Raw genomic sequence first — 72089 nt, 5'->3', positions numbered from 1 at the left:
CTCTTGATCTTGCTCTTATTTGGAGAAATGCGAGATATTATATCAGATAGTTAGGCAAGTATATTACCAGTAATTATGAAATAGTTAGGGCTGAAAATTACCATCCCAAAAAAGGGAAAAGAAGTGTGAAAGGAAAAATCAGTATGTGAGGACGATATGAAGTTAATTTTGTACACGGTAAAAGTAGGACCAGTGGTGGTTGTGGGACGAGAATCGACCCTAAGAAAATGCAAGTAATTAGGCTCTCTCAATAAATAGATAGGCCGAGTTAATTAAAATTAGCCAAATTAAGTAAAATGGAGGGCATAAACCAGAGCAGGTAAATCGGTTACAAGAAGAGCATTTAAAAAACTGCTTAAAGATGCTTTCAAAGACAAAGGAAATTTGGTGACCAGGACCGCAAGCAAAGATATAAAGAAAAGATCAGTGAAAACCTTAATATGGAATTCACATACTGCTACTTGCCTCTTTTTGGGATGGGAAGTCTTCAGGCATAACGTCTCCATAAATAGCTGAATCCATAAAATCTCTGTCTTTCACGTGATTAAAAACGCTTTAGTAGTCCTAGCGGAATGCTATACTACAGGTATATTGCCATTAATGATTGCCTCTAATTGCCTTCAGGTTTCGAACGTGAATGGGCCTAGTATACCTTTCATGTGCCGAACATGGTTGAGAGCTGTGAATTCGAACTTAATCTCTTTACAGGGTTTACAGCTAAAATGCGATTTAAAATAAAAACATTACGGAACTTAAAAATCAGTTTGCATTAGTGCATCCTGAAGGTAGTCTCATGTCTATGATAGGGGGAGTCTCACTATGATAGGGGACAGTACTACTTGATGCTACTATTTCAATCAATCTTCCTTGATTGCAACTTCAAATAATAAATATAGATAGGGGATAAAATGTATTTGGATCATGAAATTTTGATGAGAACGTGTGACATTTCATCAGCGATAACATTTACTGGAAATCTCCTTATCTCGTTCCAAAGGAAATCAAAATTGAGTCCCATATATGATTTTGGATCACTTTAGAATACACTATCATTTTAATATTACCAGGAAATGGAGATAAATTCAAATGGAACTTGTAAAAAATATAGCCTATGAAACACCAATAAATCTGTTTAAGGATAACTTTCTAGCTCTTTTGGAACAGAACATTGAGATTAACAGTAAATGCTCCATGTAACATAACTTTATTTAAAAAATAACTTTACCAATAAGAAGAAAATATAGCTTCTCTCTTACTCATTAAAGTTAAATATCACATTTTTGGAACCAAATGTAAGACTTTATCAAACGAGGAACGCAAGCGGACGATTGAATGACCCGAATAATGAGGGATGAGGTACAATAACGAAGCGATGAGGTATAAATAAACGGCATCGGAATCGGAAGGATCAACCAACCTATGGATTGAAAGACTGACGATTAAACAATAATTACCTCAACAAAGCATTCAATTTATACTATATTTTCCGTCTACATATACTTCACAAAGAATAATGAACCCCAAAAAGACTAGTCACTGCCTGAAGAACTCTAACCTCTGCTTCTCCTTAGTACTTACAACCTCGGCCGAGTTTCATACTCCAAATTTTCAGATTTCAAAATTGCCTATCTTAAAGAATCCTTTGCAATTACATAAAAACAAATAAAACTCTCATTGAACTACTTCGATTCGGGCTTTACCCTGGCTACAATTCCATGCAGTAATTGACTAATAGTTTTGATACGAGAGGGAATAACTCACCTAGTACACATATTGTTTTACTCGCCGTAAATCCCGCGGAACCCACAAATTGATGGTAGGTCAGGGGCTCAATTCACTTCCTCGTGCCTAATTTCCCAGAAAGTCCAGGTAAAATGCCCAGGGAATCGCAAAGCAGAGGTTTGCCGCAGAGCTACAATTCTCTACCATAAGAGAGGAGTTCTTGGTGAAATGGGGTGCAATTACTAAAGCTAGAATAAGGTACACCTGAAGCGCCACAGTATGACTACATTACGAGAGGGACGGCAGACTGGTGTGATAAGGGACTAAGAGGTCCAGGTAAGAAAGACAACTTAAAAATGCTATTTTAGCACAATTGGTATGGTAGAATGGTGGGCTACTGTCCGGAGAGTCTAAGCTCGACTTTGGGTGACGTAACTGGGCACTCACTACTTCACTCGCGATATACGATTTTCGGAGTACCACAACTTCCTGGAAAACTCAGTAAGACAGGGGGAGAGGGAAAGGAGTTGGCTCCTGTAGCCTGCATGTGTGAATTTTACACTCCTTGGCTTTATTCTCGTACTTATCTGCAGAAAATGAAATTAGTGATAACTTTGAAAATTGCAGAATGAAAATTGGGATACACGAAGATTTTCCTTCCCTTTTCTCTTTTTTGCCATTCTTCCTCAATCATCTTGGAACGGAGTATAGAATCATATGCGTATAGAGCGGAGTTCTGAGGAGTGCGGTTTCTTCTCTTCTTTTTAGAACTGCTACGGATTCATTCTATTATTCCTTTCCTTCCATTTTTGCCAATGGTTGGAATAACACTAGTCAATAACCATTAACGTTTTGTTGAGTTTAGTTCTGAGGCAGAAGCTACAGCTGGGAGGCAACTTCTTTGAGCCTCAGTTACCTTTCGATCTATTCTGACGCGGGATAGCTTTTTCCCTTCGATTTCACATTCATATGGGTAGTGTTACTGAATTGTACAAAATGACCATATTTCTTGGATTAACTGAATAATGTAATTTTTAATATCTTTAGAGGGGTCAAATATTCGTTTGACTTTAAACGAAATAAAAAGGACGTGTTTCTGGCAGGATAGCTTTTCATAAAAAGTGGCGGTTATTCCTTTATCCATTTTAATATTTGAAATTGTTTGAATAGGTTTTCCAAAGCACGTATATACATGTATTTTTTTCCGCTCGTTGGAACGTTATTATAATCTTTGGCTATGTCTTCGGGTTGATAATTGTGACTTTTCGTCGCTATTAAGCACAGTTTTGAAAATACTTTGAGACAAGAAGACACGTATTTTATTTATTCAGTACCATGCGAGCGACCACTAGGGGGTGATTATTTCAGGGGGGGGGGGGTCGGACAAACGCTAATTTCTTCTTATTCCTAATCGTTCGTGGCAAAACGTATCGATGAAACGGAAGCGTCTAATGCTAAAGTTATCTAATTATAACAAACTAAAGTCAACAACCACCTAAAAGGGTTAGCTAAAATGTTCTGGAACTGAAAGGATAAAAAGCAATAGCATAATTTAAATAAAATAAGGCTTTTGATCTTCTTTGCATTCCGCGGAGACCTCAATAAATTGGCGACAACGTTAGGATCACTCCTCGAAAGCTTGGTTAAGTATCTGAGAGTTGTGGCTGTTGAACTTAATAGTCGCGCTCAGTTGAAAGTCAATTACGTTCTCAATTCCTCTTGCCATGACACTTTAAAATTCAGAGAGTGGTTTGAAATTCATCCGGGGCCAAATCGTGAGAGCAGGGAAGATGGTTCAACAATGAATGACACGTCCCCTGTTTTCTAAAACAACAAAATTTCACACGGTCCGTGGATCAATGGTCCCGTGGAAGGTGTCAGCTGCCTCGGTCAGCAGAGTGTGATTGCATGCGCTGAATTTACTGTATGAGCCATACTCAGTCTACGTGAGCATATGTGGCAATTAGTATTGATTTTGGTACCCAGAGGTACGGTTTATTGTGGATGACTGGTCTCTGGTTAACGTGTCTTCTATCGAGTTTTCTTGTCACGTACTGGCAACTCCTTACGGAAACATGGTTTATGTTTTCCGGCGCCTCTTTGAGATTAAAATCTAGGGTGCGACATGATTTCAATTACAGTTTTTCAGCGTTTCAAATGTCTCGTGTGCACATTTCCCAGGATTTGTGGCTTGATTTTCTCGCAATTTTAATTTGCCCCACATTATGTCTCAACATATGGTATTATTATTATTATTATTATTATTATTAGGTAATCTACCGGTTAAGGTAGGTTTTTGGATGGGCATAATTACTAATTAAATAATTTGTGACCCCTAGCAAAACACAACATCCTACTCTACATCAGGTCCCTCTTCAGCTCTGAGTACTTTCTTCCTCCCTTCATCCCGTCCAATATCCCTATCCTGTTCCTTCCCTTTCCTCGTTTGCCTAACATTCTCCCCTCAATTACAGTCTTCAACGTCCCGCTGCCGGTCAATACCCCCTTCAGCCACTTTTCCTGCCTCCATAGGATTGCTCCCAACAAACCCCTCTCTTCGCCCACCATACCAAGTACTTAACATTTGGTATATACCAGGAGATATACGAAATTATCCGCACGTTTATACTTCAATGCACCCCAAGTGATGCGTCACCTTGTCATGAAGTAGCCCATCGATCATATTTAAGTTTTACTGCGTAGGAAATGGCTTATTTCTGTTATTACTCATCATACTCGTAATGCAATGCGACAATATCATGCCTAGGTTTATTGATTTTTTAAATGGCACATGAAAATACAGATCGTTTCTCGAATATCCTTGCACAATAAACACCCTATAGAACAAATATCTCAGAAATCAGCGCCATTTCATTCCAGGGAAATTATGTAAACCTCTGAATTTTTTCGGACATTACTTCATCACGGCAATCAATCAATCATGGCACGGCAGGTACATATACAACTCACCTCTGAATCCAGCGGCGGGTAAAATTCAGACATCAGGATTACGGGTGAGGGCAGTTCCTTTTCATGGGTCCCCTGCAGCTTCACAGGCAAATCTAAAACCCAGAATAATCACAAAATTAATTCAAAAATTGTACGTTTTAAGGCAAAAACCCGAATTTAAATCTGGTACCCTAAGTTCAGTAACCAAACACTGTTACCCACTGGGCAATATGCTAAAAATTAGTGCATTAAGTTCAAATAAAAGAATAAAAAATTCAAATATGTCCATAAGAAATTAATTTTAATGAAATGACAATATGAAACTTAAAATTTTCGTTATATTTCGAAACTGCCTTCCTCAATTTGCCATGAAATTAAGCCAAAGGACGGTTATACTCTCTGGGGCGAATCAAATAAAGAAAGGTTTCCATGAAATACCTCATATGTGCACCTTCCTCTAATACGTCATCAATATGTGCATCTAGAAATTATCTCCTTTTTTCCAAAGAAACTGCGGTAGATGCCGCAACAGGAACTTTTAACGCTGTCATCCGATAATGTGCATTTCAATGCAACAATTTCAGAGCGTAAAAATCATTCGCCTTGTCCGGGATATCTCCTTTTTTGTCAGAGGGTCCATTTGAAGCGTAACTACTAATGACGGATGTTTCACGATACTGAAAGACTCGGGAAAAACCTCTTCCCGAGGAAGTTTGGTGAATGTGAAGCATATTTCTTCTGTAGTTGGCAGTAAAACACAAATAAACGAAAAAAATTGTCTCGTTAATTTCCCTCCAGCGTGGAATCAAGTAATGATTTCAGAAACCTAATTTTTTTCGATTTCACGAACCATTACTGGCAGCATCGCGTACGCTACAACATTAAAAAAAAATTTACTACAGACAGCGCTACCATTGAAGACCTATCTCAATTACGCATATATTACCGTCTACGCTACGCGATCTCTTGTTGGCAGGTAGCTTGCTATCGTCCCTTACCAACTGCACAAAACGCGAGTGCACCTCGTCCCGGTGTCGATGCACCCTTATCGTCTCTTCCCCTCCTTCCTGTGGCTAGAGCCAGCACGCGTGAAAGCGTCCAAGTTTGCACACTTGGATGACCTTCGCGACCTCCGCTTGCAGGGTGGAAAGAGAGTCAAGTGCCATCCGGACGAGCGACTTTTCATACCGTGAATGGACATGTAGTAAATGCCGAAAGATAGGGCACCCAAGTCCGTTCTATGAAGATGGTCTGATGATTGTTTGTTGCCCGCTTGGACAGGACGTTAGAGAGAGAGAGAAAGGGAAGGTTCTTAAGGTTGAAGGCCAGCTTACAGTTGAGTGCAGGTGTGCGACTGTTCTGAATTGGGGCTCGGGAGAATATTGAAATGTCCCCGCCTTTTCAAAAAGTGTAAATGAATGGAAAGGAAAATTCAATGCAAAATGAAGAACTGCCAAGTAGGAATACTTCGACGTATTTTGCTCATGAGAGTGAAAATTTAATTTAAATACATTTTATTGATGAGTACCCTTGTATACACTCTGCCCAATGCATTTATCAGGTTTTGGTACGTTTACTGAAGTAATGGGGATAAACGTACAAATTTTGTCATTTCACCCTACATTTTCACTATATCACTATTTTTTGTGATTTTCTGCCTCGCCTTGAGTATACATACGAGGGTCATCCGGAAAGTAGTACCCGTTCGTGCCGCATGAAGTGCTGACGACGCGAGTAGCCGCTGGACGAGGTCAGATAGCTTCAGTGGCTTGTCTGCCTTCTCTGAGCCAAGTTGCGTGACGCTAGCATTGCCTGTGTTGTTTCTGTGATTGTTTACAATGTTTAAAAAAATTGAGAACGCCGCCAGTTGTGAAGTGAGGGCAGTGATTAAATTCCTCAATGCAAGAAACGTTCGCCCATGTGATATTCATCGCCAATTAAAGGAGGTGTATGGAGACAATGTAATGGACGAGTCGTCTGTTCGGCGGTGGTGTCGCAACTTCAACATGGGGAGGGGGAACACACACGACGATGAGCGTTCGGGGAGACCGTCTGTCATTACAGACCAACTGGTGAGCTCAGTTGACGAATTCGTGAGGAACGATCGGCGCGTCACAATTGATGACATCTGTGAGCATTTTCCCAATGTTTCTCGAACAATTGTTCATGAAATTGTTAAACACCATCTGCATTATGCAAAAATTTGTGCAAGATGGGTCCCTCGCGTATCTCAATGAGCTGGCGGCGAAGGACTATGCAGCAGGAATACAGAAACTTGTCACACGTTATGACAAATGCCTTAATTTGCTTGGAGATTATGTTGAGAAGTAGTTTAAAGTATCCTCTTTCAAATAAAATTTTTTATGTTTGTTAATATTTACTTTTGTGTCTTTATTTCACGAACGGGTACTACTTTCCGGATGACCCTCGTACATACTTTCAAAAAACTCTTTTAAGTTTTGTTCGACTGAGCAAGTCGTCCGACACTGACTGAAGAGTTCACTTTATTTGTCGACCTTATGTGTGTTTCACTGAGACGGCTGTTGAATATATTAAAAAAATATCAATTAGCCCGTTATTACTCATTAGTGGCTAGGTGTCTTTTTCACGCAGAATTGAGACGATAGCCATCCTCATCAAAATTAGATGGTCGCTTGGCTAAAACTTAGTCCAATTTGGCCAAACCTTTATCATCTTTATTTATTTATTAATGTACCCTGCAAGCCACCAATAGGGTGTGCGGTAGGGGGGGATTACACACCAGACTAATTTTGACCCAAATATTTTTATCCCTACTGCAGTTGGACAACATTATTCTGACCCCTTATCGTTGGTGGAAAAAATGACATCTTAAATTTACCTGTTCTACACTTAATCTCTCTAATTTAAATGGCATGATATCTCCTAACATAATATGATGGGGCTAATAAAACATATTCAACGTCACTGCTAAAGAGAACTTCCAATTTATGCAAAAGCTTCAATCTGTAATTAACCTTCGCTCCGTGAGTGATTCTCAGCCTAGGTGCTCTAATATTTTGGATACGCTCCTAAGTTTATCATTACAACGTTTTACAAATCTAGCTCCTCTACGCTGCACGCGATCCAATTTGGCAATTAAGCCAACTTAGTGAGAATCACATATACTTTCAGCATATTCCAAATGAGGCCTAACAAGCGAAAGACAACATTTCTTTTTGGCCTTTTCATCACATTTACCCAATACAAGAGTATATAAATATCTTATAATAAATCCTAACTTTTCTTTAGCTTGTCCTCATATATTCCGTATATACTTCACCCACAAGAGATCGTGAGTGAGAGTAACACCTATAGGTATTTAATTGAGTCTACACGTTCCCGATGCAGTTTGCGTTCGGGGGGGAATGATCTTTTTCCAAAAATTCATACTACGCACTTTTTTAAGTTTCATTCTTAACAAGTTATGGAAAAAAAGAAGGGGGGAACACAGAGTAAATTATAAAATAGTGGGATCAAATGAAGCAATTCAGAACAAGTCAAATACCTGGGTATTACGCTGACATCAAACCTTTCATGGAGAACGAGCATCAGAAGATATGAATTCTATGGTTTTCGGCTCAGCTTGAGGGAACTTCATAATGAAAAGTGAATAATAATAACTTTGTAAGTTCCACTGATTTTTATTTTTAAAATTACCGGTTTCGTCGGATAGTGGACATCATCATCAGGTCAGACCTGATGATGTCGACTATACGAAAAAACCGGTCATTTTAAAAATAAAAATCAGTGGAACTTACAAAGTTATTATCATTCACTTTTCACCAGAAGATATGCTGGTCAGGCTTCAAGAAATGTTTCATTAGATTGGCTGTAGGATAACGAAATAAAAAGTTAAGATAGAAGAGTTACTTCACTTTATTTAGGCCACATTTGAAATACGCGACGAGTATTCCATGAGAGGAAACGTTTATTCAGGAATTGGAAAATACTATGAGCAAATCCGCTAGATTTTTTCATAATTTCTGCGAGAGGAGAGTAAATGTGACGGAGATGTTGAAGGAATTAGGTTGAGAGCCGCTCATTTCAAGAAGAGAGCCTACATTACTTACTTTAAGAAAGGACTTACATGTACTTGTGCTTTTCGATAAGACTGACTTTTAGAATGAAACAGGGTACCTTAGCTCGCTTGTGACACCGAGGAAATTATTGTGGGCGCAAATTATATTGGTAGATTCGACTAGAGAGATAAACTAATGGAAATAAACACCATCGCCAAGAGATTCAAGTAATCGTTCCTCATTCGCACGGTGCACGATCATAATTAAAACGAAACCAAGGACCTGAACATTTTTACTTAACGACAAAATTTAATAATGTAGTAAAACATGCCAGTTATTGTATGATGTGCATAAATATGCATGATATATATGTGCATGGATGTGCGTATGTGTAGATGAGCAAATATATATTCATATGCATGTAAAAGAGGAGGGGGTTGATCACAGGGACGTTGAGTTAGGATATTCAGAAAAGTCTTGTAAAAACGTTGATATGAAACTTACTTAGTTAAGGACAGAAGAACAGATAGAAACTCCTCTACCATCATAAATATTTGGTCCATAAAAGTTCTCTAGCTCTTCGCCATATCTATGCGTTAATATTCTCCATTAAAATGCATCCATATGTTAACATTCCTCAGATACCATAAAAACCCCAGGAATACATATATCCATTTCTGTTTTTTATATTTTCCAAAATTTTGTACCTTCAAAAAAAAAGCTCGTAAAAGCTGACGACTTCTTTTTGCATTTTGAAGAGGACAAATGAAAAATGTTTCCGAACGCTTTAGGATATTGTTACTCACAGTAATTTTTTTGCCTGGTTAAGTTTTCCTTCTGGAAGTTTATACTGTTAGTGTTATTACGGCCCATGGTATAAAATGTTGACTTGCTCTCATAGATGTAGTTTTTAGGGGAGGCGACCGAAAGCTGACGTCATTGCGCCATTTTGGCATAAGGCGCCAAGGGGTCCGCAGCTTAACGTCCCATCCGATGGACGCCGTACTCACCAAAAGTGCTTGTTCTCACTAATCAGAAAATTATCATCTCCAAGTAGAAGTCCTTGGGCGCTTTGTACCACGTCAGCAATCATCTTCAGAAATCCTATATACGTCCTTGATTTCTGTAGTTGAAACCTACCGCTAAACAAGCGTCCAAGTTTCTGTTTATTCAATCTGGACAACGCTCCATGCATTTTGAACTTTTAACAGAGTATTGAGTATCCGAACTTACGACTTAATATCATCATATTAGGCATTTTTTAAATAGTTTCACAACCCTACTAGGTCTTCATTATTTCTCATCAGCTTTTACTTCCATTTCGGTTGACGTTATTCTATTCTTAAAGAACAGATAATTATGGGTTTACGTTTGCGTACGTAGAGAGATTCAGGGAAATAGTTATTTACTTGTTTAAAGAATGGGACTACAATGGTTTAAAGTGCGTGATACAGAATCAATTTGCTAGTTTTAAGAAATATAGTAATAGCCGACATACTGATGATACGTGGAATCACTTCCTTGAGATCAGGCTCTCAGCAGTCAACAAGTTCATTCCCAGTAAATCTATAAAAGAAAACACGGAACCTAGGTGGTACAACGCGGATGTTAGAAAGGCATTGTGACGTCGAAGGCTATGTCATGCCAAGATGAAAAATATTAGGAATGATATCTCTAGCGACAAAAAGTATGAGATCACTTCTGATTTCAAGATATCTAGTGAGAAAGCCAAGAATGAATTTCAGACAGCGGTAAGGGAATTCAAAATAAAAAGGTAAGCGAAAAAATTTGAAGAGGAATCCGAAAGCATTTTGGTCATACGCCAGAGAAGGTCAGGAAAATAAGTCCACTGTCAATTCAATCAAAAATTATGAAGGTGAAAGAGTAACCACCAGTTTAGAAAAGGCTAGCTTTTAAATTCCTTCTTTCAAAGCGTCTAAACTAATATCACACGAAAGGCCCATGATAGCTTACCAAATCGTGCCGGTCGACCGATGTCCATTATTGAAATCTCGTATAATGGAATAGGCCGAAATTTTTTTTTTTTGATGTAATCTACCGGTTAAGGTAGGTTTTTGGATGGACACAACTGCCAAACCAACATTTTATTACTCCTAACAAAACAAAAAATCCATCATCCTACTCTATATCAGGTCCCTCAAATATGATGGACAAGAGAGAGCCGAAAAATATTGATCCAAATAAATCCCCGGGCCCGATCAAAAACTCGGTCGTATATTTAAGGATCTAACGGAAATTGCGCCGTATCTAGAAATCATATTTAAGAAGTCGCTAGTAGATCACCAGGTTCCCAGATTTTGAAAACGGTTGTCGTAACACCAATATTTAAAAATGGGGAGAAGGAGGAACCGAGTAATTACAGACCTATTTCTCTCATTTTCATTTCGTGCAAGATAATGAAACATATTGTTCCTAGTTCGATCGTGAGACGCCTCGATAATTAGAAGTTATTAATGAAAAATCAGCACGGTTCCCGAAAAGGTAGATCCTGCGAGACACAACTGCGCTTTTTGTTCATGATATCTTTTTTTCGGGAGAGAGAAATGTTGCAGTAGAAGCGATTTTTCTGGACTTGAAGGATGCCTCCGACAAAGTACCTCATAGTTAACTACTCGCAAAGGTAGAAGCATATGACATAGATAAAAATCAATTAATTATTGACAAATGGATTAAATACTTTTTGAATGGTCGCGTTCAAAGAGCAGTGATAGATGGAGTTAGCTCAAATGCAGTAGAAGTTACTTTAGCTGTTCTCCATGGCAGTGTCATCGGACCTCTTTTATTCCTACTTTACGTTAACGACATATACTCCATAGTCACTTGTAAGATACGTTTATTTGCCGACGACGCAGTGGCTTACCGTGATATCCGTGATCCTGAGGACACAGCAGCTTTATCAGATGTCCTAAATGCTATTCAACGCTGGTGCAACACTTGGCAATTAGAATAAAACTCAAAAAAGTGCGTAGTCATCAATTTTTGGAAACATAGCAATTCCCTCCAGAAAGCCCACTGCATCGGGAAGAACGAAATGGAACGTGTAGACTCAATTAAATGCCTGTAGGTGCTACCCTCGCTCACGACCTCTTTTGGGTAAAGCATATACGGGGAATATGTGGACAAGCTAAAGAAAATTTAAGAATTACTATAAGAGAAATGGAATGGAAATGTGATGAAAAGGTTAAATAGAATGTAATCTTTCGCTTGTTAGGCCTTATTTAGAATATGCTACAAGTATATGGGGGATCGGGATGGTGGGGTGGCTATCGAACTGACTTCCCACCGAGAGGGTCTGGGTTCGAATCCTGGAGAAGGCAGATATTTTTCAGTGGCATTTCGATCCCTATTTGGAATGCTTTGTGGAGGTGCAATTGGAGTGAGTCCGTCGGATGGGACGTTAAACTGCGGATCCCTTGGCGCCTCGTCAAGAGAATGCTAAAGCCGACGCCGTGTTTCTCTCTACACTTCATCCATTTCAGTCCATCCCGAATGGCGCAAATAACCCCTGCCGTCGGGCCCCTAAAACTACTTCTGCCCGGAATAAACAGGAGCTAAAATTTCGCTTTCATCTCAGATTTTAGCGAGATTCATTCGTTTTCACTGTGATTTCCCCCCAAGCGTAGTGGCAACTAAGCGAGGCAGCCTGATACCCCCTCTCTAGCTTCTACGGTCCTAGGGACCCTGTAGTAAGACTACTGTTTCGGTTCAGTCTTTTTAAAAGCTATCATTGGATATGAATATGTCAAGCATGTAAAATGTGTAAACATCGCTAATAATTACCCAAAAGGTACACTGTGACGGAATTCAGAAATCTAACCTATTTCGTTAGGGTCCCATCACTTACAACACATTCTAAGTAAGCCCTTAAGGGAAAAAATAATCCACCATTATTATCACATTCCCCCATTGCTCTTCTCAACAATCCTAATAATTCTAATTCGTCTATTTTCTTGACTCACTTTTGTCATGCAACAAATAATGGAAAAACTTTAATTGGTAAGTTAGTTTTACAACAGATTATTTGGTACCGATAATCATTCGTTTCATTCGATCGTGAAACCCAGCGCGCATGCACCAATGCTTATTCACAGTTCCTGAAGTCAATCGATACCCTACGTCCAGATATAATCCCATACACCGAGATCGTCACATAGCTACTATCCACACCGCAGCTGCGACGAATTAATCGAGTTTTCTGACGCAAGACGTGCCGCACCGTATTACACCGAGTGCGGCATAATCACACGTCTGAGATACAGTCAACACTAATTTCTTTTGACAAATTCGAGAGAGGAATGTTTGATTCCTTCAGTCTGTGGTCAGAAGGGCTTCAGTTGTAATTCATAATGTATAGGCTGTCCAACCTAACTAAAATTCGGGTTCTCCTTACCTAAATGCGAATTCACAGATTTATCTAATTATGTACCACATGAAGATCAACCATCGATATCTTCAGTGACGCCGAAAATGTGGCTATTTATTAATTTTAAAACTATTTTGGTTTACGCAAGCCATATCCTCGACTTTGAAAACAAAATAGACATTAACACGAATGACATTAACATGGTTGCGGCAAAATCTCAAACGCAGCTACAGCCTGGGTGTCAGAAAACTTTGAAACAGCTCATCATCGGAACGCCAACAAAATCCTCTCTCTCGTGGAGCTCGCGGCAGCTCTGCTTCGAAAATCCTCGAGCGCTGGCGAAGAGCAGGGGAAAGGGGGACAGAAAACCTGGGTCTCCGATGCTTAGGTAGCAAGAAGCCAGAAAGGTCTGGCTGACGAGGGGAGCTATGGAGGGGGTAAGCGACGCCACGTCGGTTACGGAAGGAGGGGCCGTCTGTGGAGGGGAAAGGAGAATGCGGCTGAGATGATATGGATCGGAGAAGCAAAGCAATAAGTTCTTTCGACTGGTTTCCTCTTATCTGGCTACTACATGGTAACGCGTTTGAAGTAGAAACAATACTGCGAGATTCAATATAATCAAATCAATTCAATGTAATCAAAACCGCTGAAAAGAGCGCTTCGATGAATGAGATAGCCCTGCAACTTCGGCTTAAAAGCAACTCTTAGTCACCACAATCGACCTCGGGGTCGCTAATTAATTGTTGTACCATAAGAAAGGGAGGGGCATCCAAAGCTGATTGCAGTAGGGAGGGATAGGCTATGATGATCACAGGGGTCGAATCTGACCACATTCGCTCGGTGAATCACTAGCATGAAATACATTGCATAGATAATCGGCTATAGGAGTTTTTATGAACACTAACTATACACACGAAATAATTTCAACGCCTCTCCCTGGGCAGTATCAAATTATCTTGGAGAGGAATGGTGAACGGGGAGTAGGGCGAGGGCATATTCACTGACCCCCTCCTGGTTCTGCCCCAGTCGCTAATGGCCTCTCCATACACGCATGCCTTGTTAAAATTAGAGCCATTTCCGGGCAGTCATTTCCAGTAGTAGAAATACGAATAGCCGTATCATGATTGAAGAAGCACAATTTGCAATATTACACCGCGTGCTCGATGCATCGAACGGCTTGGGAACTGCGCAACTAGGTCGTTTCGACTGCTATCGCAGTCTTCGACGCATAGATTAGTTTTGAAAAGGGCCTGAAGTGTGTATTCAACTACATACATAGTAAAAAAAATCGATATGCGGCTTTAACACCAGAAGTCTCGCTACTCTCCGACAATGTGTTAGTCAATAATATCATCGGGTTGACTACGCCAACGATGTACTTACAAAGCATTACAATCTCCAAAACCAATTGAAATATACGGTATCTAATCCAGGTTTCGAATTTGGAGAAAACCATTCGGATAATTATTTATTTATTTAGGTACCCAGCAAGCCACCGCTAGAGTGTGTGGCAGGGAGCGAATACGCACCAGAATAATTTTGACACGGCTATGACCCTACTGTAGTCGGACAATATTATTCTGATCCCTTATCGTTTGTGGAAAAAATTACATCTTAAATCTATCTGTTGTTCACTAAATATCTCTAGTTTTACTCACATGATCTCTCCTACCGTTGTACGATGGGGGTAATAATACATTTTCAACACCACTGCTAAAGAGACATCCTTCCAATGTATGCAAGAGCTTCAATCTGTAATTTAACCTTCGCTCCTATGAGTGATTCCCAGCTTAGCTCCTATAATATTTTGGATACGCTACTAAGTTTATCATAACAACGTTTTACAAATCTAGCTCCTCTACACTGCACACAATCCAATTCGGCAATTAATCCAACTTCGTGAGGATCGCATGTACTTGCAGCATATTCTAAATGAGGCCTAACTAACGACAGACAAATTTCTCTCTGACCTTTTCATCACATTTACCAAAGACTCTTCTAATTAATCCTAATTTTTTGTTGCCTTGTCTACATATTCCCCGCATGTGTTTCACCCAGGAGATATCGCGAGTGAGGGTAACGCCTAAGTATTTAATTGAGTCTACTCATTCCATTTCGGCGTTCCCAAAGCAGTAGGCGTACGGGAGGGAATAGCCCTTTTTCCAAAAATTGATGACTACGCACTTTTTTAAGTTTGATTCTAATTGCCAAATGTCGCACCAGCGTTTTACAGCATTTAGGTCATCTGATAAAGCTGCTGTGTTCTCAGGATCACGGATATCACGGTAAATCACTTCACTGTCGGCAAATAAACATGTCTTACTAGTGACTACGAAGCCAATGCCGTGAACGTAAAGTAGGAATAAAAGAGCTCCGATAGCCCTTCCGTGTACGTTTTTCTACCCAGACATTCCCCTGAATAGCAACACTGTGTGAATAAGCGTACGAGATAAAACGGTCTTTAACTAAATGATATTTTTGCGAACAACGATGTACGACATCAAAGATTCCCAAGGGCTCAAGCCAGGCCAGGACAACCCGTCGTATTTAATGGGCCCCCACCCAACCCTTGGAATCCACAAGCCAACTGCCAAGTGGCAACTATCGACCAAATGCGATCGAACGCTGCCCCACCATCTCTTTCCGTTGCTCCCTTTACACACGCTGTCTGTTACCGGTTTACTCACGGAGTCGGCCGACCGATGTCCTCAGAGAATAAGAAGCTAGCGAGAGGAGCCGAGGGGAAGTTATTTTAGAAAGCTCGGCGAGGAGGCTAGAAGACGAAGTATGCTCCCTGCTCTCGTGGACTCGTCGTGTTGCGCTAACCTCTCTGATGGGACTGGCGCGGTAGGCGTGGAGCTCCGTGTTACACGTTTAGTTGTGGAGTATATTACTTGGAACAAAACAGCCAAATTCTTAGACGTTTCGCCTACTCGTTGTCTTTTTTCCGTTTTAAACGCGAAACCATGCAGCTTCTGAATTATAAATGCCAACGAGAGGACGTGTTGGCATTCCGGTTCTATAAATGTCCACTGTGTGATCCGTAGGTTTATCGGCCAATGAGCAACACGATGTGAGAATTGAAGGCGAGGTATCTGGCTGCGGACGCATTCCGTGAAACTTGAGCTATGAGTAGTAGTAGTTCTAGGGGAGGCGACTGGCAGCTTAGGTCATTTGAGCTGAGCTAGCCAGCGTGTAAGCACATACAATAAAACGCAGTTTGACGTGAAAAACGTCCGGGTATGTTTCAATTGGCGGTACCGTGGGCCAGTAATTACATACGTGCATAAATCCAAGTACATGGTACCTAGCAAGCCACCGCTAGGATAAGTGTTAGGGGGAGATGTGTGATTTCCAGTAATTTACAATTATATTAGGGAAATGTGAGGAAAAAAGAGAAACGTTATCTTTCACTAGTATGCTCATTCAGAATATGTTGCTGGTGCATGGGATCCTAATGAAGTTGGATTGATTGCCAAATTAGGCGTGCAGGTAGAAGAGCTAGATCTGTGAAACGTTGCTATGGCAAACTGAGCGGCGTACCAATATTACTAGAGAAACTAGATTGGGAATCGCTCAAGGAGCGAAGGTTAAATCACAGATTAAATCTCTGGCATAAATTGGAAGGAAGTTTTTTCAGCAATGATGTTGAAAATACCTTATTAGTTCCATCGTAGTACAATAGGAGATGTAAATAAAATTAGGGAGATTAAGTGCAGAACAGATTTAAATGTATTTTTCCCACTAACAGAATAGCGTTATCAGACCGCGCTAGGGGATTAAGTATTTCAGGTCAAAAGTAATCTGATTGGTAATCACCCCCCGCCACACAACCTGGTGGCTCGCAAGGTACCATACAATGTAACGATATTCCATGGCGGAATTATTTTTCTCTCGTTATTTTGAACCGTTTAAAATACAATGATAAATTAAACGAGATTCCATTTATTTGAAATTCAGTACAGCAGTGCGAATACGAGGGTTGCTCTTTATATTTTCAGCCTAATTATGAAAAGACAGTAATCTATTGTTGAAAATGGCTTTATTGTTTTTCGAAGTATTCTCCATGATAATCAATACACTTTTGCAAGCGCTCGAACCAAATTTCGTAACACTTTTTCCACTCCAATTGAGGTACTTCCAAAATATGGCAATTGAATGCATCAACGGCTTCTTCAGGCGCTGAAAAATGTTTGCCACGCATTTTTTTCTTGATAAACGGGAATAAAAGGAAGTCATTTGGTGCTAAATCAGGGCTGTACGGAAGATGACCATCAATTCGACGTTTTGGCCAGTCAAGTAGATAGTTGTTTCAGCCGATCTGTGAGAGCGCTCATTGTCATCATGAAGAATGATCCTTCGTTGCCGCTTCTTTTTCCATATTTAACCAAGCACTTCTGGCAAACAAATGCTCATATACTATTCAGAATTCACGATTCTACGTTTCTCCAACGGTAAGTTTTCCACATGTTTAGTTATTCCGAAGAAACAGGCGATCATTCGCTTCAATATGCTTCGTGCACGAATCACTTTTATCGGATTTGGCTTTTCTTGGAAGACCCATACAGTGGATTGCTGATTTGTTTCGGACTCATACGCATAGATCCAAGATTCGTCACCAGTGTAGATGTTGTACACAGCTTTTGAAGCACCGCGATTGTATTTGTTAAGCATTTCTTTGCATCATTTGACACGAGCATCTTTTTGAGCTTTTGTCAAGTAATACGGGGTCCAACGCGAACAAATTTTTTAACAGCTATATGTTCATACAATATCTTATAGATGCTCGTCATACTATACCCCAAAGATGCCTCAATCTCATGATAAGTCACATGACGATCCATCCTTACTAGTTCTTGTTCAGCATCAATGTTTTGTGGCACAACTGATTTTGGACGACCTTCACGACTTTCGACGCTGAGCCAACGGCGGCCACGATGGAATTCTTTATACCAGCGTTTCACAGTGGCAAAGGATGGGGCTTCATCGCCAAAAGTGGAAGTAAGTTGATCTATTCACTCCTGTCTTGATGATCCACGTCAAAAGTCGTAAAAATCATTGCACGAAAGTGTTCACGAGTTTTATCCATTTTTCCGCCGAGACAAAATTTTCGAGTCACTTTACGCAACACATGTTATGATGAAACGACAAAATGTTCTCAAGAAAGTTAGCGTTAAAAGGGTCAGATGGAAACGTCAGATGGCCTCTAAATACTTAGTGTTGTCAAGGCTCCAAATATAAATAGCAACTCTCGTAAAATAGTCATTTTGGAATTAACTTACTTAAAAAATCGGAAGGGAGAGCATGAGCACTCAAATTCCCGAGGACATCTTTTAGCCGACGAACTATAATCAGTTAAAAAAAATATATTTATATACCCTACAAGCCACCGCTTGGGAGTGCGGCAGGGGGTGAATACACACCGAAATAATTTTACCCGAACATGCCCCTACCGCGGTCGAACATTATTATTATGATCCCCAATCGTTCGTGGAAAAAAATGACATCTTAAATCTACCTGTTGTACCCTTAATCTCTCAAATTGTATTAACATGATATCTCCTACTGCTGTATGATGGGGGAAAATAATACATTTTCAACAACACTGCTAAAGAGACCTCCTTCCAATTTATGCGAGAGCTTCAATCTATTATTTAACCTTCGCATGTATCATGTACTAGTGACTACGGAGTCAATGTTGTTAAAGTAAAGCAGGAATAAAAGAGGCCCGATAACACTTATCTGGGAAAAAACTAAAGTAACTTCTACTGCATTTGAGCTAACTCCATCTATCACTATTCTTTGTATCCGACCATTCAAAGTGTTTAATCCGACCCCGGATATTTTTATCTATGTCATATGCTCCTAGCTTAGCGAGTAGTTTCCTAGTCAAGAAAAACCGCGTCCACTGGAAAATTGCTCTCTCGCGAAATAAGAATATCATGAACAAAAAGCGCAAGTTTTGTCTCGCAGGATCTGCCTTTTTGGAAACCGCGCTCAAATTTCATCAATAACCCCTGATTATCGAGGTGCCTCACGATCAAGCTAGCAACTATATGTTCCATAACCATGCACAAAATGGATCAGTTGTTTTGCTTCGAAGCATTAAATTCTAAATATGAAAGAAATCAGGCAGTTATTGACGGTGGCGAGATGTCTAAAGCGGAAAACCAGAAAGGTTAAAACTTAAGTCCTGTGAAATAATACGTGCTTCTTCCACTTGATCTTTTTCGAAGGTTGTTTTCTCGTACATGACGCACTCGGAGTTTGTTCCGGTTTGGCGGTTTAATTTTTAAGTAAAAAAAGGTTCAGGATATGTTAATAATTTAAAAAGATTGGTAGTCAACCCTGAATATTTTCGACTGACAGAGAAGTCAAAACACAATGAACGTACTTATCCTCGTCCGTCGGAGCTGCGAGTTATTTAATATACCCTGTCCAAACATATGTGCCATTTACTTGTGCACGCAACATTGTATTACCAACTTTGTTGATAGGGTCGAACGTTGCGACCAAAAGGCAGCTTTCGTTGCTGTGGCATTCTTGTCCCAGAAATTTTAGGGCTTTGATCCTTCTGAAAGGATCCAGCAAATATTTTAGAATTCCCGACATATGGGGTCGCCGTAAAATGAATTATTTGTACCAATGCTTCCAACCTTCAACTCAACGTCCAGGTGAATGACCCAGGTTGTCAGTCTGATCGAATGGAGGAAGCGTGTGAATTAAAGAGCAAACTATTTACATGCTATGAAAGCAAAAGTTTATTCTCTGTATTTTCAAGACAACTTAAAGATGATACCCCTTCTATGGACTAAAACCTTGGCGTGGTGGAAGGGCTTGCACGTTCCGATGCCCTAGAGTGCTGGCGGGAGAAATGATAATTGCTCCTGGTAGGCTCACCCATCCCAGATAGGTCGAAGGTTAGGAGCCAGACGAAAGGTAGTCCCCGCAGCGTCTGTTCCTCAGTGAGGCGGCTGCGAAGGCGTCTGACCCCAGTGGGGCGGCCAGTAAGTGATGGTGTCACGTTAAAAACACTATTGAGGAAGGCAACGGGAAACCACATCAATTATCATTCCCAAGATTAAAATGATGGACGCCACAGAGAATATGAGTCCTGGCAATTACGAGGCTCTGCCCAATCGGCCATGTGTCGGCAGCCCGGCAGGGGAGGCAAGGCTTCCGCGGTCGTCATCCCACGAAACCCTTGCAAGGGAAAACTGACAGCAGCAGGACAGAAGAGGGAGGAGAATATGACCAATTTAGTTAGTATGAGAACACGGAATGTTCGGACAATGTTGAGGACAGGAAAATTAGAGAATATTGAGCGAGAGATAGAAAGGGGAAAAATAGATATTTTATGCCTATGCGAGGTGAGATGGATAGCGGGGATTACTGGGGTGATAATTATAGAATAATATACAGCAGCGGGAACGAAAGCCAACGAGGGGCTGCCATCATATTAAATAAAGCGGGAGGAAGAAGCGTAGTCAACATAGATCAAGCTTCGGATAGAATATTATTAGTAGAGATAAAATCAGAACCGACGAACTTGGTCATCTTCCAGGTATACATGCCACGGAGCAACCATAAGGAGGAAGAGGTTGATAGGATACACGACCAGTTAGAGAACATAATCGGGTGTTTTCCTGTAGGTAAACATTTGTTAGTGATAGAAGAGTGGAATGTGACGGTAGTCGAAGGAAGAGATAGTGATGAGGTGGGGGACTATGGTTTAGGAACGAGGAATGACCGCGGGGAGAAAGCAATTGAGTTCTGCAGGAGACAGGGGTTAGTCATCACCAACACTTGGTTTAGACACCACAAAAGACGCAGGTACACATGGAAAATGCCAGGTGACACAAAAAGGTATCAGTTAGATTATATTCTGGTTAGGCACAGGTTTACGAACAGTGTGATGCATTCGCACAGCTTCCCAGGAGCGGATGCGGACTCTGACCACAAATTAGTTGTTATGAAATGTAGCGTCCGTTTCAAAAAGATAAGACAGATGCGGCGGGTTAGGAAATGGGATGTAGAAGCATTAAATGGATTGAATAGGATGGAGTACCAGCAAGCTGTAGAGAAAACCGTGGAGGACCGTAAAGAGCTGAGAACTGTCGAAGAAAAATGGGAATGTATCAAGAGGACAAGGAAACCGTGGATCACTGATGAGATGATTACAAAGATGGATGAGAGAAGAAAATGCATGAATGTAAACACAGAGTTAGGCAAAATGAAGTACAAAGAGTTAAATAATAAACTGAGACGGGAAACAAATAAAGCAAAAGAAGCTTGGTGGAAAACCTAGTGCGAGGATATGGAAAGTTTGCAGAGGAAGGAGGTAATGGGTGCGCTCTATAGCGAAGTTAAATCTTTATCGGGAAGTAAGAAGGGAAGATCTATGCTAACAGTTAGAGATAAGACGGGTAAGATAATAGTTGACACAGGAAAGATCCAAGAGAGATGGAAGGAGTACATAGAAGAACTGTATAGTAATGAACTTGAACCAACAAAGTTAGACATTGAAAAAGAATATGACGTAGAGGAAGATAGCTTAGGTCCAGGCATACTAGACGATGAGATAGAAAGGGCATTAAGGGAGATAAAATTAAATAAGGCCGTGGGGGTGGATATCATTCCCGCGGAACCATTGAAATGTTTAGGAAAATGTGGGAGGAAGAGGCTATATGGGTTGCTTCGTAGTATCTATGAGGAAGGAATCTGGCTGGAAGACTTTGTGAGATCAGTTTTAGTTCCTATTCCGAAAAAGGTAAAGGCTACATCATGTGAGGACTACAGGACAATAAGTTTGATATCCCACGCAGCTAAAGTTGTTCTCAGGATCATAAACAAAAGGATAGAGAGTAGGGCAAATGATTACTTAGGGGATGATCAGTTTGGGTTTACGAAGGGGAGAGGTACGCGTGATGCCATTGCAGTAATGAGATTATCAATCGAGAGGAATATAGAACAAGCGTTTGATAGAGTTAAACTAATGAGCATATTGCAGAAAATAGGAATAGATTGGAGGGAAAGGAGGCTAATTCGCAACCTATACATGTCTCAGACTACTCAGGTGCGGGTGGGGAACGGGGAGTCCGGATGGGCAGTGTTAGGAAGAGGTGTAAGGCAGGGTTGCCCATTATCACCGTTGCTGTTCAACCTGTATGCAGAGGAAATGATTAAAGAGGCATGGGAAGAACTGGAGGTAGGAATGAAAGTGGGCGAGGAATTCGTGAAATCAGTTAGGTTTGCTGATGACCAAGCTTTAGTTTGTCAGTCAGCTAAGGGGCTGCAAGCATTGCTTAGTGAATTGGAAATTCAGTGCGACAGGTATGGGATGAGAATCAGTATTAATAAAACAAAGGTTATGCGATTTTCTAGAAAGAAAAAGGCTAAGCTAAACATTAAAATAGGGGGGCAAAAACTAGAGCAGGTAAAACAGTTTACGTATCTCGGTAGTGTTTTGGACCAACACGGTCGAAGTAGTTGGAGCGTAGCTATTACGATTATTTAGCGTGGAAACGTGGTCATTGAAGCAGGAGGATTGACGTAGATTGGAGGCTTTTGCAATGCGGGTGAGGAGAAGAGCGGAGAAGGTGAAATGGACCGAAAGGGAAACAAACGAGGAAGTACTTGGTATGGTGGCCGAGGAGAGGGGTTTGTTGGGAGAAATCATGAGGAGAGAGGAAAAATGGATGAATGGATGAGCGTATCGATCGGCAGAGGGATGTCGAGGACTGCAATAGAGGGGAGAATGTTGAGATGAAGCGGGACCTGATGTAGATTAGATGGCTGGACTATGTTTTGTTGGGATTCATCAAATATTTATTTGGTAGTTGTGTCCATCCAAAAACCTACCTTAACCGGTAGATTACCTTATAACAACAATGATGAGAAAAAATCACAAACGTGAATGATCACATCACATCACCAATGATATGAATATAGAGTAGGTATCCGACCCGGACAATGAGTCTCGGCATGTAAATACATTTTGAGGGTGGGGGAAAGCTTAGCACGTCAAACTGCCACATGCCCCCTGCCACACATCCTGGTGGTGGCTTATTTTTTTATTTTATTTGAATAACCTGCAAGCCACCACTAGGGTGTGTGCCAGGTGGTTAATACACACCAGACTAATTTGCCAGATCACAGCACACACCAGGCTTGCAGAGTACTTAAATAAAATAACTAACACGTGTCAGTCCATTCCTATGGCTACTTGATTTTGATGGATCGGTGGGTAATGGATGTAGTGGACGATATGCGGCCAACGTTTTAAGGAAGATTTTCCGAGACAGAGCGATTGTGGAAACGAATTGGTCCGTAGAAGATTTTCATTACCATTTTTACATACCGGGTTCGATTCCCGGGTAAGGCACTCTGGGCACCTGCAGCTTCAGCCAAGCTAAAGTGATTTTTTCGGGTACCAGGTCTTCCTGGGAAACCATAACCGGCACAGGGAAAGGAACTGGCCCCCCTACCCTAATGTGTGAATTTCATACGCCGTCGGCCTTAGTACTGGGTGAACTCTACCATCACCTACCAAACCGACCTTCGGGTTCATTACTGTGTTTATGGTTTTTATGGTTTTTACATAGTACCCTGCAAGCCACCGCCAGGGTGTATGGCAGGAGGTGAATACACACCAGGCTACCCTGGACCCGAAACACCTTTCCCTCTTAGCGCGGGGGGATCGGAATGGTTCGGTGGCTAACGTGCTGGCTTCTCACTCAGAGGACCCGGGTTCGAATCCTGGAGGCGGTAGATATTTTTCACAGGTATCCTGATCCCTACTTCAGGTGCTTTGTGGAGGGCTTTTTGAGTGAGTACGCCATCCGTCGGATGGGACGATAAGCTGCTGACGCCTTGGCGCCTTTCGTTAAGAGTAGGGGAATGTCGACGCCGGGTTTCTCTCCACCCTTCATCCTTTCCTGTCCATCCATAATGGCGTAAATGACCTCAGCTGTCGGTCGCCTCCCCTAAAAGCACTACTACTAATAGCGCGGTCGGACGAACGTTATTTTATTCTGACCGCTACAAAACTGCGCAAAACTTTCATTGTGAATTTTCAGTAAAATATTCCGGACGAATGCCATGAAATGCGGATGTCCGTTGTAGTCACGAAAATTCTTAAACGCAAAGTCTGATACGTGTTTGATATAACTAATATAGTTTTTTTCGTACCCTGCAAGCCACCGCTAGGGGGTGAATACACACCAGGCAAATTTTCACCCGAACATGACCCTACCGCGGTCGGACAATGTTATAATGATCCCCTATTGTTCGTGTAATAAAATTACAATCTTAAATCTATCTGTTCTGCACTTAATCTCTCTAATTTTATAAACATGATCCCTTCTACCGTAGTACAGGGGTAATAATGCATTTTCAACAACACATCTAAAGAGACATACTTCCTATGTATGCAAGAGATTTAATCTGTAAATTAAACTTCGCCTTTTGAGTATGCCAGCCTAGCTCCTCTAATATTTTGGAATCTTAGTCATACATTGAAAAAATATTTGTTACAATATTGGTCGCAACTTTTATTAACGCCGTATTCAGGAGAATTCGATAATTCACATCGAGCTAGAACAGTCGGAACTGCTGCTTTTCTCCCTTCCACGATTCAATTTACGAACAACGTCACCGATCTTTCATAAATAATTCGCAAGTTTTGTAAGTTATTTCACGATCGTATGTACGGCTATGTATACGCTTATTAGGCGTATCGTTTTGATATATTAACTGTTCCGGTCGTGAAACCACTTGAATATATTGAAGGACTCTTGAAAATTCATTTCTTCATGCCACTAGCAGAGCCACCAAAAACAGATTCTGGAAAGGTGGTATTTTTTGGGGGCCTCTCAGCCTTGTATTAGCGGCCGCGGCAGTACTCCTCCTTTCCCGAAGCGCCAATCTCGTCGTTCAAACCAATGTGAGCATCATCTTATAGCAAAAATGTTCGACAGATGAAACACCATCACAGTAAATCAAAAAGTCATGGCATGATTTGTAAGGAAAAATTGATTATTTTTCTTTTTATATTTTGAAAGTAAATGCTTTCTTTTGAAATTCTAATAGAGACGCCACGTTCACATTAATATCCACAAGAATGTGTATCTAGTAGGGGTCAATAATTTTCTCTGGACCATAAACCTATTGACCCATTTCAATGGATGCCTTACCAGTATCTCAGGTCTATTTTACGACAAATGTTTCGATTTTATGTTAGAAAATGTTTACCGGAAGCTGGAAAAATGAAAAAATCGTAGATGTCTCCCGTTATTTCATGATGCGATGAGAGGAATTCATTTAGACCACTGAATCTAAAATCTCAGAAAGATTCAAACGTTTTTATTTATGTATTTTTAATAAATATTCATGTTATATTAATATACAGTCATATATTTTTGCACATTACACAGATATGCTTATGGATTGGAATGATATCAAAGCCGTGTTATGGACGAGATAGCGACACGAGTACATTTCTAGGCCGGTACAGCACCCGGGGACAGAGCAGTGAGTAGAAGACAGAGGCAACAGAAATTTTGCAAATTTTAGGAAGTTAATCCTTCTCGTATGCCCATTATACTGAAATTTTGCTTCGATTCGAAGAAATCGCTAGCTATAAACCCTGGCAAATGGACGATCATTTCCAGTTTGCAACTACAAGAGTGAATATTCATATTACCTGCGCATTTTAACGGCAGTTGATAAATAAAAAAATCACGAATTTAAAGGCAGCATCTTTAAAATTTGGACATTAAGTACTAAATCATTTTTTGTAGTCCATGTTCGTGCTTTTAGCCGATTGTAGGTGTAAAAAGTTGTAAAACATCGGTGGTTTCACAGGAACTCAAGTGTCTAGCATTGATCATCAGTGACCAACTTCCATGGAAGTCTAAAAATGGACCGGTGACATGACTTCACTTTTCCCATAGGTCCTCCTGAAATATAAATACAGCTTCATATCGCTTTTCAATGTCCACTCAAACTAGACTACCGATTTTATGACTCTAAAAGCCTGGGCGCAATGGTGGCAAGAACTCAAATAATCGCTTGCAACAACTAATCAATAACATCCAAGCACATCTTCTGATGACTTCACATTTTAATCCTACATCTCCAGAAGATACTTTCCATAATGCAACGCGATTGGCCCACAAAAATACTTGGGCACTACCACACTAATAGCAATTACTGTACTCCAAAAACATCTAAGTGTAGTTGTATTGTTCGAGACAAATCGTTTTGCTACTTTCCCATAAAAATACCACTTTTGCCACCACAGTGTACTATGTCCTATTCAAAAGTTTGATCTGATCCAGGTCTGTGATTAGAACTTACCAACTAATCAAGAAGGGCAAGTGCAGGCAGGGTCGTCTTCGTACGCAGGGACTGTGGCCCGGGGTCAGACATACACTTCCAATCAGGAGGGGAGTAGGGTGGGCACCACCTTGTCATGGTTTGAGCAACTAATATTAGATAGCAGATAGCCCCAATATACTTGTAGTCTATGTTAGTTAGGCCCCATCTACAGTACGCTGCGGGTGTACGGGATCCTTACGAGGTAGACTTAATTTTGGAACTAGATTGAGGGCAATGTAGAGCAACTAGATTTGTGAAAAGTGTTTGTGAACAACGTAGCAGTGTCACGACACAATTGGAAGAATTAGAATGGGATCCACTGGTTGACCATAAGTTGAAATACAGGTTAACTTTACTGCGTAAATTTGAGGTAGGTCACTTATCCGAGGACGTTAAAGACAGAATACAGACCCCGACTTAATATGGTAGATCAGATCACGTACGTAAAACCAGGGAGATAGATTTAAATTGTCGTTTTTTCCTTGTATATATCAAAATTGAAATAATCGCCGGCGCGAATGGGATAGTTAGTATCGGTGATGTAAACATTTTGTCCATATCCTGCATGAATTTAAAGTATACCCATCTTTATAACACTGTTCCTGCAAGATTAGAATAAACCGTTATCGAATACGTGTTTTGCTTGTAAGTACCTTCTTTTGTGTGCTTAACTTTGTTCGAGAGCATTATCGAACTGATTTTTGTGTGGCGGTGTAATGATTGTAGTTGTGCATGCATGTCTGGTAACTTAACACCCCCTGCCACACGCCCTTGTAGCGGCTTGCGGGGTATTACGTAGGTGCAGAAAGATGAATATTTTTCAATGTTATTTCACAATTATAATTTAAATTTAAATTTGTGCACAGAAAATAATCCAGACGCACTGTGTTAAGCTTTACAAATTTGCTTCTGTCTCAACAAAATGCTTTGATATTGAACTCAAATGTCCTCGTGGATGTGCGCCAAAGCAAGGTCGGGAGACCGGTTTTGGGGGGGTGCTCCCATGGGTGGTGCTCTTGTGATCTTTCTCCACCGAATCCACTCCGCTGTGGCCGAAGGTCCGTCCAACTGTAACTGCAACAACATCCTTTGTTGTTGGCTAATGAATGACTTACAATTCCGTCTGGAAACAAAGCTTGTATCCTCGTTCCTCTCGGAAACTGAAGTGCAAGTGGAGAACCTAGAGCGCAAGTATCGTCAAGGCCCCACGCCCACGAAATAAACTGGGGTTAATGGATGTTCGACACTGTTACGCAACATACAGCACTAAGTAATAATGCTACCGAGTAAATTTTGCGTGTGGATCTAGCTTTCGGTGTCAAGAAAAGGTAAGCGCAGACGGACAAACGATGCAAAGAGCTGAAATGAAGCGAAGCCATTGCATTTCACTTCCAAATTACGAAAATATACATGTCACTAACAAGTCTTTGTTTAGCAGGTTTAACACTTCCTTCGCCCTCTTCTCGAACACGCTTGACGATCCCCAATCCGAACACACAATGGAAATTTCCAGAGCCAGACCTCCGAACGCTGTCCCCTTTAATTGGAGGTAGGAGCTCAAATAAAATCATCATGAGATAATGGCCCTACAAGTGCCCCGTTGTTTTTGGACCCCCATTAAAAACTTGCTTCTTATCTGTGATTGAAATTTGAAGTACTATCTTGTCAGGATAATTTATACCCACTGAAAACCGCGTAAGAAAGGAAAAGTAAATTCTTGAGACATTTTTCGGATACCGAAATTGTATAGCATAGCATGTGTGGATACTACTAAATGCCTTTTTATCATAATTTTACCGCGTTTATTGCGTCATCAACGATGGGTGAATATTACATCATTGACGGCATTCAGTTTCAAGGGAGTATGGCTTCCTAACCTAGTCTAGATATCAAATGTCTAATGCCTAATGTACCCGGGAAGCGACGAAGAGGAGGGAAAATGCCGCTGTTGTGATATTTAACAAACTGGATTGAAAGAGCCAGAAGTCTTGCTCTGTCAGCTTTTGAGAGAAAATTTTGGCCCACCTAGTTTGGACCACGCTATGAATATTCGAATAAATCTGTGCTGATGGTACTTAAAGCTCGTGCTCGTAATTAGATTCAAATAAGTCGTGGGATGAGCCGTAACAGTATGTTATTTCATTTTATGCTTTCATTAAAACAATTAACTCTGGTAATTGATTGCATAGTTGTTCATTGAACAAACAGACGACACCAACATTTCAGAGAACATAGGAGCTTAAGCGACACACCCAGACGCTGTATCATATAGTATGCTTCAGTATGAGACGTTATAGTGTTCACGGGGTTATGAGTTGTATCAAATATTACTTGACTTATTCTACTAGCGTTAATATAGGCGTGTAGCGACACACTGTGAAGCTAGCAGCCAAGGTTCTTGAAATAAAGAGAGCTGTTCGAGTATTGATCGTCGAGCTTGATCTCTCGCGCTGAACGATAAAAGCCTTCTAGCCCAAAAAATGAGCTTCAAGCATAGCTTGGGATGAATGACATTTCGACGGGCGGATCCAAATCAATTTATGAACCTCTTTGTATTTCAAACACACTGCCTCAAAGTAATTTTATTGCATGGAAAGTCTACTTCGCCCATGTTCGAGACAAAATTCGCTCATGCCTTGTTCCACCAAGCTAATAATACTATGGAATTTGGCCCAGCTTTATTTCGGAAATGAACCTAAAACTGTAACGTAGCTATCCGCAATGTGAGTTTCTAAAATGTATGTCGGCTGCCGTCAACTTTGGAGAGGGACATTTTTGGAGCGGTAGGCTCAGATTAAACGAGAATATTGATAAAAGTAGATAACACAAGACGTTACGAGAAAGATGTCTAAGCCAACCGTGAGGATTAAACAAGGAACGTACAAGCCCATCGCTCAGCTCTTCGCGACGCCCCTGATCCCACACCATCTGGCCCTTAAATTCATTCGGAGATATCTTTCCCCAGGTTGCCAAGGCAGAAGGACTTTCACCCGATATGTGGATACAGCAGGGCGCACAAGGCGACGTTGCCACACGGTCGATATTATCCAGGAATGTTGGGTAGCCTAGAGGGACTGAAGGTCGACCGTGCCACGCAGCCGTCCTATGGAGTTATTCATGCGGTCTCGGCCGTCTCACCCGTGACTTGCCCGACGTACTACACGATGAGCCTCGTAGCCTCATGGACGAAACGGAAGAGACCATACGACGATAAGCCGACGTTTACTCCAACTTTTAGTTTAGATTTACACTGAATAGTGTGCCTAATTGTAATCCGTGGAACTTTTTAAGATAGCTGTTCAGTAACTGCCCTTCCGGCTTCTAAAGCCCTTGGTCGCATCGGGTATCGTCATTTCAAAAACAATCCCAGTGGTGCTGCAATTATACTTATCGCAATCAGGATGACGCAAGCTTTGGCTCACGCCCGCCTCCAACGGAGCGGTCCTTCCGCTCATAGTCACCGTAGTGGAATAAAATTGTAAACGTACCTAAATGGAAGCTGCAATTCCTTCCCTGTTTTCCAAAAATAATATTGAACCTAACAGATATAGCATTCCTTAAGCTAATGTGAGAAGACGTTAACGTGAGAGTCGTTTGTAATCATTGATATAACTCACTTTCCACGTTGCGAACTACGTGCGTTATGATAGTTGGCCGGAGTTATGGCGTTGGAAGGAGTTTCGCTTTTGTAAAACTAGTCAACTTCGCAGCCATGATTAAATGCTAAGATTGCGCACCTAGTCTAATTTTACAGACCATCTTTTAATATAGCTTACAATTGCGTAAGAGTAACACAGGAGGTACCCTGTTCACATTAGGTTTCCCGATACGGCTACCTGGCCTGTACTTAGCGCGAACGCCGCTGAGCACGGCCTCGGGTCTCATATGAAAACTTAAGGGGAAAATGGATTTTTATGCCCGATATCCATGCCCCCTTACACGTCATGCTGATAACGCTTCAAGTAGTGCGCGTACGCTTTCAATGGACCGGGACGCCCAGCCGTAACTATCGTGAACGCGGGGTTTCGGAAAGGTTGGCATAGCTTTCCAGGATGGGGAAAGCGGATCTGAGGGGGGAGGTTGCGAACGTGCGGCAAAAAATGGCAACCCAAATACGAGGGAACGGGGAGAGGGGTACTCCTAACCCCACCCTGCGAGAGACCCAGCCTGGGGAACATTTCGTTGGTGCGATAGCAACACAAGATGTAGAATGAATCGGGATGATTCATACATCGCCCCACAGGGTTCCTCTCTCTCCATTTTACACATTCCTTCCTATCCCCAATTACCCATCTCCACGGCTACCATGTAGTTATATCCATTACGTTAAAATGCGCAAGTAGCAATAAAAATACGGCAGCCAGGAGAAGAAATATCGACCGTAAGTGCTGAAGTCAGATTATTTCTCTACATATTATCTCTTGGTAAATGCCCAGGCCCAAATCTTGCTGTACTTAAGCGATTGTAAATGTATCCTTGTAATCGATAGAACGGTGGAGGAGTAGTAAAGGGGTAATCCGAATCTCTGGCAGTGGCAGATCCAGGGGATAGCGGGGAACTCTCTCTCCGAGACACTCATTTCCCCGAAAAACGCAGACAAGCGATATTTCTTTTTCAAAGTTTGCCATCTCTGTATGTAACCTTGAATGTAAGAGCTTCTTCCAACCAAGAGGGTTATATGCGCAGAGACAGATCGAACGCTCCCTACCCCTCTCCCTCCTGATCCAATTGACTCTATTCGGTTTCATGAGTCCCGCAATTTTGACGTGGTACTCTTTTTTGATCCTTTAATTTTTTATGAATCGGTAAGAATAATTTTCAAAAATAACATAAATGCTGTTAGAAACATTTCTTAAGATCAGTTAGGTAACAGGATTTAAGGTATTCTACGTTTACGGTTTTGACACATGGCAACCTGGAACCAAGTATACAGCGGCCAAGCCTGGTTCGAAACTACCTTATGTCCTTCAGAAGTGTTTGCGAAAGGCTCTCCAACCGAACTAGACAGTCCATAAGTGGCGATCAAAAACCCGAAGTATAGTATCAGGACAACATGATTACAGGCGCATTTGCAGCAAGAAGAAGGAGGGATTTTGGTTCAACATACCAGAAGTCACACAACTGATTCTTTTGGGTAGAAATGATGACAGTAAAAGTTTTTGGATATTCCGACGATTACAATCGCATTGCATGATGGTAAAATTCATTCTGCCTTTCCTTTAACATTGCTACATAGAATCCACGATACTTGAAAGCCTAAGGTTATGGATTCGAGCCAAAGTTTATTTAAAACAATCGAGGGTAAAATTCTTCGAAGGATTTCACTTGTGGAAGAAGGATCTTTCATTCGACACAAATCGACATTATGCTTAACCAAAAATGTGGGAATCTGATACTTTGTTCGACCAGCAAAAATTCGAGTTAGGCAATGGCTTCGGACACCATGGTCAGAATATACTACCCAGGGTAACTCAATTATCCAAAAACTCGTGGTTCCAGTATGAAAATTTATTGCTCCAGTTCCCAAAGTAGTATTTTGTTTTGACCTCCTAGCGAAACCAACGGTGGGTATCTGGTTACGATTACCGAATCCGCAAAATTCTCTTCTTCAAGCTAGCGATATTGCAGGAGATTATCTCGGAACCTTAATTTTGGCAAGAATGTTTTAATTTTTTCCTCAATTATGCTGAAAGACCTCCATAGCTTAAGCACAGCCTCCTTGTTAAACTGAGGTAAAAGTGTTTATGTGAAGACGAAAAACGTTCCGACTCCGGTTGCGAATGGTTCCGCTGTTCTGCCGCGGAGTGCACACGGTATACACGTACTTAAACCCGAGAATCGATGAATACATCTCAAGGTTGGAATCGAACTGGCGATTTTGGCGGCGCTTGCCGACTTTCGCATAAAATTATAGTAGGTATACATAGAAAATGTAGGTATCTTCTTTGCAACACAGACTGAATTGTATGCTTTCTAAGTACCTTACGGAGATACAAGAAAATCAACAGGCACACATTCTTGTGACCGACTGAAAGATAGAAAAGCCGTAGTTTTTCCACTTATGGATAGTAAATAAAAAACAGCAATAAACGATGTGCACCTAACTCATAGGGCCGACAGAAAAGGTCATTCCGTACTCCTCTTCGGAGTCCCAATTTTCATCACCGAGGCAACTGGAAGAAGTAATTGCGTAAAGAATTCCACATATATAGATTTTTTGGCGAATCGTTTTGGTCATCATTATATCGAATCATCATTAATACGAATGAAGATTCAAACCGAGGCACTCCACGCTCATGATTGAAAAAATTAAAAACCTTGTAACAGAATCCCGATCAAAGATTTGACATAAACAATTTTCATAGGTTACCCACATTAGCAGAGCACAAGTAAGTATCTTGAAAACAAACTTCCACAGCAGAATAGAGGATAGCATACTTAGATCGTCAACATGTTACTTTAATATACGCAAGTAAACGCTTAAATCCTTACATGAATACCCATCAAAAAACGAACTTTCAAATAAATAACATGAAAGCGAAATTACACGTTTTAAGTGCCATCTAAGCAAACTGCCTCGTACTAGAAGCAGCTACCAACTGTGACTATAACGAAATGATACCTTCCGCCGCGTTTTGGCGATCAATTCAAATATGCCATCAGATTGTCAATACTTGATTGCTTACCATATTTTCATTGGATGGCATAGAGAATTCATATAAAACATGGTCGTTTTAATAATTAACGATGTTATTGCTAAAACGGGAAAAAGGTGCATGATAAATACATTCAATGGCAATATAGATAGAAAGATAGAGGTCTTTATTTGTAAGAAATTGAGACCTAACGGTCCCTTCTTCAATTGAACCTAGCCATAGATCGAGTAGAATTATATATTTACCTCGATTGGAAGGGTACGGAAATTGAGAATCAGGGTTTACTAACTTTCTTATTGCAATATATTGGCTCATTTTGAACATCCCAGAATAATTATTTAATGAATGATCCGCAGAGGTTTTACACTATAGTCTGATTTTTTTTGTGAAAGTCGTACTCCTTTTTTATGAAGAGTAGGTACCTTAAATTATGTACGATACTCTGTACTAGTATTTATAGCTAGTGACGTAAAGACATTTCTAAAATAAAATCATGACTGAAGATCGCCATGAAATAATTTAATACACACATAAAAAAGCTGTTCAATTAAATAAACATTTTTGGCATGATGCTGCTGACTTATCTATTTATTATTATTAACTGGAATAACCTTACAAAGAGATATATACGAAAATATATATAATTCAGAAAATTATAAAGATATTTTATCAAAAATTATTAAGACCTTCATCATTATTGTCATGGTCAAAATTACATAAAGGTACCTAATCGAACAGTGAGCCAAGACGTGCTACCAATGCTTTGCTATGACCTCATCTATGCCCAATTTACATGTGTCATCATTCAATTATTCACATTTCTCCTAAGTCCTTTATTAACTGCAAAAGAAGGCTATTTGCTTCATTGCTTCTAATCCTCCAATTTCATCTGCCCATCCAATTTTTCAACATCTTGGACTCCTACCAGTCCCATAATATACATTCTTTTAATAGTAACATGTATGAAACAAAATTTTTCAGACTTCTATGCAAATTCTCACTACCACTCACCATAACAGAACCCAGTTAAACCTGCTTATCATATACAATCGAATCAAAGCTGCAAGCCTAGCACCAAAGTCAATGGTTCTAAACCCATATGATAAATTACCGAATAAATACAAAGACATAACAAACATTACTCTGTTTAAAAGCCAAATAAAAAATTCCTAACTGAGAAAAATTATAAAAGCATGTCTAAATTAATTGATAATGACATATGACATGTAAGTGCCAAATACAACCTATGTATATGTAAATATGATAAAAATACATATTTTTTTCTGTATATAAATGCATCCCTGAATTCCTCTTTTGACATTTCCTGTATTTATATTGCACACAATTATTGGGTAAATGACATGATTATTACTTTTAGTTGAGAGTTAATGTGTAATATAGAATTGAAGAATAATTTTGATTTGGAATGAATGCACGTGTCTGTGTGTGAGAGAGAGAATATGAAGGTATGGTGAAAAGTTCTCGGCCTGACAATGAAAGACTGCGATTTTCAATTAAAAAATTATTTTATTTTTCTATATTATCTCCCTTCATTTCAACACACTTGGCTAGAAAATTATAAAGATATTTTATCAAAAATTATTAAGACCTTCATCATTATTGTCATGGTCAAAATTACATAAAGGTACCTAATCGAACAGTGAGCCAAGACGTGCTACCAATGCTTTGCTATGACCTCATCTATGCCCAATTTACATGTGTCATCATTCAATTATTCACATTTCTCCTAAGTCCTTTATTAACTGCAAAAGAAGGCTATTTGCTTCATTGCTTCTAATCCTCCAATTTCATCTGCCCATCCAATTTTTCAACATCTTGGACTCCTACCAGTCCCATAATATACATTCTTTTAATAGTAACATGTATGAAACAAAATTTTTCAGACTTCTATGCAAATTCTCACTACCACTCACCATAACAGAACCCAGTTAAACCTGCTTATCATATACAATCGAATCAAAGCTGCAAGCCTAGCACCAAAGTCAATGGTTCTAAACCCATATGATAAATTACCGAATAAATACAAAGACATAACAAACATTACTCTGTTTAAAAGCCAAATAAAAAATTCCTAACTGAGAAAAATTATAAAAGCATGTCTAAATTAATTGATAATGACATATGACATGTAAGTGCCAAATACAACCTATGTATATGTAAATATGATAAAAATACATATTTTTTTCTGTATATAAATGCATCCCTGAATTCCTCTTTTGACATTTCCTGTATTTATATTGCACACAATTATTGGGTAAATGACATGATTATTACTTTTAGTTGAGAGTTAATGTGTAATATAGAATTGAAGAATAATTTTGATTTGGAATGAATGCACGTGTCTGTGTGTGAGAGAGAGAATATGAAGGTATGGTGAAAAGTTCTCGGCCTGACAATGAAAGACTGCGATTTTCAATTAAAAAATTATTTTATTTTTCTATATTATCTCCCTTCATTTCAACACACTTGGTCCAGTGTTTCTTCAGCAACAGTATTCTTTCCCGGAAGTGAGAGTCTGGAAGGCTGTGAAAATAGCCATCTACCTCATATACCACCTACCACCTACCTCATCATATCTCAACTTTTTCATTGGACCAAAAGAGCATGCCATTCTTTAGGGATATCTCAAAACTGAGGTTTACAAATTTCGACCAATGACCTTGGAAGCTCTGAAGGAGGCAATTACAGATGTCATCACTGGAATAATGGAGGATATGCCGAGAAGAGTTTTTGAAAGCATTTTTGAATGACTCAACATGTGCATTGCACACAAAAGTCATCTCCTGGATAAAATAAATTTCAAAACCTAATTAAAATAAAATGGAATTTGATGCAGTTATCAGAAACAAAATTTTTTTCAAATTATCTTGGCTGGTTTTTCTACAATTCACCCGTCAAATCAGAGAGTCCATTCTGCTTCACCCTGTATGTATACTTAATGATAAATAATATTATTAAATTATTAATATGAAGTACTTAAGATAAGGTACAAACTTTATCATAATACTGTGGGGTTGGGTTTTGGGCAATGAATAATGCAATACAAAAATATTACTACATATATTATTCACAAATCATATCAAATTTTGTATCAGGTAGGCCAGCTTCACTACTGTGCTGTCCTGATGCATCAACTTGGATTGCATAAGCACAGTCTAATAGACTGTGGCCTAAGTAAGAGTTTCCATATGTAAAAAGGATTTTAAATATTCTGAGAATATAATTTGAAAAGTACTTGTTATGACATAATTATATGCACAACTACGAGTATTAAGCCTCTGAGAAATTGCATGAGGTAGGCCAATGGAATCAATTGTGAACGATTATATCCTTATTTTACACATCTTTCCAATTTTAACTGGTTTTACTGATATATTTCATTGTTGATTCCTCTCAGCGAACTATTAAATTATCTGGGCATGTTTTCATGAATTACTATATGACACAGACTATGGTAGGAGTTTAAGTTACTTAGAAAGATTAGTAAACTTTGCGTGGATGGTGGGATAGTGTTCATGGTTTGCATTATCCTTCACACATAGTTTACAGAGCAAAGATCCAATTCTAATAACCGTAAAAATCAAAAGATATTATACATATCTATATTTGAATTACTTGTCAAAGGGTCATTGTCATTCTCTTCAATACCACAAATTTACTTTTCAATAGCATCTTAAATAATGGGAACAGGACAAGAGAGTATTGTGTTTTGCCAAACCTAGTCACATGCAAAAAAAGTAACATAAATAAATGAAAAAATGCCAATAAAAAGAAGAAAAGTCCATGATCATAGTTTATCACATTTGGGGTGGTGTCTACAGGTTTCGGAAGGGATCAGCTTAGGCAGCATGTTGTTGGATCACAATGAAACCACATGACTGACAAAGCCAAGAATGAAAATGTTTATTTCAATGCTTTGACCAAAGAACTCAGAGAAGCCAAAGCTTATTTGTTCAGTATTTAGAAAATTTACCTAGATTCTTGCAGAAATTAACTGGAGATGCAAATGATGCAGCAAACACCTTTAATTACTGTGAATAGCTAAGATCAGGGTTTGTACTCTCATACAGTTCCCATGACAGTCTGGGTATGAGGAACTTGATCTTTTACATCTGTGTCTGTTTGTTCACCCCTAAAGCAGAACAGTGAAGAATGCTGGAGATTACTTCCAGTTGTGCCTCAGCTTTTCAGTATGATCTGCATGCCATAAGTTGTTTATTGCAATGACAACCAAGCCGGTATCTTCTATTTCAAAACCAAATGGAATGGGAATGACGATATATTTGTCTATTGTTTTACTGTCCTCTTTATCTTCCATGAACAGTCCAAACAGTCTTCAATTTGACTGAGTCTTTATAGATAAGTGGAGTTGAAGATACAATGAAAGTTAGCAAGGTTGACACTTTACTCTAAGATTCTTCACAGCACTTTCATATCTCAGTGCTCATCTTCTGTTGGGTAGTTTAGGATTATTTTAGCTTAAAAGTTGGATTTTATTCATAATTCTACAGAGGCCATTAGAATATGCTTAGTTAGAAGCTATATTTTCCTGTTATGCATACTCTAATTGCTTGGATATATTTCAGGCTTAAGCTCCTTCATATATTCATAATTATATAGTATTCATAATCTTATAGAAACCAGGAAAATATACAAAAAGGAAACTATATTTTCTATTATGCATATTCTGTTGGTTTGGATCATCTTTCAAATTTCAGCTTGTTCTTACCTTTATTACATACTTATCAATAGATATTGTTGTGGTTATTAGATATAATATAATACAGAAAAATACTAATTAAAATATCTCAATTGCTTTCAATATAAATTTTAAACTATATTTGTCCCCTAATTCCATCATTGGGAACACTAAAGAAATTCATGTTGTTGAATATCCCTATTATTTGACAACTTTTGATGCCTATTGATGATGAAAATTGAATAATGATGATGCAGTGAACTATTTTAGTTAACAGAAAAATTTACACATCCTAGTAAGGCCCAAAACGAACAAAATGGTACACTTACTACTATTAATATTCAATATAGAAATCCATAGAAACAAAATATTTTTAATGTGTTTAATATCAGGTATAATATAATATTTTTTATGCGTACTATATATAATCACTGTGCATGGGATATAATGTCAGAAAAATAGCAAATGATCAAATAAAATTTATTCTTCATGTTCCTTTAAAAAAGTCTTATTATCCATTATCCACAAGTTGGGAATTATCCATTACTCAATATAAATGAACAAACTAGAACAGAACAAAGTACCTCCTTAAGGAAGATTTTATGCTGTGAACATAAGGAGCATCATCTAAAGATGTTGATTTTGGATGACATTAAGTCATTACCAACTGTGAGAATAGTCACCAAATTACCTGTCAATGGCTTCATCTTGTTGTCACTTGTCTGTATAATCAAAAGATACACTTCAGCACTTGAAAATCCTGGTATTGACATTCAACTGTAAGATTTTTCATCACAGTTTTTCACTTTATTTGACATAATCTCATTTTTCGAAGCACTGCCTTTATGTCTTCATACACTAATGGATTCTCAATTGTGGATGGTATCTATGGAATAACACAAAATGCATAGTTTAGTATATTAATGACAAACATTCCTTATGATTGACGTTTATATAAATCACTGTCCTCTCTCTCTTGATAGTTGGCTATATTTATACCATCATTACATAGTCCCTCACAACAGGTGTAAATACTGCCTTTAAGGCAAAAGATAATCAGAATTCCATTTACATCTATTGTACATGTTAGCCCTGGCTTTATTTTTCTGGTGCCAAATATTAAAACCAAATGCTTTTGCACCTTTCTTAATACAAGCAACAAAGCCTTTTCTGTGCAAATTACTTTAATCCTCTTGGATTTCAGATGTTCTCGTTATCTATTATCTCTGTAATAAACATAACTAGGTAAACCCTAATAACCTTGCTGAAATGTAATAAAAATCACGGTCTTGCAAAGATTATTCAGGGGTTGCTACCCAAACTCTATGATTCCCCCTGTACCCCAGTGAAACCAATCTACCACTTCTCCACTTCTATTTTGAATTAAAATGTGTCCAAATGAATGAAAATTTTACCTAGCAGTATTTTGCAGTTCATATTATTTATTAGGAGCTGTAATAGCATAGCAAATATGTTTTTATTGTAATAAGCTCCAACTCAGATTTTACCCCCCAAATTTAATTATGCAGTTAGCATCATGAATCTACCTTGCAGGTACCTGGATTATTTATAGCTGTTATGCAAGACCCATGATTAGAAACCTTTAGTGTGGCTGAAAATTTCAGCATGGAGAGCAGTAGTTTGCAATCTGTGTGCACTATCACCCTCAATCCATGCTTGGTGGATACCAAAATGCATCGTAACCCTCATCATTAAATAATTTTTATAGGATTTAACATGGCAACCTTTCTTGGGTTCTGTAATAGAAACATTCCAAAATTTTACACCATATATTATTTCAGCTATGCAATCAGTTGAACTACCTAGCCTTCAAGTTCTTCAAGCACTTCAAGCATAGTGATAATAGAAGTGATACAGTAGAAATTGTAAGTATTTTTTCAAAACAGTTTCAACACTATTCTCTGTTATACACCGATTATATCAAAAAGTATTTCCTTAAGTATATTTTATTAAAATATTAACTATATTTTATTTTACTAAATATATTAAATAAAAGTTTAGGAAATATTATTTAACATAATCAGCCTAAAAAGAGGCTGTAAGAAGCTCAATTTATCCTTTCCATTATTCTCTGTTATGTTAAACTGCTGAAATAAAATTCCTCTACACTCATGAGTTGACTAATTTTGTCATAATTGTTGATATATATATATATATATATATATATATATATATATATATATATATATATATATATATATATATGTATATATATATATATATGTATATATATATATATATATATATATATATATATATATATATATATATATATATATATATATATATACATATATATATGTATATTGGTTCATAGAACTGTATCAAAGTACCTATTTTGAATTTATCTATCTATTAGTCTTTGTGTATAGAGGACACCTAATCTTAACATCAATGATATCTGTCTTAGAATATTCTTTTTTGCACTTTCTTTGCATTGTAATGTTGCAAACTGTGAATTTGTATCAAAGATAAAGATCAAGCAAAATAACGAAAAGAGAAAGAAGACAAAAGGAGTTTTTGCAGTTTTCCACATTCTTCGTTAAAATATGAAGAAATTCTTTCATTCGCCATGAATAAATTCCACCATATCAGCTCAGAAACATTGCCGCTAGTACAGATTTTCTTCTCCAAGTTTAATTACTAGAGGCAACCTTCAATCTCAGCTCTGTGTTTATTGATGTGATGTCTCACAAGTTCACTGACATCTTCAAGCTTCCCTTCCACCAAAACATGTCGAACATTATATTAACACTTAGTCAATAATCTATTGCATGCAATAATTCTTTTCTAGCCTATCAGCTAGGTGATTTAATTTCTTATTCCTTGAAAGCATACCTGCACTAACTTTGTTCTTCAATTTTTGCACCGTCATATCTCTTTCATTAGGCCGAGCACTTTGACTGAGATCCATTTGCTTTATGTAGATTTCTTCTACTCCATAGTTCACTCTGCCATTACAATATTCCATGTATTTCATTTTTTGTTATTTTTCCTTGATTGATTCTGAATTGTGTGATTTTAAACCTGTTTTTGATGACCAAAGGAATGCCACCATTGGTTTGGTTTTCCCCAATCTTTACACCTGCCATAAGACCTTTATTGTTTTCTTCAACTTCTTTTATTCAAGTTGGCATTTTATTAAAACTAAATTGATGAGGCTATCATTGAGTGCAACCTTCCAAATTTATAGGCCTTATTTTATTCATAAAACCTCTGATTTACAAGGGTATAGTTAATTTTATATCTTCTTAAGTTTCCAGGCATATTCAAAGCGTATCTTCTTAATAAATGATTTTGGAAGTATTATTTACCAATAATTTTTGCTATTTACAGATATTTTGTGGGTTTTCTATTCTATTATTTAATTTCACTATTCTATACCTTCTTACTGTTTTCCCTTCATGGCTCTTTCTCCAATCATATATTACACTTCAGTGTCCAAGGATAATTAGATTGTATCTCTTTACATTTTCATCTCTTCAAAATTCTATCTTTCACATTCACATTTTTATCATTATTTTAGTCTGCCTATGACTTGATAACCTGTTACTCTATGATATTTGTGACTTTATTTATCATATTGTTCAGTCAGTCTGGCATGTACATAGAACATAGTCATAAAAATATGCAGAAAATAGAATTAGAACAATAAATGAAAATACACCCTTCAATTAAATATAGTAGTTGAACCAATATAAAATTTAGAAAAATACACTGAAACACTTCATGCATCGGCTTACATGCAACACAGCTCACACTCACAAATTATGATTCATAAACTCATCCATACTGCAGTTGCACTTGATTATTAGTACTTTTAAAGTTGTTTCAAACCTATTTACAGAGGATTTATTTTTTTTATTCATTGAAGATTTGTTAAAAATAAGTGAAGGAGAGTGATGAAGACCTTTCTTAGATTCAGCACAAGGCTGCTGAATCAAATATATATTGTCTCTACCATGAGTGAAGTGACAATTCATGAATGAGTTAGGCAAAAATAAACATGGATTGTTTTTACAAGCAACACATAGTAAAAATATATATGCATGGTAGGGTCATTATTTTAAATTTATAAAAAAGTGGCCTTCCAGGAGTTCTGATGGATATTTAAGCCATATCTTTCAAAGGAGAACTTTTTATGACCTTAAGCCATAGCTTCAAAAGATGTTTTATACTTTCATTGGTATTCACTGGAACATTATTCCATAATTTTGCAAGAAGTTTTTAACCCTGGAACTACACATTTAGCTCTAGTTCAATTTAGCAATCAGTGTGAATTTTTCAGTAGTGCCACTCCAGAACCCACCTACAGGTCATTCAATATTTTAAAACTGAAGTTTTAAAAAGTTCTCCATCTTATGCCCTATAATTTCAGCATCATAATTTCATTAAACCATATATGTCCCCTCAAAGTAAGGAGATGGGTAAAATGCTAATATTAGTATACGCATAATATGATTACCTTGAGGGGAAGACCACGAGCCATTCTTGCAATGCTCCTTCGAGGAATTTTTCCAGAACGGGTTTTCGGCAGAGCAGGTACTGGGAATGCTAAACGAAAGGCAGCAATAGGGCCCACCAACTCTCTCACCATATTAATCAAATTATGGGAAACTCGTTGTGCTGCATCTTCATTACTCTCTCCATTCCTTAGCCAAACTTTTAATACAAACAAAAAATTTATCAAATTCAAATTCCTTCATAATTGGGATAATTTTTACTTTTTGGGTTATTTTCCTAGATAGATACAAGCTGCATATATAAAGTATATGTATACATCAATCCAAATGTTTCCTTATTTTTTACTTTTGAATAATGATGATTGTAATGGACTCTAACATTTTGAATTTTGACTTTCCTGGAAATTATGTACACTTAACTCCACACTTCATTCTCAGAGTGGCTACACTTTATTCCCCTCAGGTCTTTAATCATATTTTGCAGGGTTAATAATTCTCTAATTTTGACAGAATTGTCGTTACAAGCATATTTTGGCTTCACTCACCCATCATCGTGTTTGATGATGCCTCTGAGAAGCCAAAATGGGTTGAAAAATAATGTTAATGTTAAAAATGGAAAAGTGCAAAATTATTTACCCTTCAAAATGAATATCTGCCACTCAGTCATGCCTAGTAACATGAAGAAAATTTATCCTATTTAATTCTTGCATGCATAGAAATGAAGAACCATGGAATATTTGTTAGGCAACATTGAGATACTTACTGGGGGTTGGAACATATAGGCACAGTGGCACTTCTCCTTTGGTGCAGTCAGGAATGCCAACTACAAGTGCATCACCAACATCAGGATGTTGAAGCGCAACAGCTTCAATGGCAGCTGCTGAAAGTCTGTGTCCAGCGACGCTTACTACATCGTCCCTCCCTTCCAGTCACAACTATCCATCCATTAGAGCTCTTTGCATCTGGAAATACATATCCTGCATCCATGGTGTCATAATAACCCTGGAAATAAATGTTTTGTTCATTAAATAATTCACCATAAATATTTACTGCCTGTGTTTTTACTTAACAACACAGATGATACAAATAACTTAACTGTTGGTTGCCTCCACTAATAATTACTATGCAGATGATTTGAACCTTTCCATGGATAAACTGTATGATACCTTAGTGCTTCACAGATGAGGGAGTTGCACAACAAGAAAACGAAAAATATAGTAGATAATTGTCAGTAGAGCCATACATTTCAAGCCACTTTTAAGGTATCAATGGGATATTAGGTGGTCCTTGGTGCTTTTCTATGCGAAAAGCAGTTCAATGACCTCATTCTGATACAATTCATGTAGTTTATAAAAAGCGCCTATTTATCTACTATTTTTAAGCCAAAAGAGTTCATTTAAAAATTGTGGCATTAGGTACGTCATTTCTAATTTATATACTCTGTTCAAGAAGCAAAATGAACTTTACATGACCTATGAAAAATTATAATGGAATCATGGGTATGGCGATTTTATTTCATGATACTTATTTGAATTGTGGAAATGTAAAAACAGCGTTTACTCTAGCACAGTAAATTTTTCAGCATTAACTGTAGTTATAAGCCAATAAATAAAAAAATGATAGATTAAAATCTGCAGAACTCTTCATTTTAAGGTAGAATCCACTCCTTTGCATTTTTCAATTGTATTTCAAACTTGATGTTCATCATATGTAGCTTGCAGTCTGCATTTGGAAGTTGTTTGTGTACTACACTATAGAATTAACGATCATGAAAACCTGATGATTCATTTTTACATATATATTTTTTGTGTTAAATTTTAGTTTTACAATACTTATTCTACAAACAATCGTAGTGTAATATTCAAGAAACAAAAATATATCATTTAGGTTTCCAGGAGATCCACCTTCTGGAAATGCATGGAATCCCTGTAGAGCTAAAAGAGACATTCATGCATTATTTTGTCATATTCAAGTCTCTTCCTATTGATTTAGCCTGCCTTAACAGTATATTCTAATTAGAAAACATATGTGATATCAATAATTTGCAGTTCAGGGTACCTGAGTTCTCTGACATATATGTACATATGTTTACACTTCATGCATAATCATTCAAGCATTCTTAAGCTCTTCAGTGGATGTTGCCGTCACAAAATTTCCCTCCAAGCACACTCACAAATCTTACCATTAACAGGTATCTGACATAACAGGAGATGACATACCTTGAGTAAGCATTTAAATCATTTCAGGCACATAACTGAGGGTTGTGAAGGCAATATACAGAGGCGTAAACTGTCTGGGGTTCCTCTCCCCATGCGGGCATAATCTTCAAAATCCAAAAGAGGATTATACGCATTATGAGCAATGCTCCTTGCAATGCACCATGTAAACCTCTCTTCAAAAGACTTGGTTTATTACCAGTACCTTGCATATATATATTTAATGTCATCTTACATGCAAAGGGTAATATTTCCCATTACAAGTCCAACCACAATTACCATAGTCACTACACAAGGACCTGCAATGACCTGCACCAACCATTTGTCAGGACATACAATACTGCCCATGGGCCCAAAGCAATGGGCTTAAGGTTATTCAATAAACTTCCCCATGAAATGAAATATGAAACAAAAGTACCTGTTTTCAAGAAAAAGCTGTTTAACCTTTTAAAAAATAATATGTTCTATTCTGTAAATGAATACCTTGAATTGTCGCAATGCATCAATTCCGGCTTAAACAATTGATATGTAATTATACTAGTGTATTGGTATGTATATATATATATATATATTTATATATTGTATCTCTTCTATTGTGAAATTGTGAAAATTATATTTGATGTGTCCTATATTTGTGTATGTATGAATATGCAACAAATCTCCGGACAAATAAATGTATTATTATTATTATTATTATTATTATTATTATTATTATTATTATTATTAATGTGATGATGACCCCAAGAAGTAAAGTGATTAGTTGAGAAGCAATGTTTCAATCAGCAGAAGGTGCAATGGGCTCAATGTGACTTTTTGCTTGACAAACCTAATTGGACTAACAGGAGGAATAATATCACTATTTAGAGTGCCTGCGGTTCTATGTTACTTTGCTTGTCTTAAAAAGGAATATCATAAGTAAACACAACACTATACTTACAGGAAATGTTGAAAAGTAGAGAAATTTAAATTTTTCTGGATTCTTGTACAGGGTTGAAAGAGTTCCGGGAGGTAGAGGAAGACGAGCAGCAATACGTCCTTCTTCTCCTACAGCAGCTTCACTTCCATCATCCCGTAAAATTCGCACTGAGGAGATGCAGAAGTATACATTTTATGCCATCAATTAGACTTAAAGAAAATGATCACAAGATTTATCTCAGTAGTAAGTGATTATCAGCAACTGACTGACTGATTTGGAACTAATTTCAATGCCACCAGCATGTGGGTGGCTGGGGTGTTGGCTTCAGTTCTTATTGATAGTTACACTCATGAACAAAGATTATAGATAATAATTTAACAGAAACTAATATCTATGGCAATTTTTTGTGTGTATATATTTATGCATTCATTCGTGCATTATTTTATTGAGTGCATAGGATAGCCAATACACCATGCCTAGGAAACGGGTGATATGTATTTGAAATACCTTCTTTAAAACAAAACAGCAATATCTCTGATGAATTCTGTTTTTAGAAATATTTTTCAGTCTGTTTCATCGTTTTTTGACATTGTGTGCGTCAATTACTAGAACAACATTTTGTTTCATCATGTAAGATTGTGAAAGTAAAAACTCAATAGTCTGCATATTTCCAAGTATAATGTTTTGGAAGTTAACAGTACCTATGGAGAACTAATACTTTGTGCCTATTTTTCTTCAGATTTTGTTTTCATTACATATGTTGTGAATTCTAAGAATTTGTGTAATAACTATCATTAGCTCAAAATAAATACTTGAAAACAAGTTATGTATCTCAGTCAATGAACATTTAGAAAATAAAGTATCAGTGTAACTTTCCTGTTTGCTGTTTTCTGTTTACTTGTATATTTTTTGGCACCTGAATTACTTTTGATCTATATGTTTCTCATATTGATTTTTGATGTTCCTTAGCTTGTCTTTAATTCTGTGATACTTGGACAAATGAAATATTATTATGGGAAAACTTGTTGAATGGGCATATTTTGCCTCATAACACGAGCAAAGGCATCACATGAAGGTCACAGATATGGATACTGACTGAGAACTTGCAGATTTTTTGGTGTCAGTTGCAACATCTGGCCAAAGGACTCCTATTATAGATTTGTAGAGTTTTAAAGTCTTGATATCCCTATGTGATACTATACTGATTAGCTTCTCAAGGAAATGAGACTGTTTTACAGATATGGCATAATACACAGTAACAAATTGCTAGGTGTTTCAAATGAATATTATACACTCCAGTCCTTTTTTGCATGGGTTATGCAAATATTAAGACAATTATGCCTCTTTATGAAAATACAGCTACTGTTCCTCATGATCTTCTAATATGAAATTAGCTATATTGCTCATTTCTTTTGAAAGCAATAGTGAGATATTCAAGGGAAACACAGATGATTTGTATGCATCAAATATCCAATGTGCATTAGTCTTGAGGTCCCTCTCATGGGCTACGTACAACCTTGACGTTGTGGAAGAACATGTGGATGCCTTTGACCTGTAGTGCTAAACTGGTATGGGCCATGTTAATTGCTCCTGGCTTTATACATATGATATGCCAAAGGGTAGGAGCCAGAGGATAGGTAGTCCATGACAATCTATTCCTCCGTGATGTGGCTACAAAGGTATCTGATCCCTGAGTGGTGACATTTTAAATGATGGTATTACACTGTAATGCTATTGATGAAGGCAATGGAAAACTATCTCAATTATCTTTCAGATGACAAAATGGATGGAAACTAGTAGAAAATGGATCATGGTAACTCCAGGACTAAGGTTACTGGGCAGGGTGTCAACCTGGCAGTATGACAGAAAAGACCTTTAGGGGTCGTCATCATACAAAATCCTTGCACAAGTTTGCTGAAACCAATGGAAAAGAAAATTCTGAAGAGGATTGCAATGACTACGTTAGGAACTTGGAATTTTTGAACAAATTTAGTGAGGTCAGTGAAGCTACACAAAATCAATAGAAATGAAGAAAGAAGGTTAATTTGTCTAGTTTGTGTAAGTTGAGGTGGAGGGAGAGTGGGGATTCCTGGAGTGACAGCTACATTGATATTTCTAGTGGGAGATAGAAGAGTAAACGCAGAGTGGCCATAATGCTGAATAAGAAACTAGGGAAAAGGGTCGTTTAGAAAGAGCAAGTGAGTGACAGAATATAATTGATAGAAATTCAAGCACCCACCCATGTAGAGATTATCCAAGTTTACATGCTGGCATTTTGTGCAATCAATCTTCAATTGTGAAGATGCTAGAAAGAATGTACCTAATAGTAATGAAGGTTTGGAATAAGGCGGTAGGTAATGGGATGGATGGGAGAGAAGAAGGAGAAAATAGCTTAGGAATTCTAAAGTATTGTGGAGAGAAAGCAGTTGAGTTCTGCAGAAGGTGGGGTTCAATAGTAACTAACAACTGGTTTACACGCATAGGTACACATGGGAGATACTGAGAGAAACAGGTAGATTTATCTTGATTCCACATAAATTTAGAAAGTGTCATCAACTCACACAGCTTCCTGAATGTGGATATGGGTCACAATATGGCTGTGATGAAATACAAATCCAAAAAGATTAGGATTATTACCATAAAATTAAAAAGATATTAGGATCGGTAGGATAGTGCCAAAATCGAATCTTGAAGGTTTAATGGGAGCAAAGAGAAAGGAGTTCAAGAAAAACTTAGTAAATATCTGAGGATAGGGAAAAAAGTTGGGGAAAGGAGAGTGAATTATAAAGAACAACTTACAAGGAGAAGCGAAGAAGAAATATAAATGGTTGATAATAAGAGAATTAAAAAGCTTTAATGTCAAGGGAGAGATGCTCGTGAGGGTGGATGAAAAGAGAAAATTAAAGAACACAGAACACATTAACATAGAAATGAGAAGAGTGCACAGAGAGCAAAACAATAAACTTATGTGAGTAACTAAAAGGGCCTCAGAAATGTGAGGCAAATATCAGTGCAAGGGTATGGAGAAGTTTTAGAACAAAAAAAAGTAGAAGCACTACATAAAAAGGCAAGAGAATTGTTTGATTATAGCAAGGGAAGAATTATTCCTGAGATAAGGGATAATACAGGAAAATCATTAATACATCCAGAAGCAATTCAGGGAAGGTGGAAATATTCATAAAAGAGTTCTATAAAAAATATACCAGACCAACCTGTGTAGAAATAGAAAGGGCATGGGACCTAGATGAGAATAGCTAGGGTACAGTTATACTAGACAGTGAGATAGAAAAAGCACTATGGGAGAGACGAAGTAGGACAAGGCAGAAGGAGTTGATAATGTGGAATTACTAAAGGGTTTAGGGAAAATCAGAAGAAAGAGTTTAATGAGACTGATACCCAATATGTATGAGGAAGGAATATTGCCGGAAGATTTCTATTGATCAATGTTGCACCCTATTCCAAATAAGTATAAAGCAGTAATATGCGAGGATTATAGGGGATGATGCAGCAAAGGTAGTTCTAAGAATCCTAAATAGATGGTTGTAAGATAGTTCAAACAACTATTTAGGTGAAAATCAGTCACAGTTTAGAAAGTGCAGATGATCTCATGCAATTGTTGCAATGAGAACACTAGTAGAAAGGAACTGAGAATGTAATTTGAATGACTTTGTATGCTTCATGGATATTGAGAGGGCATTTGAACCTGTGGAGTGGGAGAGGTTGATGGGAATATGGTGATATATAGAAGTAGACTATAGAAATAGGTGACCTTATTGAATCTTGTACATGAATCAGATGACATAATTAAAGGTAGCAGAGTGCGAATTGTACTGGGAAGTGATAGACAGGGGAGTGAGACAGGGCTGCCCATTATTACTTGTACTTATGGGCATATTCCATCAGGAGATGCTGGCGAGAAGAGGTTGTCATTATGTGCATGAGGATAGGGCACTGTGCCCTCATTCATGTGTATCTCTTCATGGAAGAGAAATCAAACAATGGTGCAAGGTCTGCAATTCTATTCTGACTGTTCACCACTTTCAGACTATGTGTAAAAAATACAAGGCAGTACACTAATCTCTAAGTAATATGGGAGACATTAAAATTATCCTTGATGATAACTCTGAAGCGGTATCCAGAATATTTTGTTTTTGAAGGAAGCAAGTTTGTGCCTGATTTGACATGTGTTTTTGATAAATAAGTTTATTATTATTGATAAAGTATTGTGATAAAAGTATATTATTTTTATTAGGTAATCTACCGGTTAAGGTAGGTTTTTGGATGGCCATAATTACTAATTAAATAATTATAAAAGTATAATACACTCAAAAATAATGCCACATGAAAAGGTTTAGGGAGGTATTTCATCGTAGTTTTACCTTCAATGGTAAAGTGTACTTAAACATTCCCCATTTTGAATGCTAATTGATGCCTAAATATTTGTATGGCTCTTTTAAAAACTGTGGATGCCAGGTGTTCTATTTATTCCCAGCATGCCCTCAATTCAAGAATATCTGAGGATGGCTGTGCAGAATTTAGATCTCTGTCTGTAATTTCCCATGCAGTGAACAAGTGTGTTTGCGTACCTATATAGGTAGAGGTACATGTGAGTCTGTGCATATGAATAATAAATTGCCCTCCATTAGGGATAGAACTTCCCACTTTTGTCCTACATTTCCAATGCTCATGTTCCACGTTTAATCTGAAAGATCTGATCTGACACCTATTCATGACTGATTTTGGTGAACATTTCAGTAGGTGTACACTCAAATTTTCAGTGAGGCTTAACCCACATCCACAGAAATAAAATAAATGCATATAATTAATATTAAAATCACAAAATTATTAAAAAATATATATTCTTATTGTCTTCCCTATGAAAGAAACTCACAGTCAAATCCAGGACAAGACTTGCCAGTTGAAAGACCTGGAGGATCATTTGGAGAATGGCCGAGTCCTAAGAAGGTAGCAGTGATAGAATGTCCAGTTTCTGTCTGCCACCAATGATTTACAACACCAACCTATAGAAAAGTAAGTGAATTAAGCATGTGTACCTCGCATATATCACTAGTCAAGGTAAATTGAACATTAAATTTACTAAATAATAATGCCGTATAATCATTATACAGGATAAACATAATTCATTAGATACTTGAGAAATTTATTCCTGTAGAACGTTTAAGACTTTTATGAAATTAATCTCTAAGTCCATACAGTAGCATCTAAGGGAAGTTCAATAAGACCCTTAATCATGCATTTATCTTCAGTGACTAAATAAGGTTAATGATAAAATCTTATGCCATCAAGGGTATGGGTATTCGGAGCACCAGCCATTTGCAATACCAAGCCATTTGTGTTGTGCATCAACAGCTTTGGCTGAAGAGCTTCTAGCATTAAATACAAGGTTATATGCTCAGTCCAGAGCTGTATCACAATTATTATGAAGCACATTGGTGAAAGAATCAGAGTGGCAACAAAGACATTCAAATTATTTTTAATGAAAGTTGGAAGTCACACTTGTTGTTAAAACTACATTTAAATTAAAATGAGTAAAGAAGTTAAAAATAGAAGCAATAATTTAGAAAAACTTGAGATTTTTTCAATTTTTTTTATCAAATATCAAACCATAAAAAATCATGTGTATTTTTACATAATACAAGAAAAGTCGCATATTTAGCAAATACTTAGATATTTTGTAGTATTTCATCCATGAAACATTTATGGATCTTGCTATCAAAATACAGTATGTGTGGAAAAACCCTAATAAATCTGAAGATGAACACTATAAAGGATTTGAAAACACCAGGATGAAAATTTTCAAATACTCATTAAAAAACTACAGGGTACCTGTGATAATTGCACGATAATAAATGACAGCAAATGGAATAGCATCATACAAGAATTAATTAATACAAAAAATCAACAAACAAATTTCAATTTAACTGGCAGAATTAATATCTTTTGAAGTAGGCAAGGATATGTTTACTTAAAATTGGTATAAATTAGAATTCAGCCCTCATTATGCTTACTTTAAATGTTCTTTCTGCCCAAGTTTTTGTGCTTTGATCCAAACTCTCACCAGCTACAAATATGGTTTTTAACCTGCAAGTAACATGATATGTAATTACTCTATTCATTGTACCTCTAGAAGATAATAAGTAAAATAGTTTCATACCTCACTGGGTGGCTTATAAATGGTGCAAAAAAATTTTTGACTAGAAACATAAATGGCTCAATAAATATTATTAAAAAAGTGTATCAAGAATAAAGTGAATAATAATTTTAATAACATTAGTCCTTGGTATGAAAGCATTTTTTGGTTATGAATAAATTCTCAGGAAAAGAACTACACAGGTTTCTTAGCACAAGATATGTCTTACATGATTAGGAAATGATATTAAAATAAGAATATGATAAAATTTCCATAGTGTTCAAAATGTTTCTTTACGAACATATATTTAAAATGCTCGATCAAAGTAATATTTTATATGTTGATTATGAAAAAATCAAGTTCATCAGTTATTTGACACCACATAAATAGCATAATTCTATCTTTGAAGACATTCATAGGAATGAAGAATAAATTTCTATTCAGGAGATTGGAGAAATTTAGTCTGAACTTACGACTTTGTGCAATATTTTTTTCCATGGACAGCATTTGGATCAACTCTCTTTATCACACGCAAAGCAGTTGGTGCTGTGAGTAAGGCATTAACTCCATGTTCCTCAATGACTCTAAAAAATAGATTTATTTCAGTTGGAAATAAATATTTGTAAAGAAATAGTTAAGTGTGAGTGATGTTCTAAAGCTATCATATTGGCTGAATTCAATTATGTAATAGCACATGCTTAATGAGAAAAAATGAATATTATAGTACCTAAAATACTGTCCTGGATCAGGGGTACGATCTGGCTTCCCTTCATACATCACAGATGTCAGACCTGCAGTGAGGGGTGCATAGCAAACATAAGAGTGACCAACTACCCATCCCATGTCAGAGGCAGCCCACCATACATTGTTGTCATGAGGGCATCTTTGATTTTTTAAAACTTCTGACGGTGAGTTACTGTTTTCACAGTTGTTTATTTCATTAGAAAGACTCTGTTGAGATTTCACCCCTGATACTTGGATTCCTTTATGATTATTACTAGATGTTTCTCTGTGTTTTCCATGCAAACAGGAAGCTTTCTTCCTACATTTTAAATGACCAGAAGAAGGATTTATTGAGTGGTTTTCCATTCTTTCACTCTGCTCCTGAAACACTTCTAGATCTCTCCTATCAATTAACATGTTGTTTGAAATTGCATTTGATTCTGATCTGTGCTTTTTCCTACACATTAAATGCTTTTCGTCAAGTTTTGGTAATACTTTTGACTTTACATCCTCATTTTCTGAATAATTTGTTTTGACATATGAGTCATCTTTTAGGCAGTTTACTTCTATGCCTACCCTATGGTGGTGATTCATGCTTACATTACTTTTAGAAATACTGTGATGTGAAATGCTGTCATCTATTGAATGAGCCTCAGAAGCGGCAGAATATGATTTCTCATGTTTCTCCTTTTTTCTCAGGTCCTGATTTTTGGTCCCTGTGACTGATGGGCATGCTTTAAGACATATGTTATGAGGAAAATTGAGTGCATTTGTATCACAGGGCATTTCATGCATTCGATTTGGACTTTTCTTTTGCTTTCCATTCTTTGCTTGGTTATGCTTGGAGCTATAGAAGCCATCTTCAGCACTTAATGCATCAACTAAACTTGAAGCTACCTTTGGTACAGTACTAACATCCAATTGTTTGTAAGAATTTGCATTTTCATTCTGTTTCTCATTGTGATCATGGCAATTTTCTCTAGTCAATCCATAATTCCTTCCACTTCCCTCATCTTCATGATTTTCATCACAAACTGTTGGTAGGTTCTGATTGCTGCATTCTAAATTATTTCCTTTATTTTTTTCTTTGGACGAATCTCCGAAGTTTTCATGAGGGCAATCCATTCCATAAACAGCATGCATTGTCCATGCAAGAGTGGCCAGATGACCTCCTACTGGTCTAACCACCCCTTTAGGCTGGTCTGAAATATGAAATGTAAAAAGCCAATCAGTTTCCATAAAGCATTGTTTTTTAGTCTTACTTTTTACTTTTGTAAGTAAAAAGGCTGTATTAAATTTGAATTAGTGGCAGTGAATGTAATTTTTAATACTTTTGTATGTTTGTGTCACATTATCCTGTTCTGGAAGAATGCTTAAAAATTTAAAGTGAGTACTTATATATATATCTTGCTATATTTAGGAATGTACAATGGAATTAAATGAGACAGTATGAAAAGATGGATTACCAGATCTTTAGAACAATATTTTAACATGGTAAACACATGCACTTTCATCTGTTTGATTTCTCATGTAACCAGCATTAATATATGAACTTTTGGTCATAAAATGCTTCTGGTGTACGTCATTCATGTCATCACATTCACCAACAACATGACATAGTCTAAGCCCTACATTTGAGTGGTGGCATCAGTAAATGTTATGTGTGAGATTTCAAGAAATGATTGCATCATATGTATTATTAATAAAACCAGTTAATTTTCAGTGCCATTTATAATCTTTCTTTAAAATTACCAGAAAACACCCAAGGTGTTTAGGTTACAGCAAATATGCTGGGTATCATGAACATGTGATACTTTGATAGAATAAGTGCAAAGATTGGTGTACATCATATGAAAGCACCCCAATGCTTACCTTTGCATTTAATCTTTGGAAAATATCCAATTTGGAATGAACAAGCATCTTACCGGGTCGTCTTCATCCTCTATCACTATGCTTCTCACATAAATGAACATTGATTGCCTTTATTTTCTTACCTGTTGTTCCTGAAGTATACAGAATATAAAGTGCCTCATTAGCTTCCACTGGAATGCATTCCTGATGACTGGCTGTTTTAAGGGATTCTTCCCAATCCAGTTCTGTGATTACATCTTCAAAAGTATGCTCATACTTGTCTCCATCAAGTTTAATTTCAGGTCTTTCATAAATGATAAGGTGGCTGGGTTTAAAGGCTGAATGTAAAAGGGCCTCTTTCAATATGGAGCGGTAGCTGAAATAATGGACCAATTTTTTTCATTCATTAAAATATACAATTGATACCTAATTTGTCGTCAATTTAATACTAAATATTCAGTCGCTCATTCACAGGCATTTAAAAATAATGTGTCCAAAATGTACTCAATATGCCCTGAAATTTTGCTGACAAGGGATAATGAGACACAGTTAGTAAGAAATATGACTGTTTTTTGCTTGATTTTTTATTAAGTGGCCACTAAGTTCGGAAAATTGAGGATAAATCAAGAACTACTTACCTAATTTCTTTTAAAAATTGGGGAAATCCTTTTAATACCTGTAATTAGCTCCTTTAAAAAAAGGGGCTGATTATTAAAAAAATAAGGATCATGTCATGAAACTCAGGAATTTGTGATGAAAATGATGTTCCTTTTAGCTATAGTTCTGAGATCATTTTGCCTATAGCAAAGGTTGTCACACATGTAGACCCTGGCAAACACTCAAAACTGTAGTGAATTTGACTACCATTGATACCAGAAGCACAAAGGAAAGAGAGATGATTCTCAAAATGTAGGTAATCAGATTCCAAACAATCAAGAGAAGAATGGTAACAAAAGGCAGCTTTCAGGAAAAATTGGGAAAAAGTCTAGAATGGAAATCTATAAAATGGACAATCAACATCTTTATACCTTTATTATCCTAATTTGAAAGAAAAGCTTGATTTTTAATAAAAATCTAGATCATAAAATGCCAACTCAAACAAGTGACCTTGTGTGCATTTCAAAGGATAAGAGCCCTTGGAGTTGAAGAAAGAATCAATATGTGAACTTTATGAACTAAAGTTTGCTATTGCATTAGAAAATTTGTTTTAATCATAGAAATGGGACAAAAGCAAACGAATTAAAGTTACTTCAACATATATCAAGACTGCAAATCCCTATGAAATAAATTTCAAGAAACTGTGGGAGATGCCAAGACAGTAACTTTTAACTGAGTCATCTGCTAAAATGTGCATTAAAATGCAACAATTTCAGAGTGTAAAAATCATATGCCTAGACCACTTGACTTTGAGCAATCATACTTATGTCATTACTAAATTCAGCTTAAGTATTAAACTTTGGACTTGCACTTCATCAAAATGGGCAAGAATGTTCATTCTGTAATTTATGGCTCACTTGAATCGTGACCAGGCAAAATCACTGTGCTTAAGGTTGGATTAAAGTCTTTTGGGTGTATTTGGAAATAATCGGATAATATGGCTGTGCATTGTGTATGAACAATTATAGGTAAAGAAAAAGTTGCATTGTTATGAGTTTCATTGTCATATGTTGCACATTTTAATATTCAATTACTGAAAATTTTGGATTAACACGATAAACACATCTTTCACTAGTATTGAATAAATTAATGTACCTTTGTAATTACTGTAAATTAATAATGCTATGGTTAGCATAATCAGATTTATAACAGTACATACCAGTGAAAATTTGCAAGCAAATAGAACAATTAAGATACAACAATCAAGGTGGCACATTTAATATCTTTATTTCTGAAAATGCAATCCCTGATTGTATATTCTGAAATATTTGAAAGTAAGAACACTGCTGCAATTTCATTCAGGATCCTCCTCAGAAGTATGAATCATCTGAATGGTATTCCATAAGGCAATGCTTAATTTTTAATGAGATTGGGAAAGTGAGGAGTTCATTCCAGAAATAACTTTTTCTACAAAATATGCACCTTGTATTTTGTCCTGTTTGCATAAATGTAATTGATTGAGCATAAAAAATAGGTTAATGCAGTGAGCATGGCAATTAACATATTTAATGACTATAAAGGAATTATTTCCTGAAAATTCTTCATGAAATAAATCCTTCTATACCTCGTATATTCATATTTATAATCATTCATATGCTTACTGAACTATTTTATTTGGTTCCACTCCACAATTAGCTGCCACAATCACAGTTGGCTCTGCATGTTCAATTCGTGTTTGAAGTTCTCGAGCAGCAAAACCTAGTTGTGCAAAGAAGTGATAAGAATTCAGAATTATGGAATCCCAGAATAATAATTTTTTCTAGACGTAAACATTAAATATTTAACATATACTAATAATGAACATTCATGGATTACTCATAACCTATTTTACATAAGCTTCAACAACTGCAGCTATGGTATCAACACTTCAGTATTCATGACTTTCATATGCTCATGAACAACTTCCTTGAGCTTAAAAATATGCATACTTAGAATTTCATTTATGACTGTCACATCATACTAAAATAGTCGAACCTTTGGTATTCTTGGCCTGTTTGCTGAATGTATCATTTAAAAAACATTTCTTTGCTTTAACGTGGTTGAAGCAAAGTATTTAATTTTATAAAGTGTTTTGTGAGTCAGATGGATGATTTTCCTGGTTATAGTCTATTCAGATTAAAAATTAAAGAAATAAAGGCTCAGCATGAGCTGTGTTTTGCTGAAAGGTATGAGTTCTGCAGTGCTAAAAGTATCACTACACTGTTGAGATAAATTGCATAATGCTAACTTCGGTAGCAAGAATGACAACATATCCAGCCAAGTACCCGAGGATTACAAATATCCTTTCAGTTTTGAGCATGATTTTTTTAATCCTTGGATCATGCAGTCACTTCAATTAAATGATGTGATGCCCTCTTAGCTATGGGAGCATCAAAACCTAAATATATATCTAATGAAAATATATAGTTAAGGCCAGCACTGGCTTGACTTACAGGGTCCGTACAAAAAGTATCGGGACTGGTTCCAAAAATCAAAATTTATTGCAATTATCATTATAATTACTTAAGCTTCTACCCCGTAGTTTAAAGCTAGCAAAGTTCACATTGCCAAGTTTGAAGGAGTCCAAAACTTGGGCATTAATACTGACACATAAAATTTTGCAGAATAAAAGAAACTATTTTTCCAAAAGATTCACATTTCACACTCAAACCAGCACCACTTAAGGTTATCATATTTCCTTGCATTATGACCTAAAATTGAGGGGGGATGAATGGGTCTTCAGCCACCCCGGTCAAAATGCAAAAGAATATAAAAAAATGATATAATGTGTAGTTAAATACTCAAACCTTAGAATTTGATAAAGGGGTAAGGGACGCATAAATAATCTTTAAGGTCTGTGTTTTCTCACAGGTCTTCCGAATTTAGCATTTATACATGTTGAATGTTTCATAATTCATAATTGAATATACAGGCTATCTACAATAAAATAAAAAAAATACAAAAATTATGTTCATAACCAGACTGCCTAATAATGTTGGATTTTTACTTTTAATTTTTGTATACTGACCTCCAAACACAACTGAGTGAATAGCGCCAAGACGAGCAGCTGCTAACATAGAAATGATGGCCTCTGGAATCATCGGCATGTATATTAAAACCCGGTCACCTTTTTTTACTCCAATTTTTGAATAAACTCCTGCAAGTAATGACACCTGGTACCAGTATGATGATAATTTTAAGAATCAATCTTTAAGTTTGACATAACACTGACACAAGATTAACCAGTTTATTTTAAAATTAAACTTGCCTTCTCAAGAAGTTGTGAATATGTTATTCGACGGATGGATGAAGTAACAGGACTATCATGTATCAAAGCCAGTCTCTCTCCAAATCCATTTTCTACATGGCGGTCAACCGCATTGTAGCATGCATTCAGCATTCCTCCAACAAACCTCAGGGAATATAAAAAAATAATTTTCATGCCATTGGAGTAACAATAAAGCCCTTCTTTAAGCTTAAGCATTATGATTTGATGGGCACAAAGATAACTAGGCTGACAGCAACCTCATTGAAAGGGTTATCCAACTCCTTATCCTTCCTTGCATGAGTATTACAGTTGATACTTATTTAGAGGAATGATCAGGAAATACCATATGAAGTGCGGGTTAATGCATATTGAGTTCCCATTAATAACCATGCTATTCATGTATACCTTATGCATAATATAATTTGCACATTTATATGATTCAATTTAGGGGTTGATTTTAATTTATTTAAAATTACACTTTATCAAATAGGTAAATATTATTTCATGAAAATTTGACTTTACTGATTTTTGATAAATTAATTTTTGTTTGCATCAACTACTGAAATTATAATTTTATCCAGAAATTCATTCTTTAAGTAATGGAATGCATTGCATTAAAATCACTTTCATGGTACAAATATATGAAGGTACCATTTGTTTACTTTCTTTATTCTACCAACAGTGCGACACAAGGCTTTGTTGCTGCACAGGTAGAAATGATTTTAGTGCTACTTCTGTGGGCACTGACAATGAAAATATGGTATTAGTTTTACCACAGAATATTCAATAATATCAATTAAGAGTAATTTTCTTCACCTCTAACTGATAGGAAATCCTATTATCATCATGGATCCATGTGGTCCTTGAGTTAGCAAGTTTCCTTAGCAGCACTTTAACTTATGATCAAAATTTGTCAGGGTTTGACTGTAAGCTACATCCAGGAAAATTTGAAAATCAGAGCACAGTAATTTTAGCTGGGTATAACCAGAAGCATCACCCAGTTCTGAAATTAGGGCCCTTTAGCCAGTAACCTTATGTTCTTCCCACTAGACTAGAATGCCCACTGGGTGATTGGTAGAACTATTTTAGCAATGGCCTCTTGTACAACACTTGGAATTTCCATTCCATAATCTGTTACAATTGCTATGGAAAGCACTATCTTTGTCCTTGAAAAAATATGAAAGCATAAAATTGGAGCACAAGTCAGTTTTGATTAATTTTGCAAAAAATGAAAAGAAGAAATGTAGGACTACTATCATTTTTTCAATGTTCAATATTGGAAAGGGGAAGCAAAAAATGATTTAATGAGGGACTTGAAATGAAGACCTATTAGATATAGCTAATAAGTAGTAGTATTTAGGGGAGGCGGCCAACAGCTGACGTCATATGTGCCATAGGGGATGGACAGGAAAGGATGAAGGACGGAGAGAAACCCGGCGTCGGCATTAGCCTACTCTTAAGAAGAGGTCCCAAGGGGTCCGCAGCTTAACGTCCCATCCGACAGACAGCGTACTCACTCAAAGTGCCCTCCACAAAGCACCTCGAGTAGGGCTTGAGATACTTCTGAATATAGTTAATAAACATATATGTTAAATTGCAAATTGTTTTTTCCTCTAACATATCTTAGTTATGTTGACATTTCTAAGGATGATAAAAGATAGTACAACATGAATGAACAAAAAAAAATAAACTTTTAGGTTATACTCATGTTAAGCTCAGATCCTTATCCTTACTCACATGCATAGTAAAGTCATCTTCTGAATGGAACATTAAATACAGGGGGAACTTAGCATAAGCATTGTAATAGTTAGGATTTGATATTTAACTTAAATTACAAAAACTTACCATTTGGTGAATGGAGGGTCTGAATCATCTAACACTTTATTCCATGGTTTATACCATGAAAGTTTGTGACCAACCTCTGCCCAGAATTCAGGAGGATTTTCAAGTGACAATTTGAATGCTTTGTCATATTCACTCTCGCCTCTTTCTTGCTTTAGTACATCATGATTTTGAAATTCAAAGACTTTATCAAAATTCTCACTGCTATCTGGAAGATCAAATATCCATAGTGGAAAACATACAATAGGAATAAGAGTAAAGCCATTTAATAAATTCCACATAAGAGAATACTGATGATTATTTATATTGACGATGGCCACATCTTCTCTACCTTATTGTTTTTTTGCTAGTTTTGATGATATTTACAGGTGTTTATAAAATTCCTAGTGATTTCCATAAAATGCTATTTATTAAAAATGTAATTTATGAAACACTGAGAGTCATATCTATAGTTGAAGAAATAAGACACATGATATGTATTTGTGATGAAATATCAGGAGGTATCTGGCCATTACACTTAATGCTTGACTCCAAATCCAAAGTGGGTAGTCTGGCCCATACAGAGAAAGAGTTGCCCAATTTAAAAATGATAATTTATGATGTGTTAGAAAATACACATTTTCAGAACTTATAAAAATAAATATTATTGTAAGACTTTAATCAGCTCAAACAAAACAAGTGTTAAGTTTATGTCGTATTGGATATTAAAATTCTCTCAGTATTTTCACACATTTCAGTTTTGAAAATATTAAGAATTAGACCCAGGTGCAAATCACCATAGAGCCTTACAACCATTATAAATGCATTTATCTTTACTTATTGCACATCGCTTGAACTCTTGTGGCATACCCTTGTAGATACAAGTCCCCCAGAAAGGTTTTATGCATTAATGAATGAGATTCTCAAATTAATGAACTATTTGTGGATCTCAATTGATATAAATACTAAATATCCAAGAAAAAAGCTTCCCCTGCATACCTCTTACATAGGAATATCTTAATAAAATGAAATGAATACCGCCGTATAGCCATAATAAGTTAGCAGCACTCGTCCCTTACTGAGAACAAAATTTTGTTGTGATGGTTTGTGTGGAAAGAAGTTCCTTGACAGTGACCAACCACTACCTATCAACCAGAGCCCCATTCTGCAGTGACATGTGGGAATGTTACTTCCTTGCCATAGGCCAACTGTAGACCCAGACACTCAAACCCAATTGGACAGGGTTAAAAAGACTCCTTAACGGAGTCCCTTTAACCCAGTCAATGATTCCAATTGGGTTTGAGCTAGGGTCTGTAATTGGTCACTAGCAAGGAAGTTACACTATCGTAAACTACTGCAGAAGGGTGTTCTGTTTGAGAGGTTGTGGTTGGTCACTGTCGTGGAATTTCTTTTCCCACAAAAAATCACAACAAAATTTTGTTTTCATTGCGGGATGAGTGGTGCTAAATAATTACAGCTAGAGGAGTTTTCATTTTATTTTATTGATTTACGAGGCCGTAGAGCTCAATTTCTTTCATAGGAATATCTCATGAAGAACGACATGAAGAATCTAAAATTGACAAGCTTTAAGATGGATGTAGGTAATATTACTACTTCTTTTTATGGCAGGCATGAAATAAGGTGGAGAGGAGATACTCTACTAATTTTATTTGGATTCGTTTAACATCTTTTTAAAGTTAATATCGAAATATGAGTACAGTGTTATTGTGATGATTGCCTCTGTTCCTTACAATCATATACCTTATAAGGGTCTCCCACCGGGTCCACGTTCGTAGGGTTGCCGACGTTTCGATGGCCCTGCGTACCGACATGCCCTGAAGACGATGGACGACTCGGCCATCGAAACGTCGGCAACCCTACGAACGTGGACCCGGTGGGAGACCCGAATAATCTTGGAAAACATTATTCGCCGGGAAAGTACCAGATCATTCTTCATATACCTTATAAGCTATCAGTTTTTCTGATTTTAAAAACAATGAATTTGAGTTCTTTAATCTGTATGGCTCTGGAACACCCTTAAGATAAAATGGTAGGGGAATTTCCGGAGTTTATCATTTCCTTTTATTTAATACTAGAAAACGGTTTGTTTCATTGGCATTTCTTAAAAAAAACATGACTCTTGAATTGTTTTCTTATGAGACCAATGATAAAATGAATAATTTTTTAATGGTTCCATTTCCGTAAAACATTTTTAAATCAATAATAGTCCACTTTCTGAAAGAGGAAGTTTAACTGAGATTTGAAGTTATTTATATTTGTTCTGGAAAAATATGGTGTGATACTTTTCAATGCTTCTCATCCCGTCACTCGGAACCTTGGAGATTAAATTGAAGCTCAGAAAACGTGTTTATTTTCACTTTATCGACACTTGCTAAAATACATATCTCTATTTGGATTCTCATGGACGTCATGACGCAAGTGATAGTGTACTAATGCTAGAGGTCTTTCACAAACGCCGTAGCAGCTTATGTTTACTCCGCACGTTGGAATAGTAAATTGGATTATAAAAGCCGAAAAGCTAAGTGTGCACACAATACAATCATATGGTTAAATATTTGACCTATCTATCACACATTATACTACCAAACGAATATCATCAGAAGTTTACATTTTCAGAAAACTCGGATAGCACACTCATGATTCTGCAACGAATATTAGAACTAATTCAGATATTTCGCCCGAGTGATGCCCATTCAAAGAGTATTAATGGACTAACATAGGACTTTGTATTAAAAAAATGCTGCGAAAAGGTGTGACCTTCTATGCCTCAGTTTTCCCGGGAACTTGATTTTTTCCATTTAAAAACGACCTATCGAAGCCTCGAATTCATATTAGTCCCTCTTTAAGAACATGTTTTCTAAAACACTGTTAGAACTCTGGATTGCTGTATTTATCATTTCCATTACAGTTATTGACCGGCCTGTTTCGCGGGAATAATTGTAAACAACATATGTTCGTTGGGAAAATCGGGAAGGTCAGAAATTGGAAACCAGAAATCGCGTCGTCACCCTGAAGTTTACATGAAAAAAATCTTGTCATATAATGCAGTATTTTCCACTGCGTAGGATTTCGCATTATTAAAGAATTCTACCGATGCTATTTCCTGTGCCCTACAAGGATACTGAGAATGCCGTACCCTCACAATCCAACCTTAAGGACTGAACGTGATTATTCATTCATACATTCACATTGCAATTCAATTGACCTTCGGCCACAATGGGCGGTAGAATCTTTCCCACGAGCAAGTCTATTGTTTACTACAGAGGACCTGAAGATCCCCCTCTCTTGCGTTTTAGACAATGGATTTTGGCATTGACTTTAAATGTGTAAACATATGGTCATTCATCCGAGTGATTATGAAATCGCGCATATCCATATCCTGTTCTCTCTCTCCATTTTACTAACATTAGAAGTTACGAATACCATTCCCGTTAATATTCTAACTCTAATGGGCACAATATAACCTCTGGCATTAAAGGCTGTCATGCCATCAGGATTATTATTTTGCACGAGGATTATTCGCGGTTGATCGTCACAAATTTACTACAGTACTCCCTGAAGTATAATAAAATGGCTTCTTCAAAATCTCTCGGCATATTAGACGGACATTATAATTGTTGCATTAATGGATTGGCAGTTCCAAGGTTAACGATGAAGGTGCAAGAGAGCACCAATAAGGTAGGCGTGGGCCGCTATTCCCAAATCCATGGGTACCACCTGTGTCTTGGTCATAGGTTGACTCACGGGCCCAGATTAATAAAAGGTTTCGATTCCCTTAGCATTGTGAGGATGCCCGAGTATCGAAATCACGCTCAGTGAAGATTTTAAATGATGACATCCGTTAACATAAAAAAAATAATCCTTTCTCCAATGCGTACGAAACAGTGGAGTTCGTCCTCCAAGTCATTCCATCGGAGGAATTATGCATCGTATACCGTAATATCACAAGAGATTTTTTAAAATTTGAGTTTTAAACACTTTTTTACTATCAACAGTGCGATAGCTCCAGTTTAACATTCCGCTGTTCATTATAAAACTTATTTCTATAACTTATTGGTAGCCTATGTTCATGCAAAACATACCTTAATCGGTAGAATACCAATGATAACAATTATTAATATTTAATATGAGTTCCGTTTGAGAATGGCATTCAGCAGCATGTGCGTACACCTCCCGTCTATTTGAAGGAAGAGAAATATCCCTCAGTCTTGAGTGAGATATACCAGGCACATTTTCATATTTGTGACCGCGCACGAATTTCTTGAAATTGAAATGGTGGGGTATTCGGGGTGCCGCGACAGTTTTTCGTATCTCGCTATGAACTCGATGAAGTTCATTCCAGTTGACCGGTGAGTTTGCCATTCACCGACCTCACCGCCGACGGGTTGGAACCATCCCCCCACCCCCGCACAATAGGGCGGCTCGGCCTCGAGGAATGAATGCCCATATAACCGTTCGCGAATGATTGGGTCTCATGGATATTTTGCTTCAGCGGGATTGGAAAAACATCACCGCGAATGGAGAACGTACATCTACGCATTCGCAAATCCAATTTGAACGTGTACTCGTTGGGACTCTTCATGGCAGATCCAGAGTGCACTCACGAATAACTCGCATCAGTGCACCACTGTGCCGCCGAGCGTTTGATTCATAAGCCATTTCGGACGCAACGAAAATGGCAAAAAATCCCCTTTTCGATGATAGTATTAAAAATATTGCTACTTTTTTATACTAAAATATTTGACCGCTTTAAATTGAATTTAGGTTATCGAGGTAAGATATGAAAGTATGAATCAATTTTACGCTTTCAAGACGATGTCAGGCTTGGTATTATATTTTAGAAATGATACAGCGGTTGAGCTATTTCGTTCATTTTTCTAATTTCGCACTGTAATCATAATTAATTAAATACACGCTTCATCTAATAAATTCATACTTCATCCATACTTCAAGTAACATTAAAACACGTGGTACTCAGGATAGCTACACAATGCGAATCAACAAGGCAACAGGGTTGGCAGATTGGCAACTAACGGCTACACAATATAATGAAAAACAATTTTCCAGAACTTTGCTCGTGGTAGAGACTTGGTAGGTGGAAGGTGGGTCAGTGATCATCAGCGTGTGAGGAGTGCTCCTCATCTGCATTCAATATCTTGCTCAGTGAGTAAAAGATTAAGCACCTTAAAAGTATGGCATCGGTAATGACTACTTGACTGCTGCTCAGCTCTATCTCTTTAACATGTTTCCAAAATACTAATTCCATATCAAAAGGAGTTTACTTACCCGCGCGGTTCCTGCCGCCATGTCTATGATGGCGCCCTCTTTGAGAGGAAATCAGATTTTCGAACATTCCTTCTGCTGCATATTTCGCTGAATTTTCACATTCTTTATCTGAGATGACAGCTTCGTCGCAACACTCTCGGGCACATGATTCAAGAGTATCATCGTTAAACGATGAAGTTAGCATCTTTCCCCCGGATACGATTTTTGCGGTCAATGTATTTCCTGGAAGTATTATCTACATCAGTCAACATGACCAGATTGAAAAAATAAAATCAAAAGCATCCTTCAGAAGTTTAAAACCGGTTTTCGACCAGTTAACGAAAATTTTATTTCCTTATAGCACACTACTACTGGCGACCTATCGAGTTATGTACAGCAAGATAAGACTATTTTAAAGAAAATTCAAAATTAGAAGTCTGAATAAATAGCCAAGAAGAAATTAAATTCCCAAAATTTAAAATTTTCAGTTGATTTATTCGATAAATAAAATACTGATTGTTAAATGATATTCAAATGTTGGTCAATGTTGATTGGCATTAACCACTTAATCTCTTTCACTATGAATGAAGGCAAGGAATTTAGAGTATTAATTCAACTCATTCATACAATGACGGCTCCTTCCAGTTGTGAATAAAATAACTGAAAAATGATTAGTTCCCAAACGCTCCCGACGGAGGCGAGAGGAAAATTCGCGGCACTCGTAAGCGGAGTTCTTCGTTCTCTTCTCGGGTCACAGAAGTTGAACGGTGCACTTACAGAATATGGACTACTGGCTGAGTCGAGGATACATCCCCGATTATATAGGCAGGAAGAGCGCTTCCTTTCCGCATAAATCACTGTTACTATGTTCTGGGGGCCAGAGGCTTGTTAAAATTCGAGTGCCTGTACTTTCACGTGTCATAGTGTCATTGACTTGGCCGGGGTTAAAGACCAGCGAGGGAATATCGTGCTGTGCTCGTGATTGTCAACTACATAGGTTCACCTCTGCGAAACAGGATACCCACTCGATTTTATATTCATCGATTTAGAATGATGATACATGTATAAATATGACTCTCAGATTCATTATTAAAGAGGAGACTACTTTCTTCATTCTCCATTTTTGAAACAGGACAAACTTTTCCTCATTTCAGCTCATCAATCAAATAGAAAAAGTCACTATGCTGCAAATTATAAGACTTTATCGGTAGCTTACCGGGCTGAACATATGTACATGTGGGTGTAAAGTCATTGCGAGACAGCTGAATGGCACGGCGGTCGTTGATGGTCATCCTTGAATGACCAAAATGGCATCCGTAACCGTTCCAGATCCTCGAGGTCTCAAGCCGCATCTGCATCTTAGAATTTCACCAAATATCTGCAACTTTGAGTGTAAAATACAAGTATCTGTTTGTTTTATTCTTCTTTGGACATAATTGTGGCCAGTGTGCTCTCATCGCATAAGTTTCCGAAACATCAGAGCTTACGACATTTCCAAGGTCGAGGTTGAGCTTGACTCTGATACCTCTGGGTTTGCAGGCACACCTATCAAGGCTGGAATGTCGAAATAGCCACTACAAAGCATTGTTAAAAAACTGATTCGTAAATTTAATCCTAACATTAATCGCACTATATTATTGGAATCTGTGACGTTAAATGGCTTGTAGTTTGCTTAATCTTTTACAGGTTAACTTTATTATTTTTACAGCTCTTTCAGCGAGCTAACTTGACCTGCGCTCAACTATAATCCGCGATGTCCATTTTATTGCTGATGTTAGCGGTTACTCGGGCAGAACTTTAGTGAGTGTAAATAGATTGTTCATGCTTCAAAAGCTTAGAGAATTATGGATAATATGTTGAAGGCAGAATTTCAGATATTGTGAGCTATCATGGTGGCAGGAGAAGAGCAACAATTATATTCATATTACTATTTCAAATGCGAAAAATAAAACGTTTTGCGTCTTTAAAAATGCCACTAAATTATTTAAAATATTTTAGTAAAACTTGTGATAAGTAATATTTATGATGGCATTTAAATGCCTTCGTGATAATGGATCAGTAAACTTGAATTTATGTTTTATTAAAAATTGCACTTTTTGGATTGAAATCCGCGTCTTGAAAAAGAAATCTAGGGTAATTTTGACACGAAATCATCTGGAGATAAATATATAAGTTATGGTGTTTTCACATTTAATGAATTATTATTACTGTTGTTAATATACGCGCTCATTTACAAGTAGACCCTTTTTTTCGGTGGTAAGACACTTGGTATACATTCAAAATCAGTATACTTACATACGTAAAGCAACATCTGCTCACGAACTCTAAATACCTTGTGAAAAAAATAAAAATATACCACGCCATAATATAACCAAACATTAAACCATATATTCAACCGTTTCCTAACATCTGATATCTTTTGGAAATGGCTTTAACACATTTTTTTGCCTGTCCATTCCAGTCTTTCACCCCTCAACTAAAATATATGTTCTTACTCCAGTTCTCCGATGGAAGGCTCGGAAGGAAATTTATAGTCACAGGCCTTCCTCGATATATAAGCTGGTTCTTTAATCCCCTCTGAAATAACTACCCAGGCTGTTTCTCCCACGGGAACTGCGAACATAGCCTCTGGCTTGTCAATTTTTCTCCTTTGCTTTAGAAATTCCCATCCTATTTTTTCCATCTCATCTACGCCTGCTTTTCTTTCAAATTACTCATCACAAAACTAGCCGCTCTTCTTTTTATTTCAGCGTGGTAAGACTAATATGAGCGAATTTTAAATGGTGAACCAAATTTAAGGATCGACCTGACAAAAGTTTTATACGCGAACTCTCTGGTGCCCATTCAGTGTCCTCAACATAAAATGTCATCCTTCAAATGCTCCGGTCGTAACAATTTTCGCGTATTTCCCAATTCATGTCGTTATTTAAATTATTCCTAAGTAATTTCGGTACTTTTTTCATCAAACATATTTACTCCGAGGAAATAATGGGTTTCAGTACCATTTCAGCGACCTCATAAAGTCTAATATTATTGGTTTTATTTGCATATAAGATCATATCGTTGTTTTTTCCATATCCCTAGCGATATTCAATCATTTTGTTATATCATCTCATCATAAGTGTCCTCAACAGTCATATGTTAACATGCTGACGCAACCACTTCTGTTTTTGCAATACGATTGAGGTATATTACGAACAATAATGGTGTTAGGACAATTCCTTGTGGAACACTGGATGTAACACATTTTTTTATCGAACAATGACTTCTACTTCTACATGGTACCATGCAAGCCACCGCTATGGTTTCTGATGCCAAGTCCATCAGAAATTATGTGGACACTTAATCTGCGATCCCTGTCGCGCAAAACCACACTCTGTTAAGATTTTCGTCACTTTTTGAGGTCGGAGGGCATCCTCAATGTTCGACGTCCTCAACATCTTGTCTACCCTCCCGAAATAACTTGTGCCGCTAAAAAACATCCGATCTACCCTTGGTGTTCTCACAATAAGCTTTCTTGAGCATGTCATGAGTCTCTTCCCTGGTTTATCCCAGTTTCACGCAAAATTTGATGGCGTAACGCTGTTCCAATAACCGGCTTATGACGGAGCGTAACGAGGTCACGTTATAGAGGTTTCGCAAACGAACGATCCGCACTACGCAAAATGTGGGAGCCAACTACCACCAGCCTCCGGCCTTTTCTGAAACTATCCTCCCTTGAACCCAGCCAGAGAAACATTAGTACTTAATTAAACCGACACATTTTCCGACCTTGTAAATTTTGGCCCACCCCGCGGTACGTGCACAACGAACTTCAATGATTTACGTACGAAAATATACAAATAACACAACATCACTCATAAACATTGCTATGAAATTATTATGCTGTGATTATGTCAGCTGTGGGTTTTCCACTTCGGAAACATAAGCGTCGACACTAAAAAAGCACAAGGGGTGGTGGGAGAGGAAAAGCAAAAGAAGAGAGAAGCCCGAGCCTGGAGGACCAATCAAGCTAAGCGGTACTTCCCCGGGGCTTTTACTGCCTGTCGCAAAGGTGAAACAAAACGAGAGCGTGCGGGTAATTCCACGACAAGCGCGTCCGTCTCCCACAAGCCAATTTTCTCCCAAAGGCGTTCCTTTTGATCTCTATACCTTTCTTTCCCCCCGTATCTCATCTAGGTTGGCTTCTCAGCCTTGAACTGCCCAGCGCACAGGTATTTCCGTGGATCTCGAGGCAGTGGGGTGGCTAGTCGATGGAGTGGGGGCGGGGGGAGACCGCAAGCGAGAGAACGACACGAGTGGGTGAGAGGGTGAAAATTGAGCCAGGAGGAGGGAAGGAGGAGCGATTGGGGAGGAAGAGGGCGGGAGAGGAAGGAGATAAAGAAAAGAAAGAAGAAAGCGGGAATTAAAGTAGGAATATAAACTAAAGAATCGGTAAAACGAGGGAGGGAAATTGATCGGTAAAACGAGAGACATACTTGTTTGGCCAGCGTTTACGCAGGGCGAACGCCACAGCTCGCCATGTCCATGGCATGAAGAAGCGATTGTTCAGATTGCTTTCGTCATCTTGTGGACTAATTCCATTCGTATTGTATTTTGTCTTTAAAGGTCCGGGCGGTGCTTCACTATCCCTATCAGTTCTTGGATCACTCTCTCGAGCAGAAATTTCTTCAGAATTCGTCCTGAAACCTCCGAGTGAGTGTAAATTCTCCGTCGTATCCATTCTCGGTTTACATATCGGACCTGTTCCGTTGCACTATTTCACTGGCTGTCACAAACTTCTGTCTCCTTTAGTTTGTAGTCATTTACGAGTAAGGAGTTCTGGTATACGTGTCTTACATCTCGAGAAGGTCTTTTTCCCAGTACTCTTTATCGTATTTTCTGCACCTTTCTGTCTAAGGATTAGGATACACGAAGTTCATTCCGTCTGATATCCTCTCTTTATGTTATCCTCGCTGATGTTATTTTGTATAATTGTACATTCGGGAAAATGAATCGAGAACGCAAGAATTATGGTCTCAGTTCACCAATTATGGTAAATGGTTGAAAAGAGCTTGAATATTTGAGAATAACTTTCAAACTAAGGTTTTTAAACGACAATGTGGCAATAAAATTTTTAAAAATCCATAAAAGTTTTAAAAGATATTATTATCTCCATATTTAAATTAATTATCTTCGAAGAATTTGGTAACATGTCGCCAGAGTGCCGCACGTTGTCATAATGATAGCGAATTGACTTCCAAAAGACTTCTTCGTTTCGAGGATGAGGCAGGCGAGAACGACATACACTCGCCAGAAGAGTAAAAATACAGTAAATAATGAATGTTGCCTGAACCACATCAAATGAAACCGCTTCCAACTATTGCGACTTTTATAAGAACTACCAAAAATTCTTGAGGAAGTGTCTTAGAAATGTCTGTGTGAATAAATGACATTCAATGAATATGGCAGAACTGTAGGTTAAGGTGTCCGGCGTAACTCTGAGGAATTGTTTCATGATTAAATGAAAAGAATAATCTAGTTGTGATCCGCATAAGATGTTTCTTATTCGGAACATAATATTGCCATTTAAAAATATGGCATGAAGAACGAGGCCATTTGGCCAACGATTTTTCTTTAATTCGACTGATTCCGTGGAGAAACTCAGAACACAAAAAAGATTTTATTTGGAAGAAATTCCAGCTGTTTTGTTGGTTAAGTTAACCCGCTTTACTTTGGCAAAGAATGACCTAACCGCCGCTGCTTTAATCAACCTATATGGACAAGGAGATTGCTGAATCCCTTGGTTTGAATGCCATCATAAAGGTGATAGTGGACTGAAATTATAACCATGGATTGAGTTTACCTCACAAAGAAGGCGATATATTATCTGAAAACAGATATTGCTACCTGATCTACCGGAGGTAAAAATTATTCTCCATTACATTAAGGCACACTTCCTTTTAAGATTACATAAGTAAGACGCCATAGACATGTTCCTACATAGTCTAGTATTGTAATGGTATGCGATATATTTTTGAAACTTGTGCATGAATCAAACTGCGCGGATAAGGGTAGCAGAGGGAGAATTAGGATGGGCAGTGACAGGTGGGGGAGTGAGACAGGGTTGTCCCTCATCGCGGATAATTTTCAACATATTTGCTAAGGAAGGGCTTGGAGTGGAAATAAAAGCGGAAGGTCTGATGATTAAGGCAAGTTTTCAGCTTGTATATCAATGGGAAGGCCTGCATTTATTTTTATGTCTTTTAAAGGAACAGTGCGAGAAGCACTAGACCGTAGTGCTTTTGAGATGTGAAACCTGGTCTTCAATGCAAGAAAATGGGCACAGATACGCATGAGAAATGTGGGCTTGGTGAAGACTGGAGAAATTAAAGTTGGACAAAGAAGAACACAAGCACTCAAGTTTCAAACATTGAGGATTAAGAGAGGAAATTCGTGGGAATAATTCGGAAAAGGTAGAATTATGGTCGGAGGGAATATTGAAAGGGAGTGGGAAGTTGAAGGCTTTGATACGTGAGTCATTCAATACGTCCTCAGGAAAAAAAAGAAAAATATACTTTTCCGAGCGTTTCTACAACTTTTTCAAGTGGCCCAAAAAGTAGGTTTTCGGGCGGTCTTCAAAATAGGCATCTGTATTGGCGATGTCCAACTCGCTCGAAGTGAATATGAATAATTTTTTTCAAGTTTGGAAATAAAAAAGTCACTTGGGGCAAATCTGGTGAATTCGGTGAATTGTATAATAATTCGGACTTTAATACCATAATTTTCGCCAAACAAACCTTGGAAGGTGCGTAACTGTACATTGTCTTAATGAAAGAATATGTTTATTTGAACGTATTTTCTTGATTACTTCGTTCAACAGGGACAATGGCGCATAAGATCCACC

At 37.6% G+C, this 72089-nt stretch overlaps 1 protein-coding gene across 1 annotated transcript; it reads right to left on the bottom strand.

The window, feature by feature from the left end:
* Nucleotides 1-38458: 38458 nt before the first annotated feature.
* On the bottom strand, nt 38459-66561 carry LOC139690059 (acyl-CoA synthetase short-chain family member 3, mitochondrial). Its single transcript, XM_071587256.1, is given in 16 exon segments — nt 38459-38737; nt 42338-42504; nt 43099-43252; nt 43254-43337; nt 45489-45634; nt 50359-50488; nt 51497-51569; nt 52092-52202; nt 52346-52499; nt 53463-53543; nt 54336-54568; nt 56451-56547; nt 57857-58001; nt 58097-58241; nt 59942-60146; nt 66420-66561. Coding segments are annotated over 16 exon segments (2151 nt in total). The 3' UTR covers nt 38459-38653.
* Between the last annotated feature and the right edge of the window lie 5528 nt (nt 66562-72089).

Source organism: Hetaerina americana, unplaced genomic scaffold (genome assembly GCF_022747635.1).
Source record: "Hetaerina americana unplaced genomic scaffold, ioHetAmer1.1.p SCAF_3, whole genome shotgun sequence".
Lineage (NCBI taxonomy): Eukaryota > Metazoa > Arthropoda > Insecta > Odonata > Calopterygidae > Hetaerina > Hetaerina americana.
Note: the sequence above shows the minus strand (reverse complement) of the source record. Positions and strands in the feature narration are given on the sequence as shown.